Source organism: Schistocerca nitens, chromosome 7, assembly GCF_023898315.1.
Source record: "Schistocerca nitens isolate TAMUIC-IGC-003100 chromosome 7, iqSchNite1.1, whole genome shotgun sequence".
Lineage (NCBI taxonomy): Eukaryota > Metazoa > Arthropoda > Insecta > Orthoptera > Acrididae > Schistocerca > Schistocerca nitens.
Genome location: NC_064620.1, coordinates 404369384 through 404430331, shown reverse-complemented (window position 1 = coordinate 404430331; position 60948 = coordinate 404369384). Strand labels below are relative to the sequence as shown.

Below are 60948 nucleotides of genomic sequence, written 5' to 3'. Positions count from 1 at the left end.
TCTGGAGCACTGAAACAATTAGCGTATATTTACATCTGGAGCAGTGAAAGGGTTAATACACATACCGGAGATGCTGAGTCACAGATAGGCACTACTAAATGATTGTCACAAATACGCTTTCCACCAGCGAGGTCTTTGTCAAAAATACATGACACACACAAATGTGTGTGTGTGTGTGTGTGTGTGTGTGTGTGTGTGTGTGTGTGTGGCGGTCATCTATTTTTGACGGAGGCCTTACTGGCTGAAAGCTTATTTGAGACAGTCTTTTTGTTGTGCCTATCTGCGATCAGCATCTCTGCTATATGATGAATAGTAACTTTCCTTTTCACAATATTGTTGTGTGTGTGTGTGTGTGTGTGTGTGTGTGTGTGTGTGTGTGTGTGTGTGTGTGTGTGGTGGTCATCTATTTTTGACGGAGGCCTTACTGGCTGAAAGCTTATTTGAGACAGTCGTTTTGTTGTGCATATCTGCGATCAGCATCTCTGCTATATGATGAATAGTAACTTTCCTTTTCACAATATTATTGTGTGTGTGTGTGTGTGTGTGTGTGTGTGTGTGTGTGTGTGTGTGTGTGGCGGTCATCTATTTTTGACGGAGGCCTTACTGGCTGAAAGCTTATTCGAGACAGTCTTTTTGTTGTGCATATCTGCGATCAGTATCTCTGCTATATGATGAATAGTAACTTTCCTTTTCACAATATTGTTACATTCCATCCTTGATTTTCCATTGTTAGAGTTAATACACAGCAACACATTAACACCTGTAAGAAATTTTTAAATTAAGTTTATGCTCTGCTGTTGACCCACAGATTATATATAACAGACTTTCAGTTCTAGCAGATGATAACAAATGAATACACAATACATTCATAATGTTATGTAAGTTTGTAAACTTTTCAATCAAATTCCAATCATTTACAAACCAATTTAAGAAACAAATTAATTTAGGCTAACTTCACCTCAGGTAAGGAATTAAAGTAGCTATCATTGTATAACTTTTTGAAATAAATAAATTTTCCTTTCCTGGCTATGTTACTAGCAATGTGAGGCACACTGCATCCATAATAATCTTTAAGTACCCTCAAAATAATATATGATAGCCCCCAAGGTGAGGAGAATGCTTCATCTTTATGTTAATTAGTACACTTCTCCTTAAAAAAAAAAAAAATGCTGTGCATGTACATAATGCAGAATGCCTGAACTCGCACATGGCTCACTGCTAATAAACTGTCCTCTTTCAACTGATGATAATTGACTTAATACATTACATAAAGTGCATTCATAGTTTAATACTCTGCTCAAATATATCTTAATGTTCATATACTCATTTAAATAAGCTTATCAACAATAAACATCTTACCACTTACACTAGTACTCAGCACACAGCATTCAATGTGTAATTCTTCCTCTAAATATTCATTATTTTTTATATACTTTCGAGAATCAGGCTTACAAACTAGGACAAAACAAATTCTCTCTTAAATGCTACTTCAAATAGATTTAATATCTTAAGCTTAATTCTGTATTTGGAACTCGAGTCTACTGCTTCCTTTTGTAAATGCTTAACAATAAAGTTGGTTTTGGTAGTATCTGGCTAACCCTTCAGTAACACTTCTTTAAATTGCTTCAAAAATGTCAGTGGGTGTACAGAACCATCACATTTAAACTTTATAAATTCCTTCTGGTATACTACAATATCTCTGAAAGAATTCGTGCTAGTGTCATTAGAATTGACAATCTTTCGTACTTTTGGTTTAACTACTTTCTACAGGTGTTCCTCCAAACTAGTTGAAGTATTTGGGTCATTAATTATTTCACTAAAATCTCTATTTGGCTTTAATAGCTCAATCCATTCCTTGTATCCAAGTTTTGAATGTATAACATCTTAGGTTCATCGTGTACCTCTGTAAACTGTCCATTCATTTGATTTATTACTGGATGACATCATGCAAGGGTTCAGTTAGTTTTTAAATTACCTCGTTACTGGTCTTTAGCTCTGAACAGTCCGTGAACCTCCAACTCATCGATAAACTTTTCTTATGTCTGTTTCAGAATTCTATTTATATCCAAAACCAGAACTCAACAACTCTGATTTGTATGAAGGCTTTTGTTATGCCTTTTATTACAAACATGATCTGAACTTAATCAGTTAGGTACAACCTACCATGACCAACACCATGTTTTTTTTTTAAAAAAAAAAGGAGGAGGAGGTTATACACAACAGCATGTACATTATTAATCTTCTGGTATTCTGTGATGTCATGTTTCATGCAGAAGATTATTTGCTGTGGCTGTTCATTCCACATGTCATGACACCAATCACCACTTTAATGGTCCTGGGGCAACACAAAGCTCATGCAGAATATCTCAGAAAAATAACAAAACACATGAAACAAAACATGTTCTCACCAAATCTTTTCACAAAATAATTAAACTTTTAACCTCTGAACAATTTTTCTAGATGAACAACTGAACAGATCTGGTAACAATTCTTGTTCACTGATATTCAAAATCAGCTTGAGCTTTCCCTAAGTAAACGAAATGATTTATTTGCAAAAACTTTGGCCACGAAACGTCTGGGAAATCTTGTACCCTCAGACCCATTTATTTAGTTCAGACTACAACTTCTGAGGTAATTCTGCTAAGGTTTCTTCTGCTTTAGAAAATTTTGATGTTTGAATAGTCTACTTTTGTAGCTAATTCTTCTTTATTAGCTTTCATACTATCAAATAACTCTTGTTTAGCAGCTTGAATGCTGTTAGACAATTAGTCCAATTGCTTTAGCTTTTCTGCTTGAGCCTTCACAAGAGCTAATAACTCTTCCAATTTGTGGGTGATTATGAGTATACAATAATAACAACAGTATATATGCTAAATAGCACTGACATAGTATTACACAGCTTTGACACCACTGCACAACTCTAGAAAAATATATTTTCACAATTTCCCACAACAAATCACAAAAAACTCAACTTGTGGCTTTTTATAACTCACCTGAAGGGGTGGAAGCTATTCTGTGCTCCCAATGTATCATGTGTGGGCTATTTACAATAATCATTTAGTCAGCTGACCAGCCGTCATGCTGCGAAGTGAAATAGCGCTGCCATTGTGTTAGGCGGTTGCCGCAGTGACTCTCTTGGAGATTGCTGCTGCAGTTGAAGCCTTGAAATCAACATCAGAATTCTTCTGTATCAATGGTGTACTGCTTCTTGACTCAAGTGACAGAAGTTTTCATTTAAGGACATTAATATGTCTTGCTTCTGACCTGGTTACTATGGTCAACTATTTCCTTTTATTCAATTCCATGCAACAATTCAATTTCCTTTGGCTGTTACCAAATGGAAATTATTTTTTCTTAAATATTTAAATTACTTTGGGCAACATTAAATCCTGTCCTCACTGACATATCCTTAATGTTTTGCTCCCTTGCTCTAGGCAAAGTCATATTTATTGCTTCACACCTCTTACCTTTTAACGACCTCCTTTGTTACGCACATTGGATAATGGTTATTTGTAATAATTGTTCATGGAGTTAAAATAATATTGGCCAGGTCTAGTGGTAGTTTCAAAGAAAAAATACTCCTCTTGTTTCATGAGAATGTCCTTAAATCTGTTGCTCGAATTTCTTCTGTCTGGAAGCCAGGTTCTCTTGTAGGTGTGGAAGCCCTATATAGGCTGATGTGTTTGTAGAATAATGTAGATAACAAAACTGATTTGCATGTAATTTTCATATTTAATAGTCCTAGATGCCTTGCTACCACAAATTTATGATGTTCATCAAGTGAAATACATTCCATTTATACGCAACTCCAGAAAACTTTACACTTCTCCCTCCTTCCTTCCCGCCACATAGACATGCAAGCCAACCGCACCGAGTTAACATCGTTCCAAATTACATCAGTAAAGATATATTCATACTAAGATTGAAACACAGAACATAGAACATTAAATCGAAAATAATTGACAAAAAATGAAATTAACTCATTCATACAATAGAACAATTATGATAATATATATCACATAAACAAATATATCTATATCTTTTTGTAGTACAGTAATTTTATGAAATTTGTTTTTTAATCACAGGGGTTAATTGTGTTTGCATGACATATTATACAGGTGGAGTTTAAAACATTTCAAATAAGATAAAAAAAGGATAAGGTCATAAATTTGAGAATGTATATGGTCCGAATGGCTTATTGCACGTTACAACCCACGTCCTGTCGTGGTCACCAAACTGGAATGTATCATCACTGTTCTATAGCTGGACTGAGTCAATAAGATGTGTTGGCTTCCCAGTGACCTGTCACCCAGATATTATCTGTGACACTTTTTACTTTAATTACTTTCCTGTATGGTTGCCTTTCTTAAATTTTCATGATGTAGTGGACCTGTTATTCTTGCCACCAACTCTTGCCATGTGACTTTGTCACCTTCTGTTGAGGGCCAAGAGCTGGAAGAGGCCTTCAAAGTATTGAGGCTACAAAATGATGTAACAATACCAACATTAGTTGAACAGATCTCTTATCAATTTGTAGCTCATGATGAACTATTACAACATGCATATGTCTTGCTTTGACATTAACAATTGAGTGTGACAATTATAATGACCATTATTGAGTTGTGTTATCATTTAGATTCATGCTTACTTCTTTTTGCCACTCATCCTGCAAGGCACCACGTCCAAAGAACAAGCAAGACTTCACAGGAGGTGGAGACACACAATTGCCATCCCCCCTTGCTGATGTCTGGAGCTGGCAGCTTCTGCACCCCATCTGTGTGCATGTTAATAATAAATCCGACAGTGAGATGTCCCACCACTTACAAACTAGTTATATTACATTTTAAATTATCATGAACATTTTTTGTCACTCTTAAGAGGATAAGAGTGGAACATGTTATTCTGAAGAATCCCATCTCACACCACACATTGAACAATACTGTCAATAAAGCTAACACATGAGATGGCAACACAAAATATAAGGCACTCACTTGAAAATGATATGCCTACAGAATTTGATCAGTGACATTGGAATAAATATTTTACAACAAATAGCAAACATTCACTTCATTTAAGTAATTTATTATGGCTGAGGAAGCATATGTCAAGAATGTTTGAAAATACTTTAGTGAAATAATAGTCATGATTCTATTCTTGAGCTCCTCAAGACTTGACAGTACATTGTAACAAAATACACTATTGTTGCTCATCTGGTCACTTGTAAAGTGGATATTTAAGCATTCATTACCATTTGTTCACATTCTGAGGAAATTTTCAGGGGGATGTGGGTTCATGTTCTGTTATTACCACATATTTTTTATTCACCCATGTCTTTCTAAAGGATCCTGGACTTTTTTATTAACTTAATAGACTGACTGAACATGAACTGAGTTTGAGACAGAAAAATGGGGATTCCACCTTTTGCTGAATGTGTTCTGAAAGAATGTAATTCTTATGATATTAATTGTAATGTTCTCGTTAGAGGAACTAATGGCAGAAAACTTCAGGCTGTCAATAAACACCAACCAAAATATCCTAACCTAGTCCTTAATGACAAAACACAGTTTCGTTATTCACCCTTACTATAGCTGCAGCCAGTTAATTTTTTTCTTTGTTTAATTTTTTTTCATCCAGGTGACAAATATTGTGCATAAACTCAGCGTGCAATTATCTTTTTCAGACATTTTCTTTGAGTTGAGTTGTGCCTTTGAAGTGTTGTGTGAGAGGAGTATGTTCTTTGCTTTACTGTAGTGTCAATGTACTTTGCATGTTCTCAGCAATATTATGGATAAAATACCATCAATCTTAATCTGTAATCCACTTGGGTGTCATTTCTGCCACCTGGAATTACCATAGGTATAATTTTTTCCCACCCACATTCCATGGATTCATTTCTCTCCTCTGCCTCCCCCTTTTACTAGCATTTTCATCATGTGATGATGAACCAATTGTTTGGTCCATATAACATCGCAGTCTGTGCTGATGCTTACTTTTATGCTGATTTGGCTTACACATTTTCATACTTATATTCTTTGAGTATAAAGTAATAGAAGATTTACTTGTGAATTTTATTACTATTGAAAATTGAAAGCCAGTTCATATTAACACTAGAATGGCGGAGTTTCTGACATTCCTAAAACGGTGGAAAGGGGTCATTTTGACCCCACATAAAATGTTTTCATATTTGACTTAAACAAGTACTTTTTTTAGTGTTTGTTAATCCCATAACAATTATTTACAATTATAAATAATAATTACTAATTTGTTTGAACAACAATGTATCATACAAATGTATTGTTGCTCATGCTAACAAGATTTTTAACTAAGATTTTAGACACATTTAGTATATTTGGTCCTTTTTACTCTAACATGTGTTTTACAAACAGCTCTGTATTACTTTTCACTCAAGTCATTCGAAGCTGCTAGGTGCACTTAGCACAGGTGATTTCTGTTTTACGCGCACATAGCGCCGTGGCACTTTACACAGTTTTTGTTGGTCTTGTTGCCTTTTCAGAGGCTGATTTGGCACTTCATCCACTTTCTAGGTGATTTCAGTCCCATATCCTCTTTCTTTGCCTGATGTTCTTGCTCTTTCGTTCCCTTGAATTCACTTGCCAGTTGAAGTATGAACTTCTTCCTTTCCATCTTCTTGTTCGTTACTATGTTATAGATGAGCCATGCATTTATTGGCACCATGTCCAGTATGTTGTAGAAGACATGCATTGGCCATCTCCTACATGCAACCTTCGTAGTATATTTACGGGTCATTTGATCAACCATGTCCATCCCGTACTTTTTTGCATTGCAGAATGTTATGGTTTCATGTTTTTTCTCTCCTTCTTTGCTTATTCCTACTTAAGGATACAGAATACTCAGAAGAATGACATTTTTATTCTTCTTACGTTGATATACATCAAGATGCAGTCTGTGTTGCCACTATTGTGCAGTACGGTGGTGGAGTGTATTTCAGCATTCAGCTTCCTTACTTCATCAGGAATTTCATGGTGGATCTTGTTCATTGTACCAACTAATGAAGTCTTCTTTTCTTTGAGTTTTTTTAGCAAGTTGAAGAGATGTAAAGAAGTTTTTTGTGGTCACATTTCTCCCTTGATTTACAAACTGCTCCACGAGATGCAGAATGACGTACTCTCCAAGTGGTTGTTTCTCTCTGTGCAAGTCCTCTTTGCTGAGGTATGGGCAAGCATTACATATATATTTTGTCAACAGCCAACCAGAATTTGAGACCATATTTGTCTGGTTTGTTGCACGTGAATTGAGCAAACCTGCATCTTGCTTTGCTTGGTAACAGTTGCTCATCAATGGTTATATTTTCTCCAGGATGGTAAGTGCGAATACTGTTTTAAATGAACTGTACCCAAATTTCAGATACAAGAGTGAATTTGTTGGCTGCCAGGCATTCAGCCCAGGTTGATTTTTCATCAAAACGGAGAAATCTGAGAAGCTCCTGAAATCTGTCCCTTGGCATAATGTCCTTGATTAAAGTAGGCCCCCAACAGTGTAACCAGAGATCATCCACAGTCATACCTTTTATGCAAAATACACCCCGAACATACATGATGGCTATCAGTTTCTCCAGTTCCTCAAGTGATACAGACCAGTCATTGTTTTTTAGTACTTTTTGAGCATTTGGTTCTGTGTATTTCTTCATGAGATTGCTTCATCAAAAATAAGATGGAAGGCACTGATGACAGAGCTGTCAACTCATTGGCAAGCATAAGCAGTGGGACCTCCTCTCTCTTTCAGAACATTCATAGCTGACCACCTTCCACAAGATGAATAATTTCCAATCCCCCACACGGTTCCATCCCTTGTAATCATCTTTGTAGATGTATCAAACTGTACCTGCTGTGGTGAAAGAGGTGATGACTGACGTATATCAGCATCTGAATCCTCTTCCACTAATCACCCCTTGTTCACAATGTCATCTTCACTTGTGTCAGATACATAATCATCTTCATCAGTGACGTCAATTTCCAATTGAATTTTGGAATTCTCTAAGAGATGTAACACTTCTTCATCAGAAAAGTCCACGCTGACTATGTTGTTGTTGTTGTTGTTGTGGTCTTCAGTCCAAAGACTGGTTTGATGCAGCTAGCTACTCTATCCTGTGCAAGCTTCTTCATCTCCAACTAACTACTGCAGCCTACATCCTTCTGAAACTGCTTAGTGTATTCATTTGTTGGTCTTCGTTTATGATCTTTACCCTCCATGCTGCCTTCCAATACTAAACTGGTGATCCCTTGATGCTTCAGAACATGTCCTACCAACCAATCCCCTCTTCTAGTCAAGTCGTGCCACAAATTCCTCTTCTCCCCAATTCTTTTCAGTACCTCCTCATTAGTTAGTACACCCATCTAATCTTCAGCAATCTTCTGTAGCACAACATCTCAAAAGCTTCTATTCTCTTCTTGTCTAAACTATTTATTGTCCATGTTTCGCTTCCATAAAGGCTACACTCCATACATATACTTTCAGAAAAGACTTCCTGACACTTAAAGCTATACTTTTTTATTTTTTAATATAACAGAGGGAAACATTCCACTTGGGAAAAATATATCTAAAAACAAAGATGATGTGACTTACCGAACGAAAGCGCTGGCAGGTCGATAGACACACAAACAAACACAAACACACACACAAAATTCAAGCTTTTGCAACAAACTGTTGCCTCATCAGGAAAGAGGGGCAGGAGAGGGAAAGACGAAAGGATGTGGGTTTTAAGGGAGAGGGTAAGGAGTCATTCCAATCCCGGGAGCGGAAAGACTTACCTTAGGGGGAAAAAAGGACAGGTATACACTCGCACACACACACACATATCCATCCACACATATACAGACACAAGCAGACATATTTAAAGATATGGTCTTTAAATATGTCTGCTTGTGTCTGTATATGTGTGTGTGTGTGTGTGTGTGTGCGAGTATATACCTGTCCTTTTTTCCCCCTAAGGTTAGTCTTTCCGCTCCCGGGATTGGAATGACTCCTTACCCTCTCCCTTAAAACCCACATCGTTTCCGTCTTTCCCTCTCCTTCCCCTCTTTCCTGATGAGGCAACAGTTTGTTGCGAAAGCTTGAATTTTGTGTGTGTGTTTGTGTTTGTGTGTCTATCGACCTGCCAGCGCTTTCGTTCGGTAAGTCACATCATCTTTGTTTTTAGATATATTTTTATTTTTTAACTTTTTTATTTTAAATTCAGTGCATTAGTATTTGTAAAATGACGCTTAGTGTTCATTAAAAAATGACAATCATTCCACTTGGGACCTGTGGAATGGTACATTAGCTTATTTGTTTTAGTTGTAAATATTTGTCATGTATTGTTGTTTTTCTGACATGTTCCACATCCTGGAGGACCTCCTCATGACGGATCAATTGGAATGAAAGTAAATCTAATCTAATCAAAACAAATTTCTCTTCTTCAGAAACGTTTTCCTTGCCATTGCTAGTCTACATTTTATATCCTCTCTACTTTGACCATCATCAGTTATTTTGCTTCCCAATTAACAAAACTCATCTGCTACTTTAAGTGTCTCATTTCCTGGTCTAATTCCCTCAGCATCACCTGCTTTACTTTGGCTACATTCCATTACCCTCATTTTTCTTTTGTTGATGTTCATCTTATATCCTCCTTTCAAGACACTGTCCATTCCATCCAGCTGCTCTTCCAGTCCTTTGCTGTCTCTGATAGAATTACAATGTGATTGGCAAACCTCAACGTTTTTATTTCTTCTCCATGGATTTCAATTCCTACTCCAAATTTTTCTTTTGTTTCCTTTACTGGTTGCTAAATATACAGATTGAATAACATCGGGGATAGGCTACAACCCTGGCTCACTCTCTTCCCAACAACTGCTTCCCTTTCAGGCCCCTTGACTCTTATAACTGCCATCTGGTTTCTGTACAAATTGTAAATAGCCTTTTGCTCCCTGTATTTGAACCCTGCGACCTTCAGAATTTGAAAGATGGTATTCCAGTCAACATTATCAAAAGCTTTCTCTAAGTCTACAAATGCTAGAAACGTAGGTTTGCCTTTCCTTAATCTATCTTCTAAGATAAGTCGTACTGTCAGTATTGCCTCACATGTTCCAACATTTCTACAGAATCCAAACTGATCTTCCCAAGGTCGGCTTCTACCACTTTTTCCATTTGTCTGTAAAGAATTCATGTTAGTATTTTGCAACCATGACTTATTAAACTGATAGTTGGGTAATTTTCACACCTATTAACACCTGCTTTCTTTGGGATTGGAATTATTATATTCTTCTTGAAGTCTGAGGGTATTTCGCCTGTCTCATACGTCTTGCTTACTATATGGTAGAGTTTGCCCAAGGCTGGCTCTCCCAAGGCTGTTAGTAGTTCTAATGGAATGTTGTCTACTCCCGGGGCCTTGTTTCGACTCAGGTCTTTCAGTGCTCTGTCAAATTCTTCACGCAATATCATATCTCCCATTTCATCTTCATCTACAACTTCTTCCATTTCCATAATATTGCTCTCAAGTACATCACTCTTGTATAGACCCTCTATATACTCCTCCCACCTTTCAGCTTTCCCTTCTTTGCTTAGAACTGGTTTTCTGTCTGAGCTCTTGATATTCATGCAAGTGGTTCTCTTATCTCCAAAGGTCTTTTTAATTTTCCTGTATGCAGTATCTATCTTACCCCTAGTGAGATATGCCTCTACATCCTTAGATTTGTCATCTAGCCATCCCTGCTTAGCCATTTTGCACTTCCTGTTGATCTCATTTTTGAGACACCTGTATTCCTTTTTGCGGCTTCATTTACTGCATTTTTATATTTTCTCCTTTCATCAATTAAATTCAGTATATCTTCTCTTATGCAAGGATTTCTGCTAGCCCTCATCTTTTTACCCACTTGATCCTCTCTTGCCTTCACTATTTCATCTCTCAAAGCTACCCATTCTTCTTCTACAGTATTTCTTCCCCCTGTTCTTGTCAGTTGTTCCCTAGTGCTCTGTCTGGAACTCTCTACAACCTTGTGAGAGAATTCCACAAGGTCTCCAGGAATTCTAACCTACCCGTGCATAGCGACCTGCCACTTTTAAATCGTAAGAGACTGAAATCGCGCCTTCCGACTCTGTGCGATGCTGCTGACATGCTTGCTAAGGATTTCAAACCGCTTGAAGAATGGAAAGGTCAGTGGGAAGCAGTGATATATGAGTGCCTGCATAACATCTTCTCAGGTGCTAAACTTCCAAGTGGATTCGACCTAACACACAAGACCTGGACTACCCTCAACAGAATCCGTAAGAGTCATGGCCGATGCAGGGATGCTCTCTTTAAGTGGAAGAAGCTGCCTAATCTAGCCTGTGACTGTGGGGCTCCATACCAGACTATTCACCACATTGTCAGTGAATGCAGGATTTGAGCCTATCATTGTGCTGAGGAGGACTTGCTGCTAGCAACTCCAGATGCAGTGCGTTGGATTGGAGGACTGGATATTCAGTTGAAAAGATAAACTTAAGTTTCTAGTGTGTTGATATGTACATATGTATGTGTAGTTTAATTTTATGATATGTCTGTATTAGCCACATGCTAAATAAATAATCTACAACCGGTGGCTCTTTCACTTTATCCAGGCCCCATCTCTTTAAATTCCCACCATTTTGCTGTTTCTTCTGTTTTAATCTGCAATTCATAGCAAATAGATTGTGGTCAGAGTCCACATCAGCCCCTGGAAATGTCTTCCAATATAAAACCTGGTTCCTAAATCTCTGTCTTACCATTATACAATCTATCTGAAACCTTCCAGTGTCTCCAGGCCTCTTCCACGTATACAACCTTCTTTCATGATTCTTAAACCGTTAGCTATGATTAAGTTATGCTCTGTGCAGAATTCTACCAGACGGCTTCCTCTTTCATTGCTTACCCCCATTCCATATTCACCTACTGCTTTTCCTTCTCTTCCTTTTCCTACTATCGAATTCCAGGCCCCCATGACTATTAAATTTTCATCTCCTTTCACTACCTGAATAATTTCTTTTATGTCATCATACATTTCTTCAATCTCTTCATCATTTGTGGAGCTAGATGGCATATATAATTGTACTACTGTGTAGGCATGGGCTTAGTGTCTATCTTGGCTACAATAAAGTGTTCACTATGCTGTTTGTAGTAACTTTTCCATGCTCCTATTTTTTTATTCAGCTGACTACAGGAGTACAAAGCCTGTGCCGGATGCCCAGTTCATCACCCTGGCATCAGCAATTGGAGTATTACGTGTAGTGTGGTGCAAATAGTGCAGTGAAGTGCAGTGCTCGCCAAGACTACCAGTCCGATTTACTACTATTCTACCCCCAGCTGTTTGGCACTCCTTTAGGACGAAGTGCACCACTGAAGAGGTTTTTCCTGTGCCACTGGATGCTGCTGAACAAAGGTTGCAAGTCACCCAGGGCCCGCCATGTCTTGACCCTCCCATTTTGAATGCTTCTGTAGTTGTTAGCTTTTGGATTTGTATGTTAGAACCAGCTCGTGTGGCTCTTCCAGCAAGCCCGTTCATGTATTGCCATTTTCTTAAGTAGCATGTCGCGTGGGTTTGTGCACCCCTTAGGTGTATAGAAGGGAACGTAATTCATATCTTCAGGCCTGTTCCAGTCATCAGATATGTGCAGCATCATTTGGAGGCGAGTCACTGTTAGGACAATTATTGTTATACTGTTGTCCAAGAGTTTGGTGGAAACATGATTAGGGTCGACGACAGTGACATTGAGCTGATTGATGAGAGGCAGTGTTGCTTTGAATGTAGCCCTCTGCATCATAGTTAGAGATAGGTGACACCCAGGGCTATTGGAATCATCTGGGGTGATGTCCTCACGAAGTACCTACACTGGGTCCAGTCGACTGATGATGGCAACACTGACTTTATTATTGACAGCGATGTCAAAAGTGTGCGTGTTTCATCTAATGACCTTGTATGGTCCTCAGTAAGGAGGTGTGAGTGCAGGCCGCAATTATCACAGCATAAAATTACATGTTTGCAGTCTGAAAGGGCTTTGCATACAAATACTCAAGATATAGGTTGAGGGTTGGGGGGCAGCACATGAGAACATCGGATGTGTTCTGTGACATATTTTATAACTACTGTGGGGTTGGATATTTGTTATTTTGTGTTGGTAGCATGAAGTCTGCCAGCAGCACCAGAGATTCACCATAACAAGGTTTCCATCAACAATGCTTGTAGGTCTTCTTTGTAGGCCGAACACACTCCAACAAGGACGCATAGCAGAGCCTCTGTCCAGTATCTACCATGACACATGATAGCAGCCTTAAGAGACCTTTGCCATCTCTTGACCAGGCTGTTGCTCTGCAGGTGATGTTGTTTGTGGAGTGGGTATGTTTAAGAGTGCTGACTGAAGTTGGCGGCCCTGGTCTGTTGTGATGGTTTTTGGTGTGCCAAAGCACGATATCCATGTGTCAACAAAAGCATGTGCTGTCATTTCAGTTGTAATGTCTTTAATGGGTGCTGCTTCTGCCCAATGTGAAGTTCTATCTATCATGGAAAGGAGGAATTTGTAACCTTCTGACCTAGGGAAGGGGACCACGAGATCAATATGAAGATGGTGCAAGTGAGCACGGGTATCTTGAATCGCCTGAGTGGTGGTTTCGTGTGTCACCCTACTTTGCTATGTTGACAAGATTCACACATCTGTCCCCAGATGCAGCAGTCCCTCTTACTGCTGGGCCACACAAAATGTTCAGTGATTACCTCTCGACTCTCCTTTTTTGTTTTTGTTGTGGTTTATAATGTGTCTGTGAATGGCACTTGTAATGCAGCAGCTTGTGGCAGGTGGCGTTAATAGAAATCTAAACTTCTGAGTAAATGTCGCAGTTCGTTGTAAGTTAGTGGTAGTGGGAACTGTCATATGGTGTCAGCCCTGTCTGGTGTTGGTTTGATGCCTGTGGCACTGACTAAGAATCCAAAGAAAGTGGTTTCTTTTTGATGTAATTGAGATTCCGACACGTTTGACTAACACATCACCGTCTTGTAAGGTTCTGAGAACTTGCTCTCGGTGTGTCTCATATTCTTCAGGGGTGGTGGAAAAAATAAGGATGTCATCAAAATATGTATAGCAGTGATTGAGATTGGAAAAGGTTATTGTCAATAAATTTTTGCCAAGTCTGTGCATTTTTCAACCTGTAAGGCATGAAAAATGTTTTGCACATGCCAAAGATGGTGATAATTGCCATTTTCATGATATCATCAGTGTGCACAGGGATTTGTAAATAGGATTTTTAGCAGCCAATTACAATAAAGGTGGATGTGCATGACATTGCATGAGTAAACTCTTGTATATTTGGTACTGGGTAGTTGTCATACACTGTACAATTATTGAGGGCTCTGTAATTGCAACAGAGGCGAAGATTGCTATTTTTCTCTGATACTAATTTGATAGCCAACATTCATGGGCTATCGGGCAGATGAACAATGTCAGGTGGCAGCATTTCATCAGTTGCTTTTTCAGTAGCATGCAATTTAGGTGGTGTTGGTGTGTTTTATGCCATACAAGTGGATCATTGGTTGTTAAGATTCAGTGTACAGTGCAGTCACAGATTATGCACACCTAAATTATGTGGGGTCTGGGGAATGAAGTAGAGACAAAGTGCAAGGTGGTACAAGGTGAAGCAGATAGTCCAGCACTAACCTTTGTACTGTATGGTGGCGCCAGTGAAATGCAGTTGGATGGCGTGGGTATGTGCCTGGGTGCACCTGCACAATATGCGATGCTGTGCATGAGCTAAATACACTGCAGCTTTTCACGCACTAATGCGAGGGCAATTAAAAGTGTCATTGATGCGTTGGAGTAGAGAAACATTTTTTTTGTAGAGCACAACTTTATCTGTGTGGAAGTTATTGTAACGCTGATGACTTACGAGAAGTTCCTGTGCCACTGTGACACAGTTGCAGAGTATGTCAGTGTGAACAGAACTGTTTTCAATTTGCCAGGTAGGTATGCATGCTGAATCAAGGGGTTGAGGTGCAGTCAGTGCTAGAAGCCCTGGTATGCATTATCTGGTATCACCCTGTATGAGCAAAGGTGGTTGGATGTCAGAATGGTGAAGAAAATTAATGCACAATACATCTGGTAACATCAGTGATGTAGAATGTCCATGAGAGTTTGTGTTGATTTGCAATGTGTAAATTAAATGTCATGGATCCAAATACTCCGATCATGGAGTTGTCGGCTGCATGCAGTTGGAGTGACTGTGTGCAGTCAGCAGTCATTTCATGGTATGGAACTGATATCCATACCGGTGTTGATGAGGGAATATTCACCAGGGTTGAGATCGAGGATGTATAACCTGTCTCCTTGATGAGCATGTGAGGAAGTGCATATTTGTGACACATGTGACGGTTGGTGGTGACGATGTAGCTGTGCAAGCCAGCATGTCTACAATGGCTCACACTTGCAGTTTGGAAAACTTCATGGGGTATGCCATTTGCAAGCAGTGTTGCTGAACTGGTTGTGGTATCAGCAGGCTAGTAACACTGAATCAACTGCTGCGACCTTTGTTATATTGTCTGGTGCTGGTCAACTTTGGTGGAATTCAGCTGCACTCAAAGCTGGCCTGTGTGTGGGGCAGCTTGTCGATATGATGTGGCTTGGTGGCTGATACAATGTCTGTGCTTTAATAGTATGATCAGCCTATCAGCAAGAACCAAGTGCTTTCACTTCATGTGGTACCAACATCAGCTGTAACTGCTGCAGCAGTTTGACGATCCAGAATGTCCATAAAGCGGCATTCTTCATGAGATTCTTGTCAACTGTGGATCATAGATATCACCAAACCTGCAACTAGTCCTTGAAGTATTCACCATACCAGGCTCATAATTGTTGCTCTGATGTTTTTGACAGTCTTTGTAACAGCACTGTCTTAGCTGTGTCATATTTATTTCTCTCCGGTGGTGACAAGATGATGCCACTGATTAAGTTGGTATGTTGTGTGAGATTACTGATGGGTATGATGTAGGCCTACTTTGTGTCATGATTGATGTTTGGTGAACTGAATACACACTCAGCAATGATGAAGCATAGTGCTGGCTATTCTGTTCTGCACAGTGGTGGTTTTGGTGGTATAGACATAAAACAATATTTTTTATTTATTTACTTGTTTCAGTAAAATTATTCTTTCTTATCTTTAAGAGCAGATATAATAGTCTGCCTACAAAATGTGTTATTTGTAATGGCAAATAAGAAAAAAGGAGCTTACATATGTGAAACTTAAAATTCTAGAACTGGAATGTTAGAATTTAGGAGGAATTTGTGGAGGGACAGGATCGTCTCTGTGAACTGATATTCATCTTTTGTCTGATATGTTTCAGTATGCAACAGTATGTGTGGACAGTATGTGTAGACAGTATTATGACAGTATGTGTAGACTGTGAGTGAACTACTCAGTTAATAGAAGAAAAAACTCAAGTTCAGATTATAAATGAATCAGTAACAGAAACATATGAAGCAGAAAAGAAGAAGTGCTTAGTATTGTACATAATCATGGGACGGGAATCATCAAAACTCTGAAGAAATGAACTGTGTAACTTTGAAATAAGTGGACTAATTAAACCAGGAGCAGATCTCTATTAAGCCCTAAAATTAATGCCACACAGTAATTGTATCATAATTTGTGGCATCCATAATGATTACCATAATCAGGCTCAGCATACTATGAGAATGATGAAGGATATAATTGAGAAATTACCTCTAGTGAAGTTTTATGCAGTCAGCCTGCCTCAGAGTCATGTCATAATTGAAACATTGTGTGTCAACATTCAGCTGACTACCACAAACAGGAAATTCAAAAACACATGTCGAAGTAGTGGAAATGCAACATTTGTGGAGGTAAGTAGTATGGTATCATTAGTGAACAAATCAGAAAAGCATGATCTCTAAAGCAACACAAAGTGAAGTGACCAATGAGTATGGGAACATTGAGAAAAACGTAAAGCTAAGAATACAGCTAAGACAGCCATCACTTCACTTGTAATGAAAATAGAACAAGACACATCAATAGTTATGTTAGAAGAATTATCAACTGAGGAAACATTGCATGACAAGTTTTCAGCAGCAGCAGCAGCAGCATCTGAACGTCAAACAGTAACAAAATGAATAGCAGCAACTACAGACATCATTCACAGAAATATCGCCCCCATCAGCAGGACACTCATTAGTGGAACCATCATTGGTACCGAGTTCAGTAAGATCATCATTGTGAACATCAACAGCAGAGGCACCAAAAGAGAGCAAAAGAAGTGGAAGAAAAACAGTGCTACCTCTTTTTAGTCAATGTCAAAAGGACAAGAAAACCCACAGGATAAGTAGTTTGAGAACAGCAATTTCAGTCCCATTCTTTAATTACTTTTTATTAAAACATTCAACCAATAAGAAATAAATGATTAGAATTTAAAATTCACTATTTGACCCAGCTCACCAATGTAGTCTCTCTGAGTAGTGACTCAAAGATGGTGAACTTCTATTCTCCCAATTTACTGTATATAATTTTGAAGTTTTAGTAACTTACGACAAATGAAAATGCCAATAAAAATACACTCGTTTTAATGCTGAATCCAAAAATACATTCAATCCATCATCTCTGTACATTATCAGTTACATAAACAATGATCCATGGGCAGAGTGATGCTAATTAGCACATGGAACAACACAAAACAAGAGTGAGACCACTCCGCTCTGGGGTTGAATAGAAAAGTGTAAGACATTCCCTCACAGTGGCACTGGACAGCAGCTGTGTGCACTGCTCCTGATGCACGGGTGTGGTCTGTGGAAGAAACTTGTGTTAATATGCGACTTTGCTCGAGAATATTTGGACGTTCTTCACATTTGTAATGTGTGGAATGGCTGCAATAGCTACCGTGAGAATGCTGGTCACCTGAATTCCCTGAAGACAAATAACATGCCCAACTATTCTATAGAGGGCTGGAAGAACTCTAACTTTTCCAAACTGTATTTAAGACTTGCAACACACAAAGTTTGAAACAAAGGATAAAGATCGTGAAGAAGGTCCTCGGTGATGGAACTGGTAATGACTGTGTCCTCAAGGTAGTTGACACAATAAGGAATGCATTGAATAAGTTGCTCTACATAGTGCTGAGAAAATTAGCTTAATTTCAATTCATTTTTCATTGGTCATTTTAATCATTTATTGTTATAATAGAGGGAAACATTCCACGTAGGAAAAATATATCTAAAAACAAAGATGATGTGACTTACCAAATGAAAGTGCTGGCAGGTCGACAGACACACAAACAAACACAAACATACACACAAAATTCAAGCTTTCGTAACAAACTGTTGCCTCATCAGGAAAGAGGGAAGGAGAGGGAAAGACGAAAGGATGTGGGTTTTAAGGGAGAGGGTAAGGAGTCATTCCAATCCCGGGAGCGGAAAGACTTACCTTAGGGGGAAAAAAGGACGGGTATACACTCGCACACACACACATATCCATCCACACATATACAGACACAAGCTTGTGTCTGTATATGTGTGGATGGATATGTGTGTGTGTGCGAGTGTATACCCGTCCTTTTTTCCCCCTAAGGTAAGTCTTTCCGCTCCCGGGATTGGAATGACTCCTTACCCTCTCCCTTAAAACCCACATCCTTTCGTCTTTCCCTCTCCTTCCCTCTTTCCTGATGAGGCAACAGTTTGTTGCGAAAGCTTGAATTTTGTGTGTATGTTTGTGTTTGTTTGTGTGTCTGTCGACCTGCCAGCACTTTCATTTGGTAAGTCACCTCATCTTTGTTTTTAGATATAATCATTTATTGTGTAAGATATACAACATAATATGGGACAAGTTAATGTGATTTACAAATGTACATTTTTAAATCATACAAGTATATTCACATAGGCTAAATATTATCACAACTGAATATTCAGCTTTCATATATGATATTTAACACATGTAATTCAATCAGTCATTTTACATGAAACTTTTGATTAACATTTCATTCATTTTTTTTAATTTTTGGCAGTAAATTTTTATGTTTCAAGATACTCATCGATACTATAACACCACTTTTGCAATAAATATCTATGGATGGCAGTTTTCAATTTTGAAGTTTCATTATTTTAATGTTATTAGGTAACTTATTGTATACTCTGTCTCCTGTTTGCAGTGGTTCATTCTGTTTTAGTGTTGCATATGCATATTGAACATGTATATCCAGCTTTATTCTTGTGTTATACAGGTGGAGGCTCTGGTTAGTTGATACAAGATTGTTGGTATTTTCTAAGATTTTCCTAACAAATTTTATTAATTGTAATATATATAGACATGTAGTGGAGGAATGTGAAGTTTCTTAAATAAGGGCTTGCACGAGCTTCTTGGGGCAGCATTTTCTATGGTTCTTACAATTCTCTTTTGGCATATAAAACGACTTTTGCTACCAGATGCACTTCCCCAAAAGATTATGCCATATTGCAGGGTCAACTGGGACAGCAGCTACAATAGCAGCAGCAGCATGAGAAACTAAAAAGTGACTGAGAAAATTATAACACTGCCTAACAACCACCAGTAGAAACTACAGTAATGAAAATATAAATCACTTTCTCCATCACTTGAGCAAATAAAAGAAAAAAAAAGAAAAAGAAAAAAAACTGGAAAGAGATTTATAACTGCAAACAAACAGATTGAAAATTTCATAACTTTATTGGCAGTTTTTTGTTAGGCAGTGTTTAAATTGCAGCTCAGTTTCCATACTCAGATAGAATTTTTTGGCTGTGTGATTCACAAAGCCCGTGTTTAGTGTTCCTGTTTTATAGCTCATTTCTACATTTACAAATATCTGATTAACGGTGGCAGATGAAGTGATATAAGTTGCTGTTTCCATGTAGATTTCATGTTAAAAGTTTGCAAGAGACACAGTAATCCCTTCGTTTCTTTGGTGTCCTTTTCAAAGTCAATATTAAAATCACCACAGAGAATAACTCTTCTGTGTCTTTGTGTTAGCCTGTTAAGTGAATATTTGAGCTCTTTATAAACAAATAATGGCTATTTAAGTGTTTACTATCTCATCTCCTCATAGCTCTGTATCTTTCTCCTTCATTATTTCAACAGGAAATTTTATATTTAGAAAGTTTATATTACTTCTTATGAACGTACAACTGCCACCACGTTTAAGAATTTTTCTACAGAAACATCCACGTAGCACAAAGTTAAGTAGGGATACAATATGTAACTTGTCCTCATGAAGCCAATGTTCTGTGAGACACAACAATAAGATACTTTTTAATTAGTTTTCTAAGAGGATTTGGATTTCACTTATTTTACTGGTTAGTGATTGCACATTTTGATGAAAAAGAACCAAGTTCATACTTTGGATTTTACCTGTGAGTTTTTATTTTGTCCCCCCCACAGAAAATCTTTGCTGTGAGGTGGAGGTCTGCATCCTCTTGATATTTTTCATCCTTGGCTTGTTGTCTGAAGCTGTGTCTCCACTGTGATGGGCTGGTATCCTTTTGTGATACTGCTATTTCTGCAGGTGCTTCTACTGTTTGTTGTTGATGCTGTTGTTCCTGTTAATGTTGGTGAAGATACTGCTACTGTTACAATTTTCTCAGCCACTGATTTTGTTTCTCCTGCTGCTGCTGCTGCTATTGTAGCAACTGTATATTTCTGCTTCAATTTGTAATCCAGTTTCTGCTGCTGCAGGTTCTGAGTCTGATCCTTCTGGCAGTAGAGGAATGGATCCCACAGTCCAACTACTTGATGTAGCTTTCAGAGAATCCTTGACATTTTAGGCCAAATATATGTTGCCCTTTTTGTTTAGGTGCAGCCCACATTTTGTGAAATGAGCTCTTTTGAAGTCATCTGTGGCGAAAAATAAAGCATTTGTGGTTGATTTGCAAAGTTTTTTTTGGATATCCTGCTTGCTTTCTGAATTTCTTTGTTTACATAGGCTGAAGCAATTAGGTTGTGCCTGTGTGGAATATCAATAACAACAACAGATTAATTCTGTATTTGAATTATAACAAGACTCAAATTGCAAGTTTCTTCCATTAATTTATTTCTATAGGCATCATTTGCACTACCATGGATTACAATGCATTGGTTCTATGTCTTGCTATTTTCGTTTATAGGCCTACAACTTTTTACGATTTCTCGCATACAAGTGCCTGATTTCACGCAACCTATAACTCTCAGTCTATACTGGTAGTGCAACGTTTTGGTAATTCCTCTGCCTTGACTGTATGCATATAACACAATTTCTATTTCTTTATGATTTATGACTGCATACTTTGTTTTGTTTATGGTATTATTTTCTGGCACAGTGGTTTGAATAGAAATTTTGCTTGCATTCCCACAGCACTGTTCCTGCTTGTAGTTTGACATGGCATAACAGTTTACGGCATGTAAGTGATCACTTAAAGTATTATTTTTTACTGCATCCTGATGTACAACATCTGTAGATTCACTGTCTACACTCAGGCACCTGTATCCATTTCTACAGGTTAGCAAGCACTGATTCACTGAAAGATTACAGCAAGAATGATTTTTTCTGCCCTATGCACTGGTAATTGTCCTTATGTTTTGAGTCTGAAGCATGTTCTGATAAAAATAGTGCCATGTGTTCCAAGATGCTGAATTATGCCCTTACTGCTGCAATGTCCTGTACCAGTACTTTTAACATGTTTTCTTCGGGTCCTAAATAGCACATTTCCGTTGCTGCTTTGTGATCATTACAACAATGCTCACAATTATACACATTCCTTTTTGAGACCACCTTGGCTAAACACTGTGAATGATACCGCTTGTGCACTTCCGAGCTTAATCTAACACCTTTTAGCACATTTTCACCACATGCTATATACTTGATTGACTCCAAATAGCCACAATTTATGGAGCATTTGCTTAGGACTTGTATACACACCATCATTATGTTTCTAACGGCATTCATGATTGCAATGCCAAAAACCAATCAGTTGTACCTACAGAGGCCATACGGCATATTAACAACAAGAACTTTATGTGATTCTTCATCAAGCAGCACCTGTAAATAAGCTTCTGACAAATCAAGTTTTGACAAATAGTGGCTGCCCATGAGTTTTGTCATAAGTTCATCAAAGTGTAGACTGTGAATTAACTGTCACCTGGAAGTCATCACAAAGACAGAGTTGGTGTGTTGGCTTCTTGATAATGGCTAGTAACAGAGTAGGCCACTGATTAGACAAGAAGGTTCCATGAGACCTAATGCCGCTAATTTCTCTAATTCTTCTTTCACTTGAGCCTGATATGTGATTAGAACAGGATGGCATGGAAAAAGCAGGGTCGCACCATAGGACTGAGAGTGATATGCGCTAAGGAATCAGTAGCCATGCTGACTCCCGGGAAAAAAAGAGCAGAATATTTCTTGCACATTTCCTCTAACTATACATAAGGCACAAGATCTGACACTAAGTGAACAGAATAAAAGACTGTAAATCCACAAGCCCAGAAAGTGTCCAAGGCAAATAAATTTTATGTAAATGCACTGTTCACTACAAGAAATGTTAAGAACAAACAACAGTCTTGAATGTTGTTGCTGCCATAAACTCACTGACAACAGGAATCTGCTGTCTGTCGTAACTGACAAGATGGCATGAAGTAACTGACAGTGAAGGGGAATCAAGATGCAGATAAGTATTTTAATTCAGAAGTGAGGTGGTTGCACCCATATCCATTTGGAGATTTATGGGGAGCCCATCAATACACACATTGATGAACAATTTGTTACAAACAGTTGCAATAGCTTCACACATGTGACTAAGAACATTAATGACAAATAATTTGAGATGTGGAAGGCACAGCTAAAACTTACCAGGCACTGCATACAGATACAGTGTGACCTTTTGTTATGATATAGATGGCACGATACCCAATGTTGTGGACAAGCCAGGCAGTCGTATTGAACAAAACAAGCAGGCCATGAGGGTAGGCGTATGTGGGAACTCTGCCACTGAGACCATGTTTGTGAGGAACATGTTGGCCAGCCATACTGCACTACCACAATGTTTCCTTCCAAAGGCATATTCAGTCGAGTCTGCCTGTTTCTGTCAGAGTGAACAGGGTGAGCGCTGGGTATGACAGCCAAAGAATTTAACTGATGCCCTGTGGGATGCAAACCTTCAAATGGTTGCATTATTGTAAGTATTTCTTCTAAGGAGGCGTCTTCAAACAGCAGTGCCCTTTGGTGGAACTCCTCATCAGGAGTAGACTTGACAGTAGCATCTCAAACTGTATGATTCCTTAGCCTGAGTAGAACAAAATGGCACTTGTGACTCGACCACTGCAGCTTCCATCACCCAAATTTTATATGATTGATGGGGTTGCTTTCTGCCATGATAGAAGTCACATGGCTATGTTTGTGGTAATATGAAGTCAGTAAATGACACATATTATGACAGAGATGCTTGGTCCTGAAGGAGGGCTAACTTCTATAACAAGTGGTACATTTGGAGAGAGACCAAGGGCAGAAAAAGAGCTTTAATGTAGGCAGCATTTGTTACCTTAAAGGCCACAAAGTGTTGTCACAGGTGTTTCTCATACAACTCCCAGTCCTCGGCAGACTTGTTGTAGAAGGGGAAGGGAGGCAGGTAGGCTGGTGAATCTTGGGGCCATTTTACCAGCTGGTCAATGTTCTCTCCAGCATGGCCTTGTGCTCCTGCTTCTGCTGCAGGAAACTCTGCAGGATAGCCTCCAAGGTTGCCCCTGTCGACATGTAATTTCAATGACAACACATGAAAAAACTGAACCTTACTCATTGTCACTTATGTATTAAATTGCACAATTGAAAACGCCCATAAGGTACAATCATTTAATGACAAAACCGAAATGCATTCAATACATTGGCCTTGTACATTTCCAGGTCACCACCAGTTAGAAAAATAGTGATATGCAAGCAGACCACCACCTCTGAAGGTCTTGCTGTATGGTGGTACAACACGCAATGTGTGGTTTTTATGAGCAATAAAAAGGGCGGAAATGATATTTATTTTGACCTCTATTCCAATTTTTTGTACTGGTTCCAGAGCTCTCGGAACAGAAGTGATACAAAACTTTTCTTGATGAATGTATTTACTAAACTACTGGTATGTAAAAAAATTGTTCTACAGCATCATAAACACATATGGCACAGCTGCAGATCTAAGTTACTTTTAAAGTGCACTCGTCTACTAAAACTGTTCAGTATTATTCTCACTTTTGAACTGTCTCTATCACTTGTCTAAACTGACATGACATGGTGTCAACATTATCTTGCAATACAAACATTTGACATCTTCTGCTGATAATGCTATTATAAGCCATTGAGGAGGATTACCGGATTGGTTGCACCAATAATCACACCCATTTAGCAATAGTTCATTTATTAACCTTAACACATACAAGGATCACACAGAACTGAACTGAACATGGTGGACCAACCAAAGATAATGCTTAGAGTTCAAAGATGAATGCATATTGATGTTGGTGTCGATTTCATTGCCGCCACATAGCCCCCCTCCCTTCCCTCCCCTCCGCAGTACAAAGTACTCTTGAGAGGCCGGGGGGGGGGGGGGGGGAGTGACTATGGCGTCGGCAGGGGTGGTCCACGGGAGCCAGACCATGCGGTCAGCTTGACACCGTCATCGGGAAGCTGTGTGGGTAGATGTCATGAACGAAGGTTCGGCCACCGAACCTGGAAGTTGTTGAAGTGAGACAGGTGTCGTACTGAGCGTGCTGGTCGTGCGGCAACAGGTAGGCCGGTGGTTTGCGGGTGGAACGGAGTGATGACGTCGATGTCTCCAGTGGGCTTGGCAAACACACGAAGCATGTCCAGGTCGACGTTGGGCAGGAGGGGAACACATTTCACCAGGTGGCAGGGAATGGCGGAGGTTGTGTCATGAGCACTGGATGAAGAGAAACAACAACAAACACTGTATAATCGTGCAGTATTATTGAGATGTTGTGGATTATGTCCGGGGGGACAGGCACAAACACCTCGAACGAGGGCACGTTCAAGACGGGGGGGCGTGAGAAACCTCGACAGGGCAAGGCAGGTGACGGTGGAGAGGTCGATGGGACCGGCGAAGGGCCCGACGGCAAGGGCATGATCGTAGGTAAGTTCGACGTGGAGAGCATGTGGTCACTCGAGGGAGTGCGTGAGACCGGAGTAGAGGGCGAGGTCATAGGAGAGCTCGATGATTGGAGCTGGAAGTCACTCGACGGAGTGTGTAAGTCTGACGTGGAGAGAGTGGTCAGAGCGTCATGAGCCACAACAGTGAATGATGTGGTCGTGGCCTGAAAGGGGGTAGAAGAAGGCTCAACATGAGCAGGCTTAAGTCTGTTGAGAGAGACTATAACAGCTGAATCTTTCATCTGGATGTCAGAGGTGTTGGCTGAGCACCGGAGAACTCGGTACGGGCCAGTATATAGAGGTTGGAGGGGAGCTCGGACAGTGTCATCTTGGAGCATGACATACTTGCAATTGTCCAGAGATTTCGAAACGTGAACCTTAGGGCGGGAATGGCTGGCGGGTGGAGGGATATGTTTGATGAAGTGGCGTCTGATGTGGTCCATGAAGGAAGGTAAGTCAGACTGAGGGAGAGCAGTGGAAGGGCTCACAAGTTCGCTGGGAGAACAATGTTCTGGCCGTATACGAACTCGGCTATTGTGCCTTTGAGGTCTTCCTTATAAATTGCATGAATACCGAGTAGCACAAGAGGAAGGGCCTCCATCCATAGAGAGTCATGGCATCGAAGAGCCACCTTGAAAGTGCAGTGCCAGCGCTCGACTAGCCCGTTACTTTGCGGGTGATATGCTGTGGTACGGATGTGCCGGATGCCGCAAATGTTACAAATCCCATTGAACAGGGCTGACTCAAATTGTCTGCCCTGGTCAGTCATAATGAGAGCTGGACATCTGAAACACGATACCCATGACTCGACGAAAACTCGAGCAACAGTTTCTGCCGTAATAATGGGGAGGGGGACAGCCTTGACTCAGCGAGTTGTTCGGTCGATAGACGAGAAAACAACGAAAGCTGTTAGAGGGGGAGAGAGGGACGACAATGTCAATATGAATATGCTGGAAACACCCAGGAGGGATCAAAAAGGTGCCGAGGGGTGGGGGGGGGGGGGTGAAGTGTGCTTGTGTACTTTGCAGCATTGGCACGCGACGCAGGAGCGTGCCCATTGCTGCCAGTCCTTGTGGACAAATCTCCACACAAAGCGCTCCACTACGAGGTGGGCAGATGCACGAACACCGGGGTGGGCTAAATTATGCAATGCGTTGAAGACCGCTCGACGGAGCATGGTTGGGATGGGGGGTGTAATGTGACCATACTGTCGTCGCACCAGATCTCACCAGAAATGCCAGGAAAGGTGGTGCGGATGAAGTGTAGTGAAGAAGTAGAGTCTGAAATCAGGTTTTGTGTTTCCTCGTCGGCGAGTTGGAGGTTAGACAGTTCAGAGAGATCTAACAGCGAATGGATGGCATCGACTCGTGAAAGGAAATCAGCAACTATATTGTCAGCACCCTTTATGTGTCTGACATCGTTGGTGAACTGAGATATGAAGTCCATGTATCTGAAGCGGCGAGGAGGCGGGTCAGCTCTTGGGTTTGTACTGGCCGCAGCCAGGGGTTTGTGGTCCGTTAAAACATAGAAAGGGCGTCCCTCAACATCAGTCTTAAAATGCTTAATCGCTTCGTAGACTGCGAGCAACTCCCTGTCAAACACGAAATATTTCCATTGTGCATTGGTGAGCTTGTGCGAGAACTGCAGAGGCGAGGTTTGGCCGTCGATTGTCTGGCTATGGACAGTGCCGATGGCAGTATCGCCCGCGTCTGTGGTGATGAAAAGCTGCCATTGGGATGAGGATGCGCAATGGTGCAGGCCTTGGCAAAAAGATTTTGGAGGGCAGTGTAAGAATCAGTCATAGCAGGGGTCCAAGGAACAGGCCGCGATCCAGAAGTGTTGGTGCCTGCCAAGGTGTCCGTCAGTGGAGCCTGAATCTCCACAGCCCGAGGTAGATATTGACGATAATAATGAACTGTCCTCAGAAAGCGCTGTAGCTCTTTGAATGACGAAGGTCTGGGTAGGTTTAGTATTGTTTGTACTTTCTCAGGGGGCGGTGAAATGCCATCGGCAGAGACCCGAAAACCAAGAAAAGTGAGAGCAGGTTGATATAGCTGCAATTTGTCCTGGTTGGTCTCGATGCCTGCTGCTGCAAGAATGTTCATAACAGTTTGCACATGTTGAATATTTTCCTCAACGGGGGAGCTGAACACAAGAATGTCATCAAGATATGCAAAGCAGAATTTTAGGTCGAATAGCACTTCATTGATGAAGCGTTGCCAGGTCTGTGTTGTGTTTTTCAGACCGAAGGGCATGAATCGAAACTGAAATAACCTGATGGGGGTGGTGATTGCTGTCTTCTCTATGTCTTCAGGTGCCATGGGGATCTGGCAGTAGGCTCGTTTGCAATCAATGACGGAGAACTTGGTCGCACCTGCGAGGGAACTGGTAAAGTCGGCAATGTTGGGTATGGGGTAGGTATCCATAATTGTCCATGCGTTTAGTCGACGGTAGTCTCTGCACATGCGCCAGGACCGTCTTTCTTGGGTGTCTTAACCTCTTCAGTCCCGAGCATATATTAAAATTCCAAGTGAGCTAAATTTGTGTTAACTGCAATCTGTTAATTCTAGTTAACAATGAATGACCCTCAAAAAATTTTTTTTAACCATTGCCAATTTTTTATAGATGGTATCACATATGATACCTTGGGACTCAAGCAGGGCATTTATACACACAACTATGCATTTTCATTTCGGTTTATTCCAAAAAAATTCCAGTCAGAAATATTATACACATTGTTCATATTTTCTGTAGATACCATGATCGGTGAAAACAGAAATTTGGTATTAAAATTTTTAACTATATTATGTAAACAATTAAAAATATATAAACAAAATTACCATAGCAAAATGTGTCAAATTATTGCTGCCCTTTTGGTATTATTACAAGTATCAACTGTAAATTAACAACACTTATACTAAATTTATTTTTTTTTATTTTTTATTTTTTTTTATTTTTTTAAAACAGTTCCTGTCAGCAGTGAAGCAAAGGAACACTTTGCACTGCTCACATCATACAAAAGTGAGACCTCTACAACCTTCTGCTCAGCAGTTTGACCTGTTCTTCTGAACATGGTTCATCATTTCAGGCAAATGAAGCTTGCTTGCTTTTCTTTTTTCCATTGGTGGTAGTGGGATGGGGCATCTTGGTCTTTTCCTATCTTGCAAATAATCTTCATCTTCGGAGTCTAGTTCTTGCTCCACAGGTTCAATCAGTAAACTTGATCGTTGGTGAAAATATATCAAATTTACTGCAATATCAAGTTTGAACTGATAGTATGGCACTGTATGTTTCTTTGCAATACCATTCTGCATTGCAGTCTCTCTGTATTCCAACCATGCAGCTGCAATTGCAAAATCAATAAAGTGATGAATCACTCTGATGGTCCATTTGTGGGTCCGGGCTCTCATGCCACACTTTCCCACCATCGTATCTAACAGGTCAACACCTCCCATGTAAGTATTGTATGCCTTTACAACACATGGGCGAGGAACTTCAATGTACTTTTTCTCTTTTTTGGACCACCAAGTGCATTTTTCAATTGGCTCAACACCTGATTCTGTTGAAGCCAAATAAATCGCTCGGTTATCAAAGCATTTGGTAATTGTTGGTTCCCGTCATTCTTTACCACATGATCAAGGCAGCCTCTTGTTTTTCTCATTGTTGCATCTTCCTCAAGCCGTATACTTCTGGGGATGCGACTCAGCATTATTGTGCTAGTGGCAGTAATGTTCCTGTCTCCCAGTAACTTGTCAAGGAGGGGAACAGAAGTAAAATATTTGTCAACATAAATTGACGACTTCTCTGTCAATGTATCACTAAGTTTCAAAACTACTCTGCCTCCTACATCTAACATCTCTGGAAGGGGCACCTTTTCAGACTGAATTTCTTTCCCTTTTCCTTCATACATACAGAAATCAATTGGTATGCAATTATGGTTTGCCATGACAAAATTCTTCAAACCTTCTGGGTTAGGTTTTACATACTCCTTCATTTTCACTTTTCCATGAAACGGAATCATCTGCTCATCGATAGATACTTCCGTTGACCGATGGTTTTCTAAACATCCCTTTCTAACAGTTTTCAATATTGGTTTTACTTTCCAAAAGTGGTATTGCTTTTCCTGTTCACTAACAGCATTGTCATCAACTAATTTTATATTGTTCCTCAGTAGATAAAATCTGTCTCTTGAAAGATTGTCTGCAACCAGTGGGTACCTACTTTTCCTCTCCCAGCACATTCTTAGACATGGTACACCTATAAGTGCTGCAACAATACTCACTCCCCAAAACTTGTGCATTTCTTCTACAGTACAATTTAGTGATTTTCCTGTTTTACTGACATTCCTCTAATTTGTGAACTGAGACATATTCTCAAAAAATGAAACTTCAAAGTATTTGCAAAAGTATTATTGTTTCTTGAGTTCATCTGTGGCTACTGATGTGCTGGCAGCAATGTTGGATCGGAGGTTTTTGGAAGCGCTAAGCACCTGAAAACTAAAAAAAAAGGCAAATTAGTTGTTTTTTAAGTAAACCATCTAGTAAGAGACCGTAATTTCTTTAATAACACACTTATTCTTACACATATGCATGTCTCCAAAACTCGCCTCTTTCTCGGATTTTAGCAAGAGGTACAGTTTCTTCATCTGATGAATTTTCGTCACTTTGATTTCTTTGTATCAAAGCATCATCTTCATCATCAGACTCATCAAAATCTACATCAGACTCATCTGGAGCAATTATGTTGACCAACTCAGTGATCTCTTCATCAGTCAAGCCTGAGAATAAAGCGGAAAACAAATACAACCTCACTTCCACTGATGTGAACAAAATCGGCATTGAGTCCCAGGGTATAGTATATGATACCCAAAACATTAACTTTTATAAATCCTGTATAACGTTAATTTATAGTTGACTATTGAGTGAGTATTGTCTCTAGAGCTTTCGTAAGTTGTTAAAGCACGTGAAAGCACATGTAATAGATAAAATTTATGTCTTTACCTTTATTTCACCGAGACATGCTGTGCAGTTCCAGAATCCATATTTTCCAATCTGTGCTGTCACCCACTGGCGCCGGCAGAAGCACGAACAAGCAAGCTGCGGCAAGCGCGGTGTATATCGTGTATGATACCACAGGCCAAAAAAGATTCCGCTGTGTACCCACCCCAGAAAAAAATAATACCTAGAGATATCATACATGATACCTGGGGACTGAAGAGGATATGTATGGGTGTAGACGAGCTACTGGCAGAGGGTTCAATGACGCCGGAGCTTAGTAGTTCAGAAATCTGATTTTTAAGGTCGGAGAGGAGCTTGGGACAAAGTCGACGTGGTTTACCGGAGATCGGAGGACCTGGCATGAGGCGAAGCTTGTGAACCGTGCGGTTGGTGACGACAGAAATGTTGCCGGCGGCACGGGAGGCGGTTTGTTTACAATGTGTGGCAGGCGGGACAGGCCTGAACCTGAGACTTGTCAGGTAGGCAGTGGCTGGCGAAATAGAGCAGTGATGCATCGTGTAGTTTGTCAACAATTGTCATTCTTTGCTTGACAGGTTCAGGAGACCTTTGAGCCACAGCAAAGCGGATGTGAGGAGATAGTTCATCTGACCAGATGGCGAGGAGAGCTGTGTCAGAGAATAGATCGGCGCTGATCAGGGCACGTAGCCGTCTCCTGGGCTGGCAATTTTTGTCGTTGCCTGGTTGCTCGATGTGGAGCACTTGCCGTATTGCTGTCTCAGCTGATTGTGCAAGCCGACGTAGAACTGTCTTTTTGGCTAGAGTGTACCGGGTTGATGAGTCCGGGGCATCAACCAGGTCAGCAATCATATCCTCCTGGTCGTGCAAGTGGGTGATGAGGCACAGAAACCTGGTTGACTTGTCGAGTTTGTAATGGTCGAACACTTCGTCCACAATTTTGAACCAGGTTGTTGCTCTGTCAAGATTAAATGGCAGCGTTGTAGAATGTTCGGAAGAACAGGTTGAGTTGAGTTCGTCGGGGCACTGCCTGAATCGAGTTGTTGTTGCTGTAGCATTCCAGGAGAGTGTGCCTCCTGGGGATGTGGCAACGACGGCTGTTCGGGTGGCAGCGTGAAGGTTGTAACGATACATATTAAAGGCTTTACTTTAATGAAGTATGCGATCCCTTCCAAATTCAACCAGTTTAATGAGTATTTATGATTATAGAAAAGTTATTGTGTATGTTAACAATGATTGCACAACATGTCTCCATAAACAGTCAACCCATTAAATTATACTGAATAACTGACCCACACAAAAGTTTATATCACTTGATCACTGATACAGCAAATGTCATCATGAAAAACACTAAGTTTATCTTAAATAATTAATATGAAGTACGAAAAATAGTGGCCAACTTACGTATTTTGGATCTCCTTAAATAAAAATCGCCCAGTGAAACCTATTTGTTCACTAGGAGCGTTTTCACTCAGTATTCACGTAATCAATCCTATTTTAGACGAAAACCTATGTAATTCTCCATAATTCACGTTACTTACTTATTTATGCAAATTAGAGAAGTCAATTGACAAACTTCTAAAAAACAGCCTTTTTGTAACAAAGAATTATTCTGTCAAGTCAACAAATCTGTCTGTCATTTTAATAACATGTTAAATTATGTCACTCGATGCAAATTAACAACTTTTCTGCACAAATTATGATAACAGATGTACATGTGACTTATAAACTATATCTCTTTTTAGTAGTTCTTTGACAATGTTATAAATACAAGCAGCGAGGAGGGTCGAGAGAGCAGTCGGAGGCAGTCAGGGCAGTCGGAATGTCACTTTGGTGAAGTGTGTTTCTGTGTTATTGTTTGGCAAAACAAGTCAAAGAACATGTAAAGGAAGTATTACTTTGTGTTGTGTTATGGTCTTTGGTGGACAGTGGAATTAATATGGCCACTAAAGTAATAAATATTTGATGTTTACATATGTGTTTGTTTCGCTCGTTCTTTATCATCAAAAACACATGAAAAACACGGAACCTCATGTGTTTACCCTAGACAACCAGATTTAGAGCCAGCATCAGCAACGAGACACAGCAGCGATCCAGCAAGCAGCAGCGATTACTACAATACAATATTTTGTAATGGCGCCAACCTAACATCAAGTGCTAACAAGCTCCGTAAATGGGAGTGAAATAGTGCGATTACAGCAATTAGCAAAAGATATCCAACGACGACTTTTGGCGGTCCATTTACAAAAGTGGGGGCTCGTCCGGGATCTTTAAGTGCATCTATGATAATAGTGCAGCGATAAATTTCGTAAGTGCTTAGCATTCCAAAAAAGTTTATTTGTGCATTGTGGCAACAGTGAAAATATGTCAAAAATAAATAAATAAAGTGTGTTTGTGCGACTACAAAAAAGTATCATCACACCGCTCGGAAGATTAACGTCTGGATTATGTCAATGGATTTCATCAATCAAGACTTCAGCTTCGATAAAACTGAATAGAAGTGAAGAAAGCCAACAAGAACACCGATCACGACATCATAGCATAAAGCAAGGTATTTTGTTGTTGTCATTTAAAATAATTATTAGTAAAATGTCTCTACCTGAGAGGGATGAGAGCGTAGGAAATGTAAAAATTGAACCAGGAGAGGGTGAACAATTAAACTTAACAGAGTGGCTAGCAGGGTTTGCAACTCAAATAAACTCACAACTTAAACAATTAAGTGAACAAGTAAGTTTGAAACATGAAGAAAACACAGATAGACTGAATAAGTTAAGTTTGGATTCTAAACAATCAAGTGAACAAGTAAGTTTGGATTTTAAACAAGTAAGTTTGAAACTTGAAGAAAACACTGATAGACTGAATAAGTTAAGTTTGGATTTTGATCTATTAAGTACTCATCTCAATGAGAAGTGTGAGGAAATTAAAACTACCCTCAGCAAGAACACTAGCGAACAGTTGATACACTTCAGAAAAGAATTTCAAGTTAAAGTTGAAAGTTTAAATGAAAACATACAAGCGAACACAGACAGCATTGCTGTCATCTACAACAGAGTAGATACTGAAACTAAAAGATTAGATCAGAGAATAGACAAAACATCAGAAAACCTTAAGCAAGAATACAACCTGTACACCACTAATGTAGATACAAAAGTAGAAAATATACACACTAAATATACACAATTGGAAGATGCATTAATGTCAAAACAAATGTTTTACAATCAAAATACAATGTATGGGCACATCCAAGTGAAATGCTTTCCTGGTGAAAATCTCCACCCTATTGACTTTATTCACCAATGTAAGGATATGTTTGTTGTAGGAATGTCAGACAACATAAAAATTAAGTTAGTAAAACGGTTTCTAGAAGGGGAGGCCCTATCCTGGGCAAATGAGAATAATGATTCTTGGAATACGTTTGAAGAGTTTGAAGCCAACTTTATTTGTAAATTTTGGTCACAGTCCATACAAGCCAGATTAAAGTCAGAATTTCTAAATGGACCAGTGTATAGAGGGAAAGTAGGGGGAATGCAAAAATTTTGCAGAGATCAACTGAAAAAACTTGCTCATTTAAATAACTCTTTTGATATTATGACACAAATTGATGTTTTAAAAAGAAGATTACCAGAGAGACTGCAGTGGGAATTGGTCCATGGACCAGACGATTCAATGGAAGAGTTCCTGAAATTTGTAGATAGATTAGATAGGGCCTTGGAAAGAGAAAATAACCAAAGTTTTGGCTCTGGCAACAACCAGTATGGGGGGTGGAACAGGAATATAAATAGAGATTATTATGGGAGGAGAGACTTTGAAAATTCTGGAAATAATGCTCCAAATAGGGGAGATAGGAGATATGAAAATAATTTCAGAAACAATACACAGGAGGGAGGATGGAGGAGAGATAACAGGAATGATAGAAATAGGTATTGGGGAAGAGAACAAGATAGAAGGGGGTTTGTTGAAACTAGTGAACAAAACGACAGCTACAAACGGACAGACCGAGGAAACCAGCCGGGAAACGGTGGACAGTCCCACTAGATGTCCGTAGTTTAGGGGCTAGACAATATTATGACAGGACAACACATAACCGAAACTGGAAAAGGAGAGGATACAATGTAAAGAGTAAATACCATGAAAATACTGAAGTTGTTAGAATGAATAAATTAGAATTTAATAAAAGGTTTTGGGATACTATGAGTAAAAGTGATACAGTTAATAAAAACTGTGTTCAAGCACAGGTAGTTGGTGAAAGTGCAGAAGTTGAAGGTATTGCAGAGTTCGATAGTTGGGCTGAAAAAGATACTGGTGTGAATAACAAGTCAGACACACCACAAGTAGAATCTATTTTGGGGGGTTTATTTGATATGAAGGGGGATGACGAAGTGTTTAATGGAGCCAAAGACTCAATTGCTGAGATTCAGATACATAGGGGGGAAACTGAAGATGGGGTTGTTGTTGTTGAGGAGGAAGAAGAAGTAATAGAGGGACATTTAAATAATGATCCTAAATCAAGTGATGTTATTGATGAGAGTGTAGAGGAAGAAATAAAAGTATTTGTAGAATTGAAAAGTGATGATGAGATAAAGGTAAGTGATGTGACAAACATGGGTAATAATGAGGTTAATTTAAGTGAAATGCAGACTAGGGAATGTGTATCTGAGGACAAGCTATTGCCTATTGGGAACTATGAAACGCTAATCTATGAGAATGGTAATACTAATAATATTAAAGAAAATATAAACGGATGGAATGTAAATGTGTGTTTTCAAGAAAAAGGGGAAAAGTTTTTAGAAGTTTTGTGGAACAACTATGGAAACTGTATAAACAAAGATGTCTTTTGGAAAGAATTAGCAAAGGTAAGTGCAACCTTGTATCCTACATGGTGGACAAGAATCCGTAGTGGACTTTATAAAAAAGGGGGTGAAAACAGTAGGTTGTTAAGTGACAACACAGTGTTAAAAGGAACAGATGAAAACAAAGGTTTATGTTTAAATGTCAATGCTTTGCAAACAGAGAGGGATGTGTCTAAGCGTAGGAAAAAGACATTAGACTTAGGAACTAAAGGAATTGAAAATGATCTATTGTTTGAAAATACTGAAATAGACAAAGATGTTGAGCTAGGTTGGCTATATGTTAAAGTAAACATTGACATTAGTCCATTTGAAATAAAAGAAAGCCCACATCCTAATGCGTATAGACTTATCTTCCCCAGATCAAGAAGGTTATTTGGATTAAGAAACATCACTGAATTGAAACCATATAAACATGATTAAGCACATTTCTCTGTTTAAATACAGTTACTTACCCATTTTCCATAAAGCATGTGATCAGCAAAGATTTTCACTGGGTGTGTCAAATAGCAACTACCACTACAGACCCTGGAAAAGTTCCAGATTTCTGAGAGAATGTTTTTATAATTTTTATTGTCACCATTGAATATTAAATTTGGAGACATCTTCTTTACTTGCAATGGGCAAGAAGGTGACCAACATTTATTACTTTCTTTTTGTATTGTTGAATATGGGACATACTTGCACCAAATATAAAAGACATTGTAAAAATTGTTGTGCAAGACCCATCATTGTGTTACTATTGTTTTCTTAGACATAAGATTTGTGTACAATTTTCTACAGCTAATCAGATGTTTACCAAGTTTGATGTTTGTGTTATTTTGTGACCAAATTAAGTGTGCAATTTTGGTATTAATATGTTCTTGTACTATCTTGACTATGTGTCTCAATGGGAGACAAGTTTTTTAAATATTTCGTTTCTTTTTTAAATGCATATTATATCCATACATGTGACTTCACTAGTGTGTGTATTTATATATCATGTCCATACTTATAATTATGTTCTTGGTTTTCATTTCTTTTATGTGGCTCAAAAGGAACAGACAGTGGCATTGTTTTTCCTATGGACATCTGACCTGTCCATCTATGTAATATATTTATGTTCCTTCTATTATCTTGATTATTCTGTGACTCAATGAGAGCTGACTTTGAAATAATTTACATATATTTTTTATATATCTTAAAATCGCATGTGATATATTTGTGTCTGTTTCTGATCATTTTCCATGTGGCTCACTGGGAGCAAAGATTAACATTTTTTTTTACTTTCATATATTACTAAATATTTTTATGATGCTGTCATACTGAGAGCCTTAACACAAAGTGCATTTGAAACAACACAACTAAAATATTTTCAGGAAAAAGTCATTTTGAAACGGTGTAACGGTTGTTGTATACATACACATTATGCTTAGTAATTGACACATTTGTCCTAGTCGGCTAATATCATTAACATTCTGTAAATGATATTACCCGAGGGGGGTATTGTAACGATACATATTAAAGGCTTTACTTTAATGAAGTATGCGATCCCTTCCAAATTCAACCAGTTTAATGAGTATTTATGATTATAGAAAAGTTATTGTGTATGTTAACAATGATTGCACAACATGTCTCCATAAACAGTCAACCCATTAAATTATACTGAATAACTGACCCACACAAAAGTTTATATCACTTGATCACTGATACAGCAAATGTCATCATGAAAAACACTAAGTTTATCTTAAATAATTAATATGAAGTACGAAAAATAGTGGCCAACTTACGTATTTTGGATCTCCTTAAATAAAAATCGCCCAGTGAAACCTATTTGTTCACTAGGAGCGTTTTCACTCAGTATTCACGTAATCAATCCTATTTTAGACGAAAACCTATGTAATTCTCCATAATTCACGTTACTTACTTATTTATGCAAATTAGAGAAGTCAATTGACAAACTTCTAAAAAACAGCCTTTTTGTAACAAAGAATTATTCTGTCAAGTCAACAAATCTGTCTGTCATTTTAATAACATGTTAAATTATGTCACTCGATGCAAATTAACAACTTTTCTGCACAAATTATGATAACAGATGTACATGTGACTTATAAACTATATCTCTTTTTAGTAGTTCTTTGACAATGTTATAAATACAAGCAGCGAGGAGGGTCGAGAGAGCAGTCGGAGGCAGTCAGGGCAGTCGGAATGTCACTTTGGTGAAGTGTGTTTCTGTGTTATTGTTTGGCAAAACAAGTCAAAGAACATGTAAAGGAAGTATTACTTTGTGTTGTGTTATGGTCTTTGGTGGACAGTGGAATTAATATGGCCACTAAAGTAATAAATATTTGATGTTTACATATGTGTTTGTTTCGCTCGTTCTTTATCATCAAAAACACATGAAAAACACGGAACCTCATGTGTTTACCCTAGACAACCAGATTTAGAGCCAGCATCAGCAACGAGACACAGCAGCGATCCAGCAAGCAGCAGCGATTACTACAATACAATATTTTGTAATGGCGCCAACCTAACATCAAGTGCTAACAAGCTCCGTAAATGGGAGTGAAATAGTGCGATTACAGCAATTAGCAAAAGATATCCAACGACGACTTTTGGCGGTCCATTTACAAAAGTGGGGGCTCGTCCGGGATCTTTAAGTGCATCTATGATAATAGTGCAGCGATAAATTTCGTAAGTGCTTAGCATTCCAAAAAAGTTTATTTGTGCATTGTGGCAACAGTGAAAATATGTCAAAAATAAATAAATAAAGTGTGTTTGTGCGACTACAAAAAAGTATCATCACACCGCTCGGAAGATTAACGTCTGGATTATGTCAATGGATTTCATCAATCAAGACTTCAGCTTCGATAAAACTGAATAGAAGTGAAGAAAGCCAACAAGAACACCGATCACGACATCATAGCATAAAGCAAGGTATTTTGTTGTTGTCATTTAAAATAATTATTAGTAAAATGTCTCTACCTGAGAGGGATGAGAGCGTAGGAAATGTAAAAATTGAACCAGGAGAGGGTGAACAATTAAACTTAACAGAGTGGCTAGCAGGGTTTGCAACTCAAATAAACTCACAACTTAAACAATTAAGTGAACAAGTAAGTTTGAAACATGAAGAAAACACAGATAGACTGAATAAGTTAAGTTTGGATTCTAAACAATCAAGTGAACAAGTAAGTTTGGATTTTAAACAAGTAAGTTTGAAACTTGAAGAAAACACTGATAGACTGAATAAGTTAAGTTTGGATTTTGATCTATTAAGTACTCATCTCAATGAGAAGTGTGAGGAAATTAAAACTACCCTCAGCAAGAACACTAGCGAACAGTTGATACACTTCAGAAAAGAATTTCAAGTTAAAGTTGAAAGTTTAAATGAAAACATACAAGCGAACACAGACAGCATTGCTGTCATCTACAACAGAGTAGATACTGAAACTAAAAGATTAGATCAGAGAATAGACAAAACATCAGAAAACCTTAAGCAAGAATACAACCTGTACACCACTAATGTAGATACAAAAGTAGAAAATATACACACTAAATATACACAATTGGAAGATGCATTAATGTCAAAACAAATGTTTTACAATCAAAATACAATGTATGGGCACATCCAAGTGAAATGCTTTCCTGGTGAAAATCTCCACCCTATTGACTTTATTCACCAATGTAAGGATATGTTTGTTGTAGGAATGTCAGACAACATAAAAATTAAGTTAGTAAAACGGTTTCTAGAAGGGGAGGCCCTATCCTGGGCAAATGAGAATAATGATTCTTGGAATACGTTTGAAGAGTTTGAAGCCAACTTTATTTGTAAATTTTGGTCACAGTCCATACAAGCCAGATTAAAGTCAGAATTTCTAAATGGACCAGTGTATAGAGGGAAAGTAGGGGGAATGCAAAAATTTTGCAGAGATCAACTGAAAAAACTTGCTCATTTAAATAACTCTTTTGATATTATGACACAAATTGATGTTTTAAAAAGAAGATTACCAGAGAGACTGCAGTGGGAATTGGTCCATGGACCAGACGATTCAATGGAAGAGTTCCTGAAATTTGTAGATAGATTAGATAGGGCCTTGGAAAGAGAAAATAACCAAAGTTTTGGCTCTGGCAACAACCAGTATGGGGGGTGGAACAGGAATATAAATAGAGATTATTATGGGAGGAGAGACTTTGAAAATTCTGGAAATAATGCTCCAAATAGGGGAGATAGGAGATATGAAAATAATTTCAGAAACAATACACAGGAGGGAGGATGGAGGAGAGATAACGGGAATGATAGAAATAGGTATTGGGGAAGAGAACAAGATAGAAGGGGGTTTGTTGAAACTAGTGAACAAAACGACAGCTACAAACGGACAGACCGAGGAAACCAGCCGGGAAACGGTGGACAGTCCCACTAGATGTCCGTAGTTTAGGGGCTAGACAATATTATGACAGGACAACACATAACCGAAACTGGAAAAGGAGAGGATACAATGTAAAGAGTAAATACCATGAAAATACTGAAGTTGTTAGAATGAATAAATTAGAATTTAATAAAAGGTTTTGGGATACTATGAGTAAAAGTGATACAGTTAATAAAAACTGTGTTCAAGCACAGGTAGTTGGTGAAAGTGCAGAAGTTGAAGGTATTGCAGAGTTCGATAGTTGGGCTGAAAAAGATACTGGTGTGAATAACAAGTCAGACACACCACAAGTAGAATCTATTTTGGGGGGTTTATTTGATATGAAGGGGGATGACGAAGTGTTTAATGGAGCCAAAGACTCAATTGCTGAGATTCAGATACATAGGGGGGAAACTGAAGATGGGGTTGTTGTTGTTGAGGAGGAAGAAGAAGTAATAGAGGGACATTTAAATAATGATCCTAAATCAAGTGATGTTATTGATGAGAGTGTAGAGGAAGAAATAAAAGTATTTGTAGAATTGAAAAGTGATGATGAGATAAAGGTAAGTGATGTGACGAACATGGGTAATAATGAGGTTAATTTAAGTGAAATGCAGACTAGGGAATGTGTATCTGAGGACAAGCTATTGCCTATTGGGAACTATGAAACGCTAATCTATGAGAATGGTAATACTAATAATATTAAAGAAAATATAAACGGATGGAATGTAAATGTGTGTTTTCAAGAAAAAGGGGAAAAGTTTTTAGAAGTTTTGTGGAACAACTATGGAAACTGTATAAACAAAGATGTCTTTTGGAAAGAATTAGCAAAGGTAAGTGCAACCTTGTATCCTACATGGTGGACAAGAATCCGTAGTGGACTTTATAAAAAAGGGGGTGAAAACAGTAGGTTGTTAAGTGACAACACAGTGTTAAAAGGAACAGATGAAAACAAAGGTTTATGTTTAAATGTCAATGCTTTGCAAACAGAGAGGGATGTGTCTAAGCGTAGGAAAAAGACATTAGACTTAGGAACTAAAGGAATTGAAAATGATCTATTGTTTGAAAATACTGAAATAGACAAAGATGTTGAGCTAGGTTGGCTATATGTTAAAGTAAACATTGACATTAGTCCATTTGAAATAAAAGAAAGCCCACATCCTAATGCGTATAGACTTATCTTCCCCAGATCAAGAAGGTTATTTGGATTAAGAAACATCACTGAATTGAAACCATATAAACATGATTAAGCACATTTCTCTGTTTAAATACAGTTACTTACCCATTTTCCATAAAGCATGTGATCAGCAAAGATTTTCACTGGGTGTGTCAAATAGCAACTACCACTACAGACCCTGGAAAAGTTCCAGATTTCTGAGAGAATGTTTTTATAATTTTTATTGTCACCATTGAATATTAAATTTGGAGACATCTTCTTTACTTGCAATGGGCAAGAAGGTGACCAACATTTATTACTTTCTTTTTGTATTGTTGAATATGGGACATACTTGCACCAAATATAAAAGACATTGTAAAAATTGTTGTGCAAGACCCATCATTGTGTTACTATTGTTTTCTTAGACATAAGATTTGTGTACAATTTTCTACAGCTAATCAGATGTTTACCAAGTTTGATGTTTGTGTTATTTTGTGACCAAATTAAGTGTGCAATTTTGGTATTAATATGTTCTTGTACTATCTTGACTATGTGTCTCAATGGGAGACAAGTTTTTTAAATATTTCGTTTCTTTTTTAAATGCATATTATATCCATACATGTGACTTCACTAGTGTGTGTATTTATATATCATGTCCATACTTATAATTATGTTCTTGGTTTTCATTTCTTTTATGTGGCTCAAAAGGAACAGACAGTGGCATTGTTTTTCCTATGGACATCTGACCTGTCCATCTATGTAATATATTTATGTTCCTTCTATTATCTTGATTATTCTGTGACTCAATGAGAGCTGACTTTGAAATAATTTACATATATTTTTTATATATCTTAAAATCGCATGTGATATATTTGTGTCTGTTTCTGATCATTTTCCATGTGGCTCACTGGGAGCAAAGATTAACATTTTTTTTTACTTTCATATATTACTAAATATTTTTATGATGCTGTCATACTGAGAGCCTTAACACAAAGTGCATTTGAAACAACACAACTAAAATATTTTCAGGAAAAAGTCATTTTGAAACGGTGTAACGGTTGTTGTATACATACACATTATGCTTAGTAATTGACACATTTGTCCTAGTCGGCTAATATCATTAACATTCTGTAAATGATATTACCCGAGGGGGGTATTGTAACGATACATATTAAAGGCTTTACTTTAATGAAGTATGCGATCCCTTCCAAATTCAACCAGTTTAATGAGTATTTATGATTATAGAAAAGTTATTGTGTATGTTAACAATGATTGCACAACATGTCTCCATAAACAGTCAACCCATTAAATTATACTGAATAACTGACCCACACAAAAGTTTATATCACTTGATCACTGATACAGCAAATGTCATCATGAAAAACACTAAGTTTATCTTAAATAATTAATATGAAGTACGAAAAATAGTGGCCAACTTACGTATTTTGGATCTCCTTAAATAAAAATCGCCCAGTGAAACCTATTTGTTCACTAGGAGCGTTTTCACTCAGTATTCACGTAATCAATCCTATTTTAGACGAAAACCTATGTAATTCTCCATAATTCACGTTACTTACTTATTTATGCAAATTAGAGAAGTCAATTGACAAACTTCTAAAAAACAGCCTTTTTGTAACAAAGAATTATTCTGTCAAGTCAACAAATCTGTCTGTCATTTTAATAACATGTTAAATTATGTCACTCGATGCAAATTAACAACTTTTCTGCACAAATTATGATAACAGATGTACATGTGACTTATAAACTATATCTCTTTTTAGTAGTTCTTTGACAATGTTATAAATACAAGCAGCGAGGAGGGTCGAGAGAGCAGTCGGAGGCAGTCAGGGCAGTCGGAATGTCACTTTGGTGAAGTGTGTTTCTGTGTTATTGTTTGGCAAAACAAGTCAAAGAACATGTAAAGGAAGTATTACTTTGTGTTGTGTTATGGTCTTTGGTGGACAGTGGAATTAATATGGCCACTAAAGTAATAAATATTTGATGTTTACATATGTGTTTGTTTCGCTCGTTCTTTATCATCAAAAACACATGAAAAACACGGAACCTCATGTGTTTACCCTAGACAACCAGATTTAGAGCCAGCATCAGCAACGAGACACAGCAGCGATCCAGCAAGCAGCAGCGATTACTACAATACAATATTTTGTAATGGCGCCAACCTAACATCAAGTGCTAACAAGCTCCGTAAATGGGAGTGAAATAGTGCGATTACAGCAATTAGCAAAAGATATCCAACGACGACTTTTGGCGGTCCATTTACAAGGTGACACATTGTGGTTGAGCGCGATCTGTCACGACGCGGAAGGTTGACGCGGGTGAGACACCGTAATGTGTCGATTGTGCTTGCAGAAGCTCAACATGTTGTGGGTGTGTTTGGGTTGATGCGTCGTGGAAGACCGATGCAGATGAGGCATTGAGATGTGCCTAGAACGCTAGCGGAAGCTCGACAGGAGCCACCACGGGGGCGACAGGTGAGAAAAGTTCAAAGTTTGAGAACGCGTGTTAGTCTGTGGAAAGCTCAACATATGATCAGAGCTGGGGCCACTTGTGTTGCAGGGAGGCTGCAGAGGTGCAGGCTGTCCAGAAGCACAGTGTGGGAAATGACGTCGAACGTGGGTTGGAATGTGTGAATGTTCACTGTTCATAGTCACTCCACGCAAAACGGTGTGCGGATAAGGTGAATGTCGTGGCACAAAACACTGAGGCGTAGCAGTGGGACGGAGGTGGAGGTCAGGCACAGATAACAAATTATTGTTCCTGTTGCAGGCTGAGGTATCGAAGTAGGAAGCCATGTGCTGATGCTGAATCGAGGCATGCGCGGGCATGATCGGATGCTGAGGAGGTAGACCTGTGAACGAAGCAGTTCCGGCCATGTGGCAGTTATCTGCGTGGTACTGCAAGGATTGCGGCATGGCAAATCGTTGTCCTGGCGGTAGTCAGTTGTCCGACGAAGCATTTGTAGAAATTGGCATTGGTCCCACACCGCACGGAGATCCATAAGAGGTAACTGCACAGTCGATGAGGGAGGGAACATGTGGCAGGAACAAAGGCGTTTGATAGCCAGAGTTATGCGCACTCCTAACCTCACTTATTGTTGCAGGCTCGAAAACGTCTGGCAAAATCTTCGGAATCATCGACTGAGAGGCATCGTGTTGCAGTCCTGGCGGGTGTACATCGCCCGCAACACGATGAATGTCGATCACAAAATCCGGCGTTAGGCGCTGGGCCGAAGTCATTGTTCGAATTCTGTGTCGATGTAATACACGCGAAAATAACCGACGCTGAGGTAGTGGACACAGTAAAATGGCGAAAATGGAAGACGTTACAACTCGGGGTCACCAGTGAGGAGGATTACCGGGTGGTTGCACCAATAATCACACCCATTTAGCAATAGTTCATTTATTAACCTTAACGCACACAAGGATCACAAAGAGCTGAACTGAACATGGCGGAACAGTCAAAGATATTGCTTAGAGCCCAAAGATGAATGCATATCGATGTTAGTGTCGATTTCATCGGCACCACACCATCATATAGTGGAGACTACTAGACACTTCTCACACGATACTTCGCCATGTTACAGTAAAAATTGCACAAGTTTGGAGCTATTTGTAACAATTTTGCTGTAAATATGCAATGTAACAGCCAATTGGTTACAGTTTTACTTTGCAGTGATGGGGGTATGAGGAAAAAGTGTCATTTCCTTACCACTGTGCGATAGCATTAGCTACAATTATCTGCAGAAGAAGATAAACTTTTGTACTGCAAGATAAAGTTAGAACTCGGCATAGATTCGCTATAAAATTCGATTGACTCTGAAGAGTAGCTAAAAGCACAGCAACCCATGTTTCTCACCTTTGAATGTATATTACTACTGTTCAGCATGCTGTTTCATCGAAAAGTTATGTAGTCGCCGATGTGTGTCAGTGTAAGACAGCATAATCAACAGAAGTAGACAAATGGTATCTACTGAAAGATATTGTGAATCCAGGGTCTAGTGAAGTAGGGGATACAACCCGCCGGCTTTGACCATAGATAATAAAACAGTTTTGTGTTCGGGATAAGCACTATCATTGTACATTAAAATAATTGAATGTGATTTTAAAAGAGATCGCTACATATTGCTCAAAATATTTTTCGTGTGCATTTATTTAAATAATTGGTTGTTTGCAATTTATTTGGTACTTAATTTCGTTCTTAGTGATATTGCAGTAATTTGGACTACTAGTTTCTTATTTTAGGACAATTTTCGGTATCTCATTTCCGTCTGTAGGTAGTGATTTATCTGTTCCGATGAACCTGGGTGAATTGAGAGAGGCTATGTGTGTAGACATGTTGGTCACGATTTATTTTTTACAAATGTGTGTTCTCGTTGCCGAGTATGTTCGATGTCGTGAGTGCGGTGAACATTATGTGCTCAGAAGTGTATCTCGTCGCCGTACTCATGACTTATTCGTATGACGCTGCAGCAAAGATCGGTTGTGTTGTCCATAGACGAGGGACGTGGTTCGAAAGATCTAAGCACGCCTTGAGAGACATTTTGAAAATCATGTACTGTTCGTGTTTGAGATATCCTGTGTGGCTGTGTGTCCATGAATGTCGTGTGAGTAAGCGTACAGTTGTAGATTGGTACTCTTTTTGCAGGGAAGTTTGTGAGGAATATGTTAAATATAGGGGGCCATTGTGGGGGCCGGGTGTTATGGTCGAAACTGACGAGTCGCATTTTGGCAAAAGGAAGTAGAACAGGGGGAAACCTCCGGTGGGATTCTGGGTTTGGGGGCTGTAGTTTCAGTGTGACGATGTAGTGTTTAAAGTAGTACCCAATCTAAGGAAGGAAGTTTTGGTCAGCTTAATTGAAGATCACGTTGCAGAGGGTTCCATTGTAATTTCAGATGGTTTTTCTTCATATAGGAGTTTAGGGGAAAGGGTTTATCAGGATCTCGTAGTTAATCACAATATTTAGTTCAGATCATTACCCACGGGCTCTTGCACAAATTGCATAGAGGGTTATTGGTCAGCTGTGAAATCTCTTGTAGGGAAGGGAAAACGCCGCATTTCCACACTTCAAAGTCACTTAGACGAATATTCTTGGAGGTGTAGTATTCCCCAAACATACTGCCCATTTAAATGTTTTGTTAAACGTGTTGGGCAAATGTACTGTCCGAAAAATGTTAGCTAATTTCACATTAGGATGGGGGGTGGGGGTGAATGTGTGTGGCTGTGCGTGTGTGTGTGTTCGTAATGTTTTGTTTGTTGTGTATGTGGGTATGTGATTTTTGTTGATATCTTTCTAGGCGAGCTCCGGTTCTTTTAAGAAGTTCCTGTGTGCTAAGTTCAGATTTCCATTTTTTTCTTTTACTGCATTTGACTATTTTTCACGAATTTCATTGTTGTATTACACCATTACGTATGTTTTCGTGTACTCCAGTAAGTAATAGAAATTTCTCAGTTGTCGTTCTTCTTTCGTTTCCCAGCACTAGTATCAGTACGTTTTTTCGAATCTGTACTAGCAATATTAAAGGCGAAACGCCCGACTCAATTAAAATTGGTACCCCGTCCTTCAGTTGACCTCTACACTGACACTACCTATTCGAAACGAACGACGTATGTAACATTCTTGAGATTTTACTATATATGTCAACTGGAGAGCAGGATACAAATGTTGTGCATAGCTCTACAGCTCAACTAAAGAATGGGATACTATTGTCACTACTGTGACCAAAACTATAACTTTCAGTCGATACTAATAGCATCGAAGGCGAAAACAAAAACTGTACCTCATAGTGAAGTACGGGATACAAATTGTGTATGTGTCGTCTTATTGCCTCTTCGCGTAGTTCAACTAAGGTACAGGTTCCCAATGTAACGTACGTCCATTTCCACGTTTTCGTTAACGATGTACATATATATAGGTCAACGGAAGTATGGGATATAAATATTATGTATGTAGCTTCTTCTGCCATCGGTAGTACTTCTATCTACATAAGAGCAGACCATCTACGTAAGAACAGACTATTAGTGGTAGCGGAGGCGAAAGAAACAACGCATGTAAAACTTGTATCTCGGGCTGCAGTTGACCTATATAGTTCAACTGAACAACAGGATACTAATGCTGACGAAAACGAAGAAATCAATGTACTACGGTAAACTTGTATCCCGTACTGCAGTTAACCAATTCAGTTCGAATCAGGTTCGAGATACAACCTATATTTATGCGACGGGGTCTAGTGTAGCAGGGGATACAACCCCTCGGCTTTGAACAATGACGTCACAAGTCGCCAGAGAGCATGTATTACAAAGATGAAAGAGCTGAGGAGAATGTTGAGAAACAAAGGAATGCGAGAGAAATAAACATTGATCTTGTCAAAAGCCGAGAAGCGATTCTTCTTAGTGTTGTAGCTCCCTTCAGTAGCTGATAAGTGTTTTTTGGCTTTTTTTAAAAAAAAATCTCACGAGATAGAATAAACTGATCCTACTTTATTAAGCAATCAATAAAAAAACTAAACTAAAACATAACAGCAAAAGCTTAATGAAATAGGATCAGTTTATTCTATCTCGTGAGATTTTTTTTTTAAGCCAAAAAACACTTATCATCTACTGAAGCATCTGTATCTTAGGGCGTTACCAAGATGGCGGCTACAGTAAAAGTTAAGCAAGTGTCCTTCCAGAAAAACTTAAATTTTGCCGTAAAAAAGAAATCGTGTGAAAATTGTAAAGACGAAATCAAGAAACTGAATGAACGCATAACGAGTTTACAGTTCATAATCGGCAGTTTGAAAACGGACATTTCGAAAATACAACAAGAAAATAGTGAACTGAACACGCTAAAACTTGTGCGAGATAGTTCGTCCGTTACGGAAAAGTGGTCTAATGTAAAGTGCAAGAACAGCAAGTCCAAAGTGCAAATTCGGAAAACCTGCGAAAGTTACGCAAGCTTTGTGCACGAAAACACATTTCAAGTACTTTCGATCGCCGATAGTGAAAATGCAACTTACAGTTCGCATGAACGATGGGAAAAGCAAAAAGGCACTTTGGAGAATAAGGTAAGAGAAGAAAATTTACTGACGCAAACAACTGTGAAGGAGGTCAATATAAATGTGCCGACCAAAAATTGTGTCGAAGTGTGTAGTAAAACAATACAAAACGATTCGCAAATTGTGAACTCCAATAACAGGAAACTGTTTGTGTTTTCAGACAGCCATGGTCGTGGACTTCCGAGTAAACTAAAAGAAACAACTAAAACATTTTCGTGTGGTATAGTGAAACCGGGAGCCCCACTTAGCGAAATTAAAAAAATGACCGAATCCGCAGAGGCAAAAAATCTGCATGATAAAGACTTCGTTGTACTTATGGGAGGCGCAAACGATGTCTACAAAAATGAAACAGCGAGTGCAACGCGCGATCTTAAACAGTGTCTGAGGAACCTCACTCACACTAACGTAATACTTGTCAATATTCCGCATCGCTATGATCTTGTAAGATGGTCATGTGTTAACAGGGAAATAGAAAGTGCCAACAGTCAGTTTGCAAAAATCTGCAGACATTTTAAAAACGTGAAATGCGTTGATATAAGCAATATTGGATGTAGATTCCACACGCAACACGGACTTCACCTGAATGGCTTGGGGAAAGAATTTCTGACAAGCCTGATAACCAGGGTAATAAAAAACCATCAAAATAAATTCAAAACCAAAGCGATTATTGCATTGCCGTCGCCTGACTCCATAACGAAAACGCTTCAAAAAAATTCATTAGAAACTTCATCAGCAGCAGCAAAACATATAAAAAAAGACCAAATTTTAACAGAAAGAACAGTGGACATCGATTTCAACAACAAAAGAACTACTGTTCATCAGCCAAGTATTATTTTAGACGAAAATAACAAAAACGAGAAGACTCCAAGTTCACAAGGAAACAGAGCCAACATTTGAAGTGTCAGAAACAGCACCACCATCAACAACAACAAATAGAAGGCTGTTGGACAGAAGAAATGCTGAGCCTCCTTCTCATCTCAACGATTTTTTATGTGTGGGCCTGAAGAAAAAGAAGGGACAACAGTAGGTAGTGTCAGGTGTCTCCTCTCTCCTGTCTCAAGGCAGACTCCAATGGATTCTCAGTCAGGTAACAGCACTAATAGAATGAAAAAGCAAGAGGAAGGCATCTCTCTCTTTCATCAAAACATAAGGGGCCTCTTAAACAAAACAGATCAACTCCTTATTAACATTAGTGAAAAGGACAGTATAAATAATGCCCAGATTTTGTGCTTAACTGAGCACCATGTTACTGATAAATGTGCCTTGCCATCTATAGTAAGTTATACTTTAGTAACATACTACTGTAGGGAAAGTAAAGATAAAGGTGGAGTAGCAATTTATGTTAAGGATTGTGTAGCATACAAAGCTATAGATATTAAGAAATATTGTGTGGAACAACAATTTGAGGCATGTGACACAGAAATAACAACTAAATTCTACCCAATAATAGTGTTGACTGTCTACAGGGCTCCTTCAGGTGACATAAAAACTTTTCTGCATTCAATGGAACTCCTACTGTCATGGTTACTTTCAAAAGCGAAGGATATTGTAGTATTAGGTGATTTCAATATAAACTTTTTGACAGAAAATAAGAATAAAATAGACTTTGAGATTGTGATGACCTTACACAATCTGGCATCAGTAATAAACTTCCCAACAAGAATTACATCTGAGTGCCAAACTATGATAGACAACATTTTTTTAGATGTAAATAGACATCAGAATTATATTGTCAGGCAGGTTATAAGTGGGCTTTCAGATCATGATGGACAAATTCTCACTATTTATGACGTTAATCTGTTCAAAAAAGAATTTCCTCGATGGAAATTCATAACAGTAATTAATGAAGAGGCGAAAGGAACTTTCAACCACAGGTTGCAGCAAATGGACTGGTCTTTAGTATATAGCCATGATGATGTTGATACTAAATTTAACTGTTTTATAAATGAATTCTGTGCTCTTTTTGAAGAAATATTTCCCAAGAAATGGGTCAGAAACAGGGCTTCCAATTCTGTAAGCAAGCCTTGGATTACAAAAGGTATAAAACAGTCATGTAAAACCAAAAGGGAAACTTATGCTGCAATAAGATTCTGTAAAGATGTAGAAAAATGGGAACACTATAGAATATACTGTAAAATTTTGAAGAAACTAATACAGAAATCAAAAGCCCTTTATTATGAGAAGAAAATAGATAATTCTAATAATAAAATAAAAGCAATTTGGAGCATTGTAAAAAAAGAAACAGGAAGAGATACAAGTAAAGAAGATATAAATAATGTCAGATATGAAGGTATCCTAGTAGATAACCCCAAAACGGTGGCTGAGATTTTTAATAAACACTTCCTATCAGTAACTTAACAGATTGGTTGCAAGCCCGATGTTGATGAAGCTGTAACTCTTTGTCAACCCATATATTCAAACACAATTTCAGAAATTAACCTTAATCCTGTCACTGTAGAAGAAATTCAAAAAATCATCATGTCTCTAAAAAGTATGAATTGTGCAGGGGTTGATAATATATCTAGTAATTTATTGAAATATTCTTGTGTGTGGATAAGGGACATTCTCTGTCATATTTTCAATGCTTCCCTTCAGAAAGGTGTTGTTCCCAGTAGACTTAAGTATGCCATTGTGAAGCCCCTGTACAAAAAGGGTGATAAAGCTGAACTAACTAACTATCGACCTATCTCTTTGCTGACAGCTTTCTCCAAAATTCTAGAAAAGCTAATACATGTAAGAATTACTGATCATCTCATGAAGAACGAATTTCTCAGTAAGAGCCAGTTTGGCTTTCAAAAGGGCCGTTCAGCGGAAGATGCAGTCTACGCACTTGCAAATGAAGTCCTAGAAACTCTTAATGAAAAAATGCTAGTACTTGGTGCCTTCCGTGATTTATCCAAAGCGTTTGACTGTGTTGATCACCAGATTCTCTTGCAAAAAGCAAAATTAGTAGGAATAAGTGGTGTTGCAGGCAATTGGCTACAATCGTACCTCCAAGACAGAAAACAAAAAGTTGTGTTGAAGAGCTTGGGTGGAGTATGTGACACTTCCTCAGATTCTGAATGGAGTTCCATTACATGTGGAGTGCCCCTGGGCTCAATTCTTGGGCCACTATTATTCCTGATTTTTATAAATGATCTACCATCATGTACAAGCCTGCCGTGTAAATTTACATTATTTGCTGATGATACCACAATTTTTATGAGCAGTAGAACAGACAACAATCTTGAGGAACTCATTAATCACATACTCTCAGATATGGTTAATTGGTTCAAGGTGAATGGTCTCTCATTAAATTCCAGTAAGACCAGCTTTATTAAATTCTGTACAAAAACAGAAAAAGTGAGAGAGATAAGTGTGACATGTGGTAATCAACCAATAGTTAGAATGGAAACAACAAAATTTCTTGGTGTGCACATTGACAAGAAAATGAACTGGTCTTCACATATTATTGATCTCTGTAAGAGGCTTAGCTCTGCTACCTATGCTTTACGGGTTGCCACCACATGTGTTGAACCTAACACTGCAAAAGTGGCATATTATGGCTATTTTCATTGTCTCATTGAGTACGGAATTATTTTTTGGGGCAACCAGCCATTAGCAAGGAAAGTGTTCATTGCACAGAAGCGAGCTTTAAGAATTATATGTGGATTGTGCCCAAGAGACTCTTGTAGAAATAGTTTTCGTAATCTTAAAATATACACAACTACATGCCAATATATTTTTTCTCTCGTGTGTTTTGTTTGTAAAAATATAGATATATTTCAACCAAACAGTAATTATCATGAGCATAACACACGGAGGAAGAATGACATACACAGTGAACTCAGAAATTTGAGCTTGGCACAAAAGGGTGTCCACTACACTGGAGCAAAACTCTTCAATGCTCTTCCTCCCGAAATAAAGACAAAGATTCATAACAATAGTGAGTTTAAGAAAGCTCTAAAATATTTTTGCTAGAAAAAGCTTTTTACAGTCTAGATGAATTTTTAACTAAATAAATTGTAATATTTTAATATTATATAATACAAGTTGACATAATGCCACTATGAATTTTATTTAACCTGAGCTCTGTAACTGTGTGTGCTCCGTATGTTTTCTGTAGTGTTTTAATGATTCTAAGAAAATATGTATTTTCTTTTTCTGTATTGCTGCCCTAAGAATTTACTGTATAAATTTTTATATAATTATGTACTCAAATTTCTGTATATGCTATAAGATTATCAGATTGTATTTGTAAAAAACTGACTCGTTCCACGTCCTTATGTATCCAACACAGTTGGACCTATGGAACACGAAATAAATCAAATCAAATCAAATTAGGATCAGTTTATTCTATCTCGTGAAATTTTTTTTTTAATAAGCCAAAAAACACTTATCAGCTACTGAAGCATATTGGTGGAATAAGAAAGTGAAATATGATAAAATAGTGAAATATAGATAAACGATCGCTTTTAGATTCACATTCAATTATTTTAATGATAGCGCTTATTAGAACACAGAACTCCTTTATTATCTATGCCTCGAAGTGAAGACATTACTATCTATGACTAAGGAATGACGTCATTGTTCAAAGCCGACGGGTTGTATCCCCTGCTTCACTAGACCCATGAGACGTGAGTTGTTCTATGCTACCAGTATTTCCATCAATTTCCCCCCGTGCATTTTCCACAGAAAATATGATACAAACACGCGATATCCTTAACGTGAAAATACTACTTGCCTTGATATATGTCAATTATATTTTTCGTCTCGTATTCCTTCGTTCCTGAACAGTCTTGTGAGCTATTTCATCTGTGTAATAAATGGTCACTGGCCAATTCTGACGTCACTGGTCAAAGCACGGGTTGTATCCACTGCTTCACTAGACTTGCATAGGGGTCACTAATATTCGGCTGACTTTTACATTGCTTTTAGTCGAACTAAGATTATTTTTGACAAGTAATGCAGAAAGTTTAGTTCTGAGAATAATGCTGTCTACTTTCATACAGACATTAATATATTCTCGTTGCAAACACACTTGAGCTCTAAATTAGATCATCACTGATATGGTATCATGTTTGTTTTGTGTTCCTACACGACGCACGTTACGAATTTTGATAAATAATACAGATAATTCTTGGTTTCTTTAATATGTGGTACAGAAGTTGATCTAAAATCGTCGACTAACATGTAAGTTATATTAGAGCTGCCAAAATATAAGGTAATTGTATTTTAAGGAGTAATGCAGACAGTTCATACTTGGAAATACTTAAATTGAGGGTCCATGCTGAACAGCAGAACACGACAGAGTAATCGAATTATTCATGTTGAAAATTGCTGTATATTCTGCAAGGTATATCATTGTTCTCTTTGACCATGTTGTGTGTTTACATCTCATAACAGAGCAATGTAAAGTTATCCTTTTGCGCTATAAAAGTTTGTAGTTAAAGTGATCATGTCAACAGATGGTAATCGTCACCCTAGAATGATAGTTCGTCAAGTTATTTCTTGTGCATAGTTTCTTATAGGCTAGCACTAACTGCCAGCTACCTCATTAGGAAATTGTTTTAGCACAGAATATGTGCTTTTTTACAGTTATTTAACAATTTAGATGTACACTGAAGAGCCAGAGAAACTAAAACATCTGCCTAATACCGTGTAGGGCCCCCACAGGTATGTTGAAGTGCAACAACACTATGTGACATGGACTCAACCAATGTCTGAAGTAGTGCCGGAGGGAACTGACACCATAAATCCTGCAGGGCTGTCCATAAATCCGTAAGAGTTCGAGGGGGTGGAGATCTCTTCTGAACTGCATGTCGCAAGGCATCCCAGATGTGCTCAATAATGTTCATGTCTGGGGAGTTTAGTGGTCAGCTGAAGTGTTTAGATTCAGAAGAGAGCTCCTGGAGCCACACTGTAGCAATTCTGAATGTGTGGGGTGTCGCATTGTCCTTCTGCAACTGCCAAAGTCCATCGGAATGCACAACGGACATGAATGGATGCAGGTGATCAGACAGGATGCTTACATAGGTGTCACCTGTCAGAGTCGTATCTAGACGTATCAGAGGTCCCATATCACTCCAACTACACACACCCCACACCATTACAGAGCGTCCACCAGCTTGAACAGTCCCCTGCTGACGTGCAGGGTCCATGGATTCAAGAGGCTCCGTACCCATAAACTTCTGCCAGCTTGATACAATTTGAAACGAGACTGCTCCAATCACGCAACATGTTTCCAGTCATCAACGTTCCAATGTCGGTGTTGACAGGCCCAGGCGAGGCATAGTGTTTTGTGTCATGCAGACACTGAGGGTCTACGAGTGGGTCTTTGGCTCCAAAAGCCCATATTGTTGATGATATGTTGAACAGCTCGCAAGGTGACAGCAATTTGTGGAAGGGTTGCACTTCTGTCAAGTTGAACAATTCTCTTCAGTCGTCATTGGTGGCGTTCTTCTACCAGCCGCAGTGATGTCGGAGATTTGATGTTTTACTGGATTCCTGATATTCATGGTAGACTCCTGAAATGGTTGTATGGGAAAATCCCCACCTCAGAGATGCTGGGTCCCATCGCTCATGCGCCGACTATAACAACACGTTCAAACTCACTTAAATCTTGATAACCTGCCATTGTATCAGCAGTAACCGATCTAACAACTGTGCCAGACATTTATTGTCTTATATAGGCGTTGCCGACCACAGCGCCGTATTCTGCCTGTTTACATGTCTCACATACCAGTTTCTTTGGCTTTTCAATGTATTACTATTATTTCAATTAATTTGAGAGTGCACATTCATGGTTTTAGACATCAAGTGTAAGTTACACGATCTTTTTCTTTTGATCTATTGTGTGTTTTCATCTTGCAGTGGGAACATTATAAGGCTTTCCTCGTGTATTACGATAATATGTAGTGCAAGTGATACAAAGCATTAGACATATCGGCATAAAGTATCATTTTTAGTATAGTTTGGCGTGCTTAAGTGTCATAAAAATGTAACATTGATGGTTAAACACATTACCACACGTAACCTAAAGATCTAACGTAACAGGAAGATAGTCTTAGCGTTCAGTAACATTGCCTATTATTTTTCTAGTGAATAACGTGATGCATTATTGTCTACTCCCTATATCGGTGATTGGTGAGGTAAAGCATTACTAAAAATCTCAACAAGTCAGGTGATGTGGAGTCTGTCTTTATACAGGGACTACTTTGCCTGAAGTAGGCCTAAAATCGAGATGCCAATATCATTACACATTTCGTTAATTACTAGAGACACTTAAGAGACAGAAAATTGTACAGTAATCAAACTACACTTGTTGAAAAGTGCTGGTTAACTTGGGAGTTCGATCAGTGGCAGTGTCACGTGTATTTTGATAAATAATACAGAAATTTAGACATTGAAATCCTGAAAATTACACTAACATTGTCAATATCTTTACATGGTGTAATAAATAATACAGTAAACTTAGATAAAATTATACTTTATTTGAGGTACAGAGAACAAACCTGGTAATGGCTGTGTCACTTTAATGGCCTGTAAAATATTTCACAGTGATTGGTTGTTTCAGTTTATGGCCTGGTAAAGGAGGAGTGGGACAGTATAGAATCACAGAAATAGCTGTGGCTTAGCAAGGAGACGTGACCTTCTATCACCCGTGGAGTCCCTACCTACTAACCTCTGAGGACAGAATGGTGTGATTATTTGACCCAGGAACCCTATTGCGTCGCTACTGGGTAAATAAGAACTAGCAGAGCGAGAACTTACATCGATATATTGGTCTCTATCAACCTTTGACTCCATTCTGTATCTTGGTGGCAGTAAGGTTGCACAAATTACATTAAATCACCATTTGGCCCTGATCGTGGAAGGTGGTGGTTCATTTAATTAAAACTTTAGAGAACCTAAACATTTCAAGTCTATATAAAATAATAAGTCCAATATTACATTAATGCTGAAAGGCTACCTCAGGTACTGTTTCATTACTGTGGCTTTTGATATTAATTGCATTACAATACTACTACTTTCTTTTTATTGTGTTCATCTATCCTTCATACCAATAGTCTCTTGAGGTAGAATGTGAATAATTGGTTCAGTTATTAAACAGTGCACGTCTTTTCTTTTTACCCTCATGTATCCTCAGTTTATTAAAATGTAGATGGCATCGAGTGAGTCACAGAGTGAACCCTTGCATGGGACATCCATAAATGCACGTATAGCCTCTGGTTGTTAGCAACCTAGGTTCATGGGAAAAATTGCAAGGAAAACAGGTATGTTTGGGACATAGAAGAGCCTGAAACCTGTAGTTGGTCACATAAGTGATTCATTTTGCCCCACCATGGAACAGAAGGTGGATGCTGCCTCAGTGTGTCCGCCATGATAGGCATTATGTCTTTGTCTTTTAAGTGAACGGTCGCTCCGTCAGAGCGTCTCGTACAGGTCGCAGTTTACGGTATGAGTTATTCAGTCATGAAACCGATTAATCCGCTTTCTTTCAGGTCTGTTAAGAGTAGGGAAGAGTTGCAATGACCACTAATTTTTATATTTATGGAAAAATCAATAGAGAAAGCACAGTCTGATGGGAACTCCTTTGTTCTGGCCTTGAATCATCAAAAAGCATGAATATTCGTCCAAGCCTGAAGCCTGAGGACGGCTGATGTTATCTTTATTTGGTTATAGGTGTATCGTTCTTATTTTTGCACGAATTTTGTAAAGTTCGACTGATAATTTCTTTTTAGTAATGTTCCAGTCATTGTCTTCCATGGGTCATCGTTCATGGCCGCACAGACAGTAAGCTGTCATCCTTCCTTGGCTGTTTCATAGCAAATAATTCGTTTGTGTTCCATAAAAATATTATCGTGTGAACGTTCTTGCAATGGAGAATGATTTCACAGTCAGTAAGCTGTTTTCCATGTCCGATGTGGCCATGGCTAGCAATGAGCTCTCATCGTTGATAAATGACTTTCATATTAGGCAACATGTGCGTGCTAATGTAAATTGAGAGAGAATATTTGCGTGTGAATTTTATCAGAACAGAGAACTATTAAATGCTGAGTAATATATACCGTTCTCTTCCAAAAGCCACGTGGATATGACTACATAGACAACGGGCTTCCGCTGTTCTTAAATACCTTTCAGATTAGGCTGTGTGCGTGTGTTAATGCGAATATGATGAGAATGCCTTTGTGTGGGTTGTAGTCGACACAGGACGGTTTCTTTGTGGGTAACATATGTCATTTCTTTACGATGCTCGTTTGTGGTCACATCGGCATAGACAATGAGGTTCCTCCGTTTTTGGCCTGTGTGATGGTGTGCATTCTGTAAGGCTGAAATACCAACTAGTTCACCTTCTTTTTGTTGTTATGCCCACTCACCTAACTTCTGCAACCAGTACGCAGCTGTGCTCTCTGTATGTACCGTTTGTAAATGTTCAGTCTGTGTTCTGCTTGCCGACAACGGCTGATAGATGTATGGTGCCCCAATTGGTTTCTGAGAGCTTGGGAGTGGGTGTATTACGACCCAGCCATCAACTCTGCCAGTTAGTTATTGAGGGCATTTCCCGCCCATACCCAGTGCAATAAATTAACATTACACTTACGTTAACATATTGTAACGTTCCCTGGCATTTTCACAGTTTATTTGTACCATATACGCCGCTCTGGGCAAGTTGTATATATCGTAATTATTGAACAAAAATATTACTTAATGTGGTATTAATTATTCTCCTTATATTTTTATTGTAATATTTCTCTGTATTTAGGATAGGAATTTTTCTGTATTTATTTTATGAATGTAAAATGTGTCAGTATTTGCTGTATCAGAGATATCGCATTTTGCCAGAAATCAATTTACAAAGAAATGTTAATAGTCGGGAAATGCTATATAAGGACTAAACATTATGTATTCTTTGGTCTTGTCGGATGAGACGCGATAGAGGTAGGACGCTGTGAAGAAGCTTGTAACGAATGGGTAGTATTCTTTTGTCTCTGTCTGGACGTAGCCGCCATTAGACGACGAGCTACGAATTAATGTGAGTTGAATTGTTGTTTGAGCTAAATATATCAGTATTTATCAGAAGTGTGATTTATTTATGTAAATTAGCTTGCCCACGTCATCTATAGAATTTCTTTAAGAATTTTTCAGCATTTTTTAGCTGTGTTGCTGGGCTGTGCTGCGACCAACAATCGCAGATCTGAAGAGGCGGCACATTTAAAAAAAATTATCAAACCCGTAAATCGGGAACAGATGCATAGAAATCAATAGTGAATTAAGAAATTGTTCTTTCTTTTCAGTGATCCTGAGGCTGAGAAGAATTGAATTAATTATACGTTTGTGCATTCGTAGGCGGATAGTTAATGTTAGTTAACATTGAGATTTAAACAGTTTGGTTCTTTAAAATAACTCAAATGCATATTGAAGTAGGTTTGGTCAGTGATAAATGTCGGCTTGGCAATAATTAAAACATTTTCTGCTGATAGAGCAGAAAATCTTGTGTTCTATGGCTATTGCCGGGATAAAATTCAGTAAAAATTATTTAACAAAAAAAAATCCACTGCATCTGGAAAGTGTATGCCAAGGCCGAATGATTTAAAGGACTCAATTCTCAATCTAATATTCTTAACCAGTTCATATGAAATCACGTAAATAATTTTTTCTTTAAATGTACGTAATTATTAAGAAAGTAAAATTTCTTATTACCACACGAAAATAAGAGAGTGGTTCTACAACAAAGTTCGCACGATGTAAACTTAACTTAAAAGCAAAAAAGGATAAAAATTTGTTATTATCATTCTTGTAACGAATTCGACATTACGTACGGCCGATTTCGTTACAATTGGCGCCCAACGTGGGGCCCGAATAAGCAGTGGTCACTAAATACCCGTGAGATAACTAGGGAATTAATATAGTCGAACTTTGTTGCAGAACATTTAATAATTTTTCTATGTATTGTATGTATTGCTTAACCAATATTGTGTGGTAATACCTGTGTATGATTTTTTGCATGAGAACACTATGTATCCAGAGGCAAGCTGAAGAAGAGAGCTCATTGTTTTGAAAAATTAGTTACCTACCACAATATCAGGGGGCAGCTGCACCCAAGATAGATCACCAAAAGGTAAAGCTACAGTGTAGTTGTCCTGTGGGTAGTAAAGTAGCCTCAGTGCAGTGTTCTCGGATCATTAGTGGTGTGCTTGTTGTTAGTACTTTGTTTTAAAATAACAGGACGTTTAAGTAGTTAGTTATTGTAGTATATAGTAAGTGTATATTAGTTAATGTCCATTTCTTGTGTGGTTATGTCAGTGAAACCTGTGTGTTAGGATATTTAGTTCAGATTTTATTTCTTGTGTTTACTATGGTTAGACTGCGTAGTCAGAAAGATATCAATATGGATAATGAGCAACAGTCAGTAAGTAGTGATACCGAGTTGGAAAGTGGGACACAAAGTAATGTTAGTGACGTAGTTCAGGAGGTACAATGTGAGAATCTGGGGGCAGAAGGGCAAGAAATGTTGCCACTGCCACCCAGTGATTCAGTTGATAGCGGAAATTCTGTGCAATCTGCAAGCACTGGACACGGACCAGAGAGTGGTGTGATGTCAGAAGTGCAATCATTAAGAATTATGTTCGAGCGCATGCTCAATTTTCAAACTGAATTTGTACATATGCAAGCAGAACGTGACCAGAGATTGGTAGCTGAATTTACATGTAAACAAGCAGAGCGTGATAGAGAGCGTGATGCTGAACAAGCAAAGCGTGACCAGAGATTGGTAGCTGAATTTGATGCTAAACAAGCAGAGCGCGATAAAGAACGTGATGCCAAACAAGCAGAGCGCGATAGAGAACGTGATGCTAAACAAGCAGAGCGTGACCGACGCCTGCATGAGAGGGACTTACAGTTGATGCAAACTTTAGAAGTCATGCAAAGTGAGATTGTTAGTTTGAAACAAAAATATGAAACTATACCCAAAACAGTACAAGAATTAAGCGAAAGAGTAGACACTATTCAAGTGGCTAATGCCAATATCGTAGAGGAGATCAGTGTCTTGACTAATAGGGTCGAACAACTAGAACTTGACACAACTCAATTAATTGAGGACAAAGTGACCGAACAAGTGCACAATGTAGAACGTAAATTCACGAAGGAAATAGATGAGAAAGTGCACGCCGCAATTGAGGCCAGAGATGTAGGCTCAAATGCGGATGTGCAAAATCTAAAAAAGATTGTGCAAAAAGACATTCCGCTGTGGCAGCGGAGTGTGGACCGGCGCCTTGCCGAAATGGAACTTAGCTTGCGGCAGGACGAGGCACAGGCGTATGTCACGCCAGCCAGGTCCAACAATGATAGGCATATAAATGCTGCAGTAAAAAATTGCGACTGCGAGACAGAACAGGCAACCAATGTAAATGGAACAAATAAATGTCATTCCAAAGTAGTAATTGAAGAAAGTCTGATTAGGAACCGACAGTTTCAGATCTTTACAACGGAGAAGAAATCTGTTCACCCTGTAGTGTTTATCAAGGGATTTAGAAATATTTTGCCTAGCGTTTGGAGTCATACCCAGAAAATACAGTTTGTTATGTCATACATACAAGGAGATGCTGCATTATGGGCAACCGAAGCAGCCGACAGTTGTGATACATATGAGCAATTCGAAAAGGCATTCTTGGCCAAATATTGGTCAACATGTATTCAAGAGAGATTACGGAAGGAGGTATATAATCCAGAGCCGTATTCTCCACGACTAGGAAATTTGCGAAAATATTTTGAGAAGTACATTAACAAGACCCGTTACTGGGACGAACAGATTTCATCTCGGGATTTGATCAGGCTTTTGAAATCACACTTGCCGATACATGTAAAGGAAAAGCTTATACACGTGCCTGAAAATGATATGGAACATTTCTTGTCTGTTCTGGACTCGATTGACCTGATTCAGGAGGACGTTAAGGCAGCCTCTGAACAGGCTAGAAATAACGGAAACGGTTATAGAAATGGTAGAAATAACACGCCTCCACCAAGTAATGGAAACGGCGGAGGTAATAATAGGAGACAAGAGTATGCACAAAACGGAAATAGAGGTAGAGACCGGAATGGCAATAGTCCGCCGGTGAATAATGACCGAAAGAGGAGGTTCGATGACCGGTATGAAACAGGCCAACCAAGCAATCATAGATGGAAAAATGCCAGGGGGCCGTACAACACTAATACTTATAATGATGCAAACCGAACTTGGCCACAGAACCAGAGGCCCAGTCCGGACCGGCAAAACAGTGATAGATATGACAATAACCGACCGCCACCACAAAATGCGCCAATTGCGCAACCGTGGCGGCCGACGCAACACAACGTGCACATAGTGGAGGTCAGTGACACAGAGCAGCCACGCCCATCCACTAGCAATAATTCA

The 60948-nt window shown here is 38.7% G+C and overlaps 1 protein-coding gene and 1 long non-coding RNA gene across 4 annotated transcripts; both read right to left on the bottom strand.

The window, feature by feature from the left end:
* Window positions 1-3749: 3749 nt before the first annotated feature.
* Window positions 3750-21486, bottom strand: LOC126194789 (uncharacterized). The gene is made up of 3 exons (XR_007538506.1): window positions 20375-21486; window positions 4649-4774; window positions 3750-4479 (listed from the first exon to the last, which is right to left on the bottom strand). It is a non-coding gene; the product is annotated as an uncharacterized LOC126194789 (long non-coding RNA).
* A 6506-nt stretch (window positions 21487-27992) lies between these two features.
* On the bottom strand, window positions 27993-41993 carry LOC126194785 (uncharacterized). Of its 3 annotated transcripts, none has more exons than XM_049933085.1 (3): window positions 41941-41993; window positions 29721-29916; window positions 27993-29635 (listed from the first exon to the last, which is right to left on the bottom strand). In XM_049933085.1, exon 3 carries the CDS (start codon window positions 29437-29439, stop codon window positions 28612-28614), a length of 828 nt encoding a protein of 275 aa, XP_049789042.1. In that variant the 5' UTR covers window positions 29440-29635; window positions 29721-29916; window positions 41941-41993; the 3' UTR covers window positions 27993-28611. The 3 variants fall into 3 exon arrangements, with proteins under 3 accessions (XP_049789042.1, XP_049789043.1, XP_049789044.1); XM_049933086.1 differs by lacking the exon at window positions 41941-41993 and adding an exon at window positions 36729-36781; XM_049933087.1 differs by lacking the exon at window positions 41941-41993 and adding an exon at window positions 31517-31569.
* Window positions 41994-60948: the final 18955 nt, after the last annotated feature.

What these genes read in the sequence shown, in the direction of transcription:
- LOC126194785 (XM_049933085.1), bottom strand. Translation starts at nt 29,439, where the DNA reads ATGCACAAGTTTTGGGGAGTGAGTATTGTTGCAGCACTTATAGGTGTA.